Consider the following 62,506-nt stretch of genomic DNA (forward strand, 5'->3'; position numbering starts at 1 on the left):
AAAGGCACAACACGTAAAAATGTAAAGTTGCTAGAGTTTATTTGTGTGGCTGTTTGATTATGTTTGATTTCGTAGGTACATGCCGTAGAGGTCAGAGACCAACTTTCTAGAGTTTGTTCTTTCTTTCCATTATGTGGGTCCCAGGGAGCAAACTCAGATTGTCAGACTTGGTGACTAGTGCTGTTACCTGCTGAGCCATCTACCTGGCCCTTAGTTAAAAAAAAATTTTTACATGAACATATTTTTTTTTAAAGATTTATTTATTATGATACAGTGTTCCACCTCCGTGCCTGCAGAGCAGAAGTGAACACCACATCTCATTATAGATGGTTGTGAGCCACCACGTGGTTGCTGGGAATTGAACTCAGGACCTCTTAAAGAGCAGCCAGTGCTCTTAACCTCTGAGCCATCTCTCCAGCCCCACATGAACATATGTTAATCCTATATAATAATGGGTTTCATTATGACATTTCATACACTTATACAATAATGTATTTAGGTCTTATAACCCCTCACTCTCTCTTGTTCTTTTCCTTCCTCCCCATTCACTAATTCCTTTTTCCTCTCCCTAAGTAGTTCCCCTTCTTTATTTCCTTCCTTCCTTCCTTTCTTCCTTCCTTCCTTCCTTCCTCTCTTTGTCTCTCTCTCTTCCTTGCTTCTTCCCTTCCTTTCTTTTTCTTCATCTTGGGTGTGTGGGAACCCAGTGAGTTTCATGTAGATTGCTTACAGAAGCATGGGCAGGGATTTGCTTGCTGGAGTGTGGCACCTTACCAGTGGTTATAGCATGAAGAGAATGTCTCTCCTCTCTCCATCAATTGTTATCTGCATATGAACCCTCAAGGGTGGGGGACGTGAGCCTCTGCATTTCCAAGATAGGCTATCGATGGGCCCAATCAGGTAATCACAGCTGCTTTGGATTCAGAGTGCAACAGCCAAACTATGCCTGGAAGTCAGTGTTCCGCACCACACTCCCTACTTCCTGTTGTTAAATGTAAGAAATATTTTAGTGGGCCTCATCTACAGAAAATAAATGTCTTCTTGGAATTGGACCATGGCAACAAATTCTGATCCAGAACCAGACTGCTGAGAGGGAGTGGAAATAGATTCAGGCAGCTTTGAGGAGCAGTAGAGCTGGGATTGTTCCGAGGTGGCTGGCAGGCATTGACTTAGAGTCATCCTTGCAGACCATTGTGTTTTTGCAGAATAAACTGAATCTCAGAAATCTTCCCTTTAATTTCACTTGTTGTTCTAATAGCACCCAAGGAGCTGAGCAACCCATCTAATTAAGTGTACTTGTACAGGCAGGTGTTCCCATTAGAGAAATAAAAATCAATGGAAGATTGTGTTAATTTTCACAGCTAACAATATTGGCCCACATTATCGAACTGTTATATACTTAGTTTGCTGTCTATTTATCTGTTGGTTACGTTTTCTTTTAATGATACCATCAAATGTAATTATCAAGTAATCTTCAGGGCATAAAAAGGAGCTTCATCCAGCTCCTTGGTAATAACAGTCATTACTGTACTCTCTGGGAAAAACTGGCTAGTTACTTGACACATCCAAAGAGTTTCTCAATCCAGAGAACTGCAAATTGCAGAGTAATGATTCTATGTAACTCCAGTCATAATTTCAATGTAATTGGTAGAGCATGAATAACACACACAACCTTTTTACAGAAAACACACAGTTGCGTGTGGCTGTCTTAGTCAGGGTTTCTTTTGCTATCATGAAACACCATGACCAAAAGGCAAGTTGGAGAGGAAAAGGTTTTTTTGGCTTGTACTTTTGTAGTCCATTGATGAAGGAAGCCAGGACAGGAACTCAAATACAGCAGGAAGCTGGAGGCTGATCTGATACTGAGGCAATGGAGGGTTACTGCTAACTGACTTGCTTACAGTTTTTGAGGTTCAGTCCATTATCGTCATGGTGGGGAGCATGGCAGTGAAGGAATCAGCCCCCCATTTCGGCAGCATGACAGTAACATGTGCTCGCTATGACCTTGCCTTGGTCACTAGCAGTTAGCTACCTGCCTCGTGGCAAGGAACCAATCAGAAGTTAGCTGGTGGTGCTATGCTTTACGGCTCTGGGTGTGCTTTATGGACAAGTGCACAGCAATGACACGAAGAGCATAGCAACCACACTGGGAGGGCCTATGGGCCATAACAACCAATTGGCCAATCAACACAGGGCAAGCCCTCCAAGCCTGGAAGCACACCAATCCTGAGCCTGTGCATACCCCTAGACACTCCCCTTACGCTGCCCTACAAGATCACTCGGCAGCGGGTTCGAGGTGTCTTTTGCTAGCCATCCGCCTTGGCGGGTGGGTGAAAGACCCGAGCTAACATGGGGTTAGCTCGTTAAAAAACAATAAAGCCTCATGTAGTTTGCATCAAGCTCTCGAATCTGCCTGATGATTGGGGTGACCGCGGTTGTGGCCTGGGACCCCGGATACCTGAGTTTTTCCGGGGTCTAACAGCAGCAGGCAGACATGGTGCTGACAGCAGCAGGAAGAGAGAGCTGGATCTGGCTTGGGCTTTGCTCACCTCACTTCCTCTAAGAAGGCCACACCTCCTCCAACAAGGCCCCATCTCTGTTGGCAGCAGTTTCTGTCCCACAAAGCTGCTCCCAAGTAACCACATAGAGGCTTAATATTAATTATAAATGCTCAGCTAGCTCTTACATTTTAAATTAACCCATAGTTCTTATCTACCCTCTGCTATGTAGATGTACCTTCTTTCTGCATTTCTCAAAACTCCTGATTCCACCCTCCTTCCTCCCCAAATTCTCAGTTTGGCTTTCCCACCTAACTTTATCCTGTTCAGCTATTGGCCCGTCACCTTCTTTTGTAAACCAATCACAGTGACATATATTCACACAATGTAAAGGAATATTCCAAGTAGTGCCACTCCTGGTGACTAAGCATTCAAATATATGAGCCTATAGGGGCCTTTCTTATCCAGACCACCACAGTGGCATGCCCAGAAAGGCAAGCCCAACACTGAATGGTGTTCTAAATAAACATTACTTTTAGGCACCCTTTTCATCAGAATGGATGCCATCTATTTTGAGGGGTTAGTGGGGAGTACAGTGAAACAGAACTTCAAAAATACAATTTTTTGTTTGTTTTAAAATAACTTTTCTGGACTGTGACCAGTCTTCCAGCCCCACCAAGTCTACCACCTGAATTTTTTTAAAAAAATTAATGTTCTTAATTCTTTTGTGTGATTCCAGTCACCAGGAGGAATTTACAGGCCATGAACTGTACACTCAGGACATTGCTCATCTGTCCAGGGTATCCACCCATGAGCTCACCCTGAAGAGCCATCAGCAGGTGTGTTGCAGCACGTACTTCTGATGTCCCAGACACGCACAGAGTTGTCCATGGAAGCAGAGGCAACCAGACAACTGTCTGGGCTAAAGGCTGGAAGACCGGTCACAGCCCAGGACTTGCTAAAAACTGACTCAGTGATTGCAAAAGAGCCCTCCCTTACCCCACACTCACCCAACACAGCCCTGCTGCACAAGACTCCAGTTGAGAGCTGTATGCTCGGGCTTGAGGCCTCCTACCTCTATGCAGGTACCTTGCTTTTGCATCTCCCTCTTCCCATTAGGGTTATTACTGGAACAGTTGCAGAACTCCTCTGTAGCAGCTGTAGACAGTGTCTCCTGTGGCTACCCCTCGAGGGAAGTGGTGACAGGAACTAGGAAAGGAAGGGATGATCTATCAGTCTTTCTTTCCATAAAGATAGAACTCGGATTTTATTATTATTATTATTATTATTATTATTATTATTATTATTATTATTAATTATTACTGAGGAGGAAACCTAGCACTGGCAGAGGTGTCTCTGCTTCTGTCTGCAGGTTTGACTCCTGGCACTGGCTACGATACTTGGAATTTTGAGGTCCAGGGAATTCAGACTTTGGTAGCCCATGTATCAGGAGAAAGGGACACATATAATGGGCTTCTGCAGGCAGGTAGCTTAACTGAACGTTGAGCTCTTGCAGTGATGGGAGGAGAGAAAGATTCTTTTACTGGCTGCACTCTGTCAGTACTTCTTTACCCTGGAAGAAATATTATGGTGGGCATTGGATGGGCCTCAGCACTTGATTCGGTTGTCCAAGGTTCCATCCCTAGCACCATCAACAAAAATTATGATAAAGAATAATTTTGGATAATTCTCAAAATAGACTTAAAAGCTGGATTTGCAGATGACTGTTTGTTCTGAGATTCGGATTTTTGGTGTCTTTTTCTCCTTCAATGATCTGCTTCCACCCCTCACTGCAGTAAAGTACCAGTATAGTGGACACAGGAATGAATCATGAGTGTGCACTCATGAACAGCAAACCATGCTCTAAGGACAAAGAAAGTTCTAATGTGTGGAAATGTTTTCTGAAAAGAATTATTTTGTATTTTGTTTTCTATTAAAATGTGCTTAGTTTCAAAAAAAAAGAAAATAATATAACTTGTTGTGGTTTGATATGAAATGTTCCCCATAACTCCAGGTATTGGGGTCTTGGATACTAGCTGATGGGCTTCAGGGACATGACTGCTCCCTGAGGGCTCTGACCTAGTGAACAGATAGGTTCACTATGAACCCTTGATAGGTTCATAACATGATGGTGTTCTCAGGAGGTGAAGAAAGTTAGGGTGTGTGTGACTTAGTTGAAGAAGCAAGTCACTGGTGAGGGGCTGTCCTGGGTGGGGGACACTGTATCTTACCTCAGTTTCTTCTTGTGTCCCTTATTCTCTACTCCCTGGGTGCAATGACAAGAACTGTCTTCTCCATCATGATGGACCAAACCCTATGAAATAGAGAGCAAAATAGGCAACAACTCCTTTAAAGTTCTTTTTTTTTTTTTTTTCTTCACAGAGGCAAGAAAGGTAACAAACACAATGCTGAATGCTTCGGAGAATAGGAGAACTTACTGCAGTATGGTTTTCTGGGGAGAGGGTCACCAAAGATGACAGACATTAACTAATATGAGGATCCACACACTCCCGATGCCCACATAATTAAATAAGAAAACTAACTAAATAACTAACGTAAGAAAACTCTTAGATGTCAGTTTTAATTTGCAGACATTTTGTCATTGTCCAGTAGCAAACTCAAGAGTAGGTTTGACTACAAGTAGCTTATAGGTGAGGTGATCTCAGACTCACCTATAAGAGATATGGAATGAGGAAATGAGGTCAGAAGATGATGATGTGAGTAACATGTGTGACTGCTGGGCGATGACTGGAGCCCGAGGCCACTGGGAATCTGGAGCCTGTGAGGAACTGGACAGTCATCCCCAGCAGAAGTCAGGAGCCCAAAACATTCACCCACCTGTGTTTCATCCAGTAGCAGCTGGACATCCTTGGGGTATTCCCTTTCTGGTCTTGGCTGGGGAATGGTCACAGTAGAAATGAAGGCTCCTCATCTATAAAATGATTGTTGTGGAGTGGATGAGCTCACAGGAGTTAAACTCTAGGCTCCCAGTAAGTGGTTAGCCATAACTATCAACTTTTTCTGGTGTAGAGTTTCTGTCTTCCTTCCTGTACTTGTTTTCATGTCTTCTGTCTGGCTCCCTGAAACCACCAACACCATCAAAAGGCAGTCATTGTCTTCTCTTCCTCAAGTCACATCCAAGCAAAACATTCCTGATCTCGTCAAATGCTTCCACGTGGTAGCTTATGCAAGCACTCTCCCATCTGGGCTCATTGTCAAACTCTTTCAATTGCCTGGTCATTCTTTCCTCTCCAGGTGGCTCTAGGCCCACACGTGGTTCTCTAGATGTAGTTCCCACAGCGGGGAGGACAATGAAACTAGTATCATTCAGTGCTGGACAGTGCACTCTGAAGTATCTGGCCAGAAATCTCACCGAGTGTTGTGTCAGCCAAGCCACAATGTCAAGTTCAGTCACTATGTCCTCTAGTTTTCTTTTTGCTTGAACTTCTATAGGCCTCCTACTCCTATGTCAGTATGGTCAATGTACTTCAACATGCCTTGCCAGCATCAATTCTATTAGCATCACACTCCATTAGGGAAAGGGAATGAATGAATGAATGAATGAATGAATGAATGAATGAATGAATGAATCTGTGTGCACTGATGGTTTTGTCGTATTCTTTTGAGACAGGGTCTCATTTTGTAGCCCTGGCTAGCCTGGAACTCACATATAGACATGCTTCTGCCTCCCAAGTGCTAGAGTTAAAGGCGAGTGCCATCACACCAGATTTCTCTTCTTTTTAAAAACCTGTTGACATGGGATGTTGGCTAAGAGTACTTGTGGTGTCCAGGACCTGGTGACTGGGCACAAAGATGCATTGGTTACTCATGTCCTAAGGAGAGCCAGCAGTCATTGGGCTAGAGCTTCACTTATGAAATGAAGCTGTGGTTGCCTGGCTCTTGTGCTTTATCCACCATTCAAGCCACCATTCAATGAATGAAATTTAGCCACAGGGAGTGGAGAGAATTCTCCTCCTTCTATGCTACATGATGGAGAAGAATCCCAGGAGATCCGCTCATAGAAACTTAACAAGGGAAGACATCTGCTTGGGCCTAGACACATGGATTTGTCCTGTACCTTTCTAAGCAGGAGGAATGAGAATGGCAGAGTGACGGTAGGAACGAGAGAAGAGGGTGACTGCAGAGTCGTCACTTGCACTGGTTAATGTGACCAGGATCTAACAGATCAAATCCACTCTGATGAGGGTAAAGTATGGCTAAACAAGAGGAGTTGGGGAAGCTGAATTATGTGAGCAGCTGTGCATGGCAGGGGGTGGTTCTTGCTTTGAACCCATGTGTTCTACCAGAGTCAGGGTTTACAGTCACCAGAGTGAAAGCCATCACAACACCCACTTAAGTACAGGGAAGAGGGGAGGATGGTGCCAGAGGGTAGGCCATTTCTCAGCCAGGAGAGATGAGAAGAGCAGCCAACAAGCAGCCTTTTACTCCAGTTTGCTGGATTCATACCCGCTAGGTGGTGAGTGATGCTTTCAACCCAACGTGATGCTGGAACTTTAGATTTATTAGACTTAGTAAATGGATGTGACCAAAAGGTTGAAGAAGCTATCCACACTATTGTTAGGACACCGGCTACCCCGTGGGCAGTGAGATAAATCTGAACAACTAGAGGAAAGGGACCATTCCAGGGTTCTATGAATCGACCTGAAACTTCTTCAGAAAATGATTATACCATGTGACTTTTAGGACCCTCTTTGTGACAGTCACTTCAGTTGGTGACGATTTTAGCTTTCTATTGCTGCGTCATAACCCTCATAACCACTTACAGCCAACCCTTCATCTTCAGACAGCTCTCTAGGCCAGAAGTCTGTGTGGCCTTAGTTGGGCTACCCAGGTTCACACTTGAGATGACATCTGAGCTGGCTTTCCATTTGGATGCTCCTGGCTTCAGAGATTCACTTCCTACTTGTTGAGCTGTTGGCAGAATCCAGTCCCTTGCAGCCTGAAGTCTAAGGCCTGTTTCCTCCCTGCTGTCCATCTAGGGGTGTCTTTGGCGACTTAGCCAATGAGCAAAACAGCCAGTATGCCCCTTCTTCTCCCTCTCTTGAATCTCCCCAAATCATTCTGCTTTTGAGGACTGGGGGACTAGAGCAGGTTTACCTGGATAATCCAAACTAGTCTCCTTATTTTTACATAGTTACTATTTAGTGTGTGTGTGTGTGTGTGTGTGTGTGTGTGTGTGTGTGTGTGTGTGTGTGCTCACATGCACGTGCATGCATTGGGGACAGAGGTTGACACCAGGGTATCTTCTATTGCTCTCCACATTATTTTTTGAGACAGGGTTTCTCACTGAACCCGAAGCTCACAGATTTTCCAAACTGATTGGCTAGGAAGCTCCAGGAAATCTATATCTCCCAGCCTGATCAACACCAGGGTCACTGATATATGCAACTATACTGAGCTTTATATGTGGATTCCAGGGGATCTGAACTAGGACCTCATGCATGCACAGCAACCATTTTACCCACTGGACCATCTTCCAGCCCCTTAAAATCTCCCTATTTTAAGGTAAACTGATAATTTGCTGGTTAGAATATGGACAGGTGCCTGGCCATCAACTACTCATGGGGAGCCAGGAGGACACCATCCCTGGCTCTCTGGGGATACTGTACAGCAGAGCTTCTTAGGGTTTCTATTGCTATGAAGAGACACCATGACCACGGAAATCTTATAAAGGAAAACATTTAATTGGGTTGGCTCACATTTTCAGAGGTCTACTCCATTATCATCATGGTGAGAGGTGGTAGCGTATAGGCAAACATGGTGCTGGAGAAGTAGCCAAGTGTCCTGTAACTTGCAGGCAACAAGGAGTGAACTGAGACACCAGGCGGTATTTTGTGCATATATAAGACCTCAAAGCCTGCTTCCAAAGTGACACACTTCCTCCAACAAGACCACACCTACTCCAACAAGGCCACACCTCCTAATAGTGCCACTCCCTTTGGGGGGCATTTTCTTTCAAAGCACCACACAGAGCAACACTGGACTGCTAATTTCTAGACACAGTTGTTTTTGTATCTGCTGGTTCCCACACCCCCACTCTCCACTCCTGTACCTCAATCCAATGCTAATGGATATGTCCCTTGAGTCACAGCCTGATCACAAACTACAAACTCCTTTAGTGTTTTCTGGCTGAAGTTCTCAAGAGAAAGACATTTCTTTGTAACTCTATCAGACTCAGAAGGTAGCTGCCCAGCCTGGAATTGTATTTTGCCTCACAAAGGCAAAAAGGTGCATGTTTACAAACTAAAAAGGCCTTAAGAAGGCCCCGCTCTCATGCTTCCACCTTGCATTTCCCTGTTAGCCAGCTGTAAGGCCATACATAGGAGGTGATGGAGTGATTACATGGGAGGAGACTGGGATCATGAATGCAGCTAGCATTTCCCAATAGAGTACAAATGTCTATCTCAGGGTCTCCCTCCTTGCCTGTAGACTGGCTACTTGTGGTATCTGGTTCTCCTTCCTGAGGAAGGACTGTGATTGTGTTTCCTCCATACCACACCTTCATCAGATGTGTTAGGCAGGACCAATTTTTTAGAAAGGGTTGAGCAACTGACAAGTCTTCCCCAGTGTGATAGGCAGCCTTTGACCAACTAGATTGTGTCTCCTCTCCTGCATGTTCCTGTCAACCCGATGAGACCTGTTCAGACTGCCCGTGGGTGGCTCGTTTGCCCACTAGGTGGCGCCCTTGGAGCCTGAGGATGAGAACCGTGGTGGGGAGTAGAGTAGGAGGTGGGGCTTTTCTATTAAGGTTCAAAGAAAGGGCTCTTTCTCTTTGTGTTTCCGTATTTATTCCACCCTCCAACATCTCTGCCATCCCCACCCTCAATCCCCAAAGTAGCATTGAAACAACGCACCTTTCTATTCTCCCTCCCAAGGGATGGATGCCCTTGCCTACAGGAAAGCGAGAGGCTGGAGTTTTGTCTCAGCCTAAAACCAGTCTCATTTACTCTGGGGCTGTAATTGAAGTTCACAGGGCTTCCCCCTTCTATCTCCTCCCAGCCGATTCTCTCTGAAGTCAGGGGATTAAGAACTTTAGGGAGGGATCCCCTTTTTCTCCCTTCTATGCCTACTCTGCCTCTCTTTCAGGTCTCTCCATTCTCAACTCACTTTGGAAGGAGGAACAGTGGGAGGAGAAAATGTCTACCGTCAATTAGGCAGGATTTCCCTGCAGGGACAGCACAGCTCATGAGTGGCCACGCTGGCACAGGGGCCATTTGGCCTGGGTGGGAAGTTTGTTGCCTAGGCTGTTACAGGATGAAAACTGAAGTTGTGTCAGTAAAGGATGCAGCCATTTCCAAGGAGTTCAAAGACGTTTATACTTCAAGGTTTTAAAAGTTGAGAGCAACGGTTGGGCCCTGGAATTTTGCTTTTGAATTCCTGGAGGTAGTCTTATAAAATACAGTATCTCCACAGCCAAAATCTGCCTGGAAGTGCCACTAGAGCCACAGCCTTAGCAGCAGAGCCCCGTTCCTCTGGGGGCTTTGTCTGTTACCCAGGGAACTCCAGGCCCATTCAAATCCTTTCTAGTTAGTTCAGCAAGCCCTAGACAGAGTGTCCACTGTTTCCTCCAGCCAGGCTGGGTCCTCTGACTCAGGCTGCACTGCTACTGGCAAAGTTCTGCCTGGTGCTCCCACTCTTACATGGTAGAACACATTTCAAGGGTTTATAGTCGGCCCGCTTGATTCAAGAAGAGAAAGGCGGGGCACCCACCATTTCCTTTCGCTCCTTCCTTCCGGTGTGGGTGCGTTAGAAGTCTAGTCAAGGCCATCTAACAAAGTGATGGCATCTTTGTCCCTTTTATGTTCTTTTATTCTCCACAAGTTGGGGGAAATCTCTCCAGTTTTTAGGCAGAGTGACCAATACCACCAGGGAACAAAGATGCTGGCTAATTCTGCCAGTGTAAATTGGTTATGAACACGCTGAGCAGTCTAAATGGAGTAGGGTAGAAGGCAAACTGGCTTTTCCTCCCAGTCTCTGGAATTACTGAGTCTTTCTCACCAGTAAGCAGATGCTCTGGTGACAACTTGGGTCCCATAACCCATGCTCACTCTCAGTTAGCATAGCTCTTCCCTACTTTGAGAGCTGCCTACTTTTCTGTCCTGCCAGCCTCCTGACTCAAGGGACACGAAATGAGAGAAGCAGGGCCCTGGATGGATCTGTTACTCTCTAGTTGTTCCTCACCTCGGAGTGAGGACACATATCTCTCCTGGAGTCCCCTCCCTCAGCCTCCAGGCTCTCACTGCTCCAGGGCATTGGACCCCCAACAGTGACCTCTCTGAGAAGGTGGTGAGGTTAGAGTTCTGGTTCAAAGCCATGGCTGTTGTTTGAAGCTTGACTCTCCTGTAGGTTGGCAGCACTCTTTAGAATGTGGGGTGTTGACCACCTTTTGGTTTCCGGTGCTGGATTCAAAACACCAATATGGGGGCACAGAGAGCACGTCACTTGTTAGCAAGCTCCTGAGTACAAAATATGTTTTTCCATTCATCCCCACACCTGTGTGGTGAGGACTAGGATTGCAGGGAGACCTTGAGATCTTGCTGAGATGGCGCACCATAACATTGAGGCAGGTAAGCATAGGGAATAGGCTAGCAACCTGGGACTCTACTTGGCTTGGGCTTCACACAGGTCTTTTTTGTAACAATGTTCTTGACAACCTAGGACCCTCTGCTGCATGCACCTTGAACATTCTCCTCCCTGAGCAAGGCACAGAGCACCCTAGGACCCCTACCCTCATTGAGCCCTTAAAACAATGAATTAAGTTTCTCCTCTACTTAGTTATCATCTGACTTAAATATATTCTACTCAGTCATACTCTAGCTGTGTATGGTATGAAATTAGGGAGGCTAATCTGACCTGAACTGGTTTTAGGTGCTAATAAAGCAAATTGTGTCCTCAAAGTGAACTATTCGGGAGAAGCCCTTATTTATCAGCTTATGGCTATGTATAATTGGGTGTATAAATGAAGAAAATCAGATACATTACAGGAGGGAACAGTCATAGTAGAAAAGATATTATGTATCTTAATTTGTCAATTAACCTTGAACCTCATAAAAAGAAGGCTGTAGTGGTACACACCTTTAATTCAGCATTCAGAAGGGAAAGGCAGGTGGATCTATGTGAGTTTGAGGCCAACCTGGTCTACAGAGCTAGTTCTAGGACAGCCAAGGCTATTGAAAGGTTCAGACATTATGCTGGCCTGCCCCTGTTACCTGGCAGGATCCACTCAGGCAGAACTCTGGTCAGCCCAGGATTCTGTGGGAACTAAGTCTGCAGCAGGTGCAAAGGACCCCTTTAAAAGACAGACCCCTGCCCACTTAAGGGGCTCTCTCTGCTCTCTGCTCTCTACTCTTCTCCTCTCTCTGTTTGCTTCTGCTTCTCTTCTGTCTCTCTCTATGGCGACCGGCCATGGCGGTCAGCCATTTACCCTGTTTCTCTTTTCTCTTAGTCCCCCTACTCTACCAGGCCTATAATAGACTGGTTAATATGTCTAACAGTCTTATGAATCATCTTGCACCTCCTCTTCTTCTTTTTTTCTAATTTAAGCAAAAATCTAACAGCTATATACAAAGGCTCCAAAAACCAAAACCAAACAAAGAAAAGAAAAGAAAAAGAAAGAAAAAAAGAAGAGAGAAAAAGCCCCCCAAACAGTAGTTAACAACAATTGGGGCCTTTGAGTACTGTTTTACTTTTCTATTGTTGTGATAAAACACTATAATCAAGGCAATTCATAAAAGCATTAAATTTAGAGTTTCAGGGGTTCCATGACCATCATGGCAGGGAGCATGGCAGCAGGCAGGCTGGCATGGCATTTGGCACTGGGCCAATACCTGAGAGCTTATATTTTGATCTATAAGTAGGAGGCAGAGAGAGCTAACTCAGAATGGTGTGGGTTTTTAAAACCTCAAAGCTGGCCTTCAGTGACACACCTCCTCCAAAGGGCCACACCTTCTAATCCTTCTGAAACAGTTCCACCGACTGGGGACCAAATATTCAAATATATGAACCTATGGGGGACATTCTCATTCAAACCACCACAAGTACCTTTACTTGTGTGGCCCACTGTGAATCTTGATGTGCATTCCTTTCTAATTTGTTTATGTTGTGGAATATTACTTTAGCTGTGGAAAGGTGTGTTACTTTTGTTTATGTTGCATTTGTCTAATCATGTAAAGATGGGTTGCATTTGTTTCACCTTGTTTGCCTAATGCACTTGATTGGGCTAATAAAGAGCTGAACGGCCAATAGCTTGGCAGAAGAGGGATAGGTAAGGCTGGAAGGCAGAGAGAATAAATAGGAGGAAAATTCTAGGTTAGAGAAGAGAAAAGGGAAAGAGAAGAAGGGAAAGAGTGAAAAATAGAGGAGAGAATGAAGGACATGCCCAGGGCCAGCCAGGTAACCACCAGCCAGCAGACACAAGAAGCAGTGAAAGTAAGATATACAGAAGGAAAGAAAAGTAAAAAGCCCCAAATTAAAAGGTAGATAAAGAGAAACAGGTTAATTTAAGTTAAGAAAGCTAGCCAGAAATGAGCCTAAGCTAGGCCTGAGCATTCAAAATTAATAATAAGACTCTGTCATGATTTGGGAGCTGGTTGGTAGGCAAAAAGAAAAAGCTTGGTATAGTATTGCTTCATCTTGAATAAAGTTATCTTGCTGCTTTTGCAAGTTATTTTGGTTCCTCAAATCAGAGGCCAAGAACCTGGAAACGATCATCCTGACCACTGGGAACACCACATCCTCCCTCCACCAGCTCTGACTAGTATCCCTCTGCTCATACCTGCTGGAGTGACCAGAGGGATGCTAAGATGGCCATGTTGTCCTGCACATAAAGCAGGAACAGGAAAACCGTATCCCTTCCACTTGGTTCTCTTCTCACCAGGCCTGGAGTTATATTTATGTGTGGGAAAAACACATTCTCAACAGTAAACTGCTTTGAAGCAATCATCATTAAAGTTTTGAAAAAAAACAACTAATCTTAATTTAATAAGGTAAGTCCTTTTTTAACTTTCTATTTATTTTTTTGTCTTTCACATCATGCATCTAGATCCCATTCATTTCCCCATCCCTTCATATCTAGCCTCTGCCCCAGCAACCCACTCCCCACAAAAATAAATTAAAATTTAAGAGAAAAAAAAAGAAGAAAAGGGGGAGAAAGGAAAAAAATCTCGTCATGGAAGCCATAGTGTGACACAGTGAGTCACACAGTAAACCCTTTGGTCCATATAGTGTTCATTGCAGAGTCATGGGTTTGGCTCGAGGCCTCTGGTTTCTGCTACAATATTGATGCTGGGCCCTCACTGGGACTCCTCTTGGATATCCTGTTGTCCTGTGTCATGGAGATCCTGAAGCTTTGGGTTTGCGGGTCAGGTCCCTTCACAGGCTCCAGAGGATCACAGATGAGGTGGACGTTAGGGTTAGACAACTCATAGCCCTGGTTCTGGGCAGGGTTGGTCAACCCACCAGCTCTCCCCTGTCCTCACCACCAGGGTGAGCTCTCCAACATTGCCCCAGTTAGTTCACCCCTTGCCACAATTAGCAAAGGGCAGGGTTGGTTCTCCTGCTTTCATGCCCTCAGGGTCGGCTCTACTACCCTTGGACCATCTGGGCCAGCTCTACTCTGTTATCCAGGCAAGGTGTAGAGGCCACTCCCCCGGGTGCTCCAGCTGGTGGGGGGTAGGGACAGCTCTACCTCAGGGCCAGCTCTCCCACCCACTCCAGGCATGGGGGTGCATCTCTTTCCTGCCCATGCCACCATATAGCAGATGAGGGGTGGGACCAGATCTCTCATGCTCATATCAACAAGTCCCTATCAACAGAGTCAGCTACTCTGTGCTGCCCCGATGAGGTGCAGGAATTGTTTTCCCTAGTGTTACAGCTGGTAAAGGAGAGGGTCAGGTCTCCCACCTGTTGCAGGTGGTGAGGGATGAGAGTGAGGGGAGGGCATCTTTCCCTTACCCACACTACCACATGGCAGATGAGAGGGGCACGGCCTGCTCTCCCATTCTCACACCCTCAGAGCCAGCTTGCCAGTGCTAACAGGGTCAGCTCTACTGTGCTGCCCGCGTGAGGTGTAGGACCCTCTCTCCAGAGTGCTTCAGCCAGTGAGGGTCAGGACCAGTTCTCCCTAGTGTTACAGCCAGTGAGGTCGGGGCCAGCTCTGTACAGCCCCAACCTCTGGCCTTAGGTGGTCTCAGGAGTCATGGATAACAACAGAGGCTGTAGTTGCATCAGAGGCATGAACCCAAACAAGGGTCCCAGGACCAGGCATCACCATGGCCTTGGGTGGCAATGAAGCCACCTACCTCAGCCTGCTCCTCATCTCTTTCATCTCTTCATGTATGCCTTTGTCAACAGGGCATGAACCCTCCACACCCACCCTCACCCCCAGCCCATACCACACCATACATTTGCTCACTACAATAGTGCCCATCTGCCTGTCACCACAAGGTGCCGGGCAGGCCTGTGTTTTCTCCTCAGAGCTCTACGCAGACAACCGCAGGCCTGCCTGTGGGTCTCTTTGTCCTGTGCAGTCTGTCATGGCTCTGGGCAGGACCATGCTTCCTCATCACAAAGAGATCATAATAGCGCCCAACCACTTGGAGCTAGAGGTGGGTGCCTGGTTGGTACAGAGGTGTTGCTGCAGTCCGCCCTGGCTGCGTTCGGTTGAGTCTCACCCACCCCAGAGGCATGGCATGGGGGCAGGGCTGAGTCTTCCAGGAGGCCCAATAAGGCAAGTTCTAAGCAAGAAAAAATGCCCCTTTGCACAAAGCCGTTGGACTCGCTTCCCCAGATCCCTCTATGGACTCTCCTCCCACTGTGGCTCTAAAGCTTGCCCGGTTTGTGCACCACATTTCTCAGATCCTAGGGAAACAATGCCTCTTTCCGCTAGCTATCCACTCTTTCACAGTTTTCTGGCGCTAATTCTTAGGAATAATCATTCTCTTGAAAAAAATATCTCAGCGGGGCGTTTGCAGTTGATTATAGCAGATTCCTGTTAGTGCTGACTCACTGTCCCCGGCCATCAAGTAACCACCAAGTCACTGCATTTTCCTCAGGCGAGGTCCATGTCAGACGGTGCCGTGACCCTCCGCACATTTACTCATGTTGGATGCTGTCAGCGCATCAGGGGACTGAATCAGAGCACAAACGTGCTACGGCATTGTCCCTGGAAGCTGTGACTTCCAGAAAATGTGAATGTGTTTAATGATGTAGAATCGGGATATTATTCTTGATTTTTCTAGGCGATTCTAACATGATCACTTGGGTCCGTCTAATAAAAGGAACAGGGAAAGAGGGCACAGGGACAGCACCAAGAGCTAAGGGATGCAGGCTGCCCCTCAAGTTGCAAAGGACAAGAAAACTGATCCCCCACAAAGCCTCTAGCAGGTGCATGGATCTTTCAAGATGGTGGTTTTGGTCCATGGGGGCTGGTTTTAGGTTTAGGAAATAGATTTGTATTGTTTTAAGCTAGTAAATCTGTGGCAATTAGTTGCGACAAAAGCCTTCCAGATGAATGCAGTTCTTGTTAGAGAATGCTGGCACGAATGGAGTAGACTGGCAGGGTGGGCGGGGCACAGCTCCAGCTTTCATCTCAAGCCCACACCCAGAAGGTCTCAAGTGTTGCCTCCTTCCTGGACTCCATCTGGGCCTGAGGCTCTATGACCACAGGTCCAGAATCTCGTCAGCCAGCCCTACGGGGTGGAGCATACCCTGGAATCAGAGAGTGAATGGGTTTGCCTTTCCAAACCCTTTACTTCCAAATCCTTTACTGTGATAAAAGATGTAAAATATGAGTGTTAAGTGTGGTGCACAAACATCGTTTCCTTATTGTATGAAAAGTAACAGAATCCCTCAGTGTCTAGAAGCAGAGCCTTTTGGTGAGACTAGAATGTTCCCGCTGAAAACAGTCTACATTAGCTAACACCATTTGCCAGATGGTCAGTCACCCAGAGGACTGTTTCAAGCCTGCCTCACATGTAAGCTGGGAAGCAAATTCAGAATCCCTTCCTAAAGCAGGGACAGCTAACAGGCTTCCATAGAGCTAAGTTCAGACACACGAAGATCAAGGAAAAGGGAAACATTCATCATGAAAGGTCTGAGATCTGAGAGGAGCCACACCATCAAAGGTAGCAGAGAATGTATGGGTGCATCTAAGCAAAAGCAGCTAAAAAGATTATTAGTGTACAAATTGTGGGTTAAAAGAGACTTAAAATACTGGATGTCATTGGCTTGTAGATGGGAGGCAGATAAGAGGGAAAGAATTCTAAGGCCCTCGTCTTTTGGCGAGAAGACAGCAAAAACTGCAAACTTAGTAAACCAGCAAAGGAGACAGGCTATCATACCTAGAGTAACCAGAGAGAGCCCGAGTGTAACTGTGAGGGTGGTAAGGAAAGAAAACAAGTGCCAGAAAATAAATAGCAACTAATCTAAATCATTGGATAAAAAAGGAGAAAAAATCCATATACATACATACATACACACACACACACACACACACACACACACACACACACACACACACACACACACGTCTTAGGATTTACTATTATTGTGAAGGGACACTTATAAAGAAAACATTTAATTGGGATGGCTGGCTTACAGTTTCAGAGGTTCAGTCCATTATGAACATGACAGGGAGCAAGGTGGGATGCAGGCAGATGTGGTGCTGAGAGTGCTACATCTTGCAGGCAACAGGAAGTTGACTGATTGTTACACTGAGGGAAGCTTGAGCAAAAGAGACCTTAAAGCCTACCCCCACAATGACATATTTCCTCCAACAAGGCCACACTTCCTAATAGTGTCACTCCCTTTGGGGACCATTTTCTTTCTTTTTTTTTTTTTTAAAGATTTTATTTCTTTATTATGTATACAACATTCTGCTTCCATGTATATTTGCACTTCAGAAGAGGGCACCGGATCTCATAAGGGATGGTTGCGAGCCACCATGTGGTTGCTGGGAATTGAACTCAGGACCTCTGGAAGAGCAGTCGGTGCTCTTAACCACTGAGCCATCTCTCCAGCCCCATCATTTTCTTTCAAACCACCACCATATATATAGTCAATGAGATGGCTCAGCAGATAAGGGCGGGTCACAAGCCGGACAACCTGAGTTCAATCCCAAAACCCACAGGGTGGAAAAGGGAAATGATTCTGTGCTCTCCACTCATGAGCAGCAGCTCTGTGTGTGTGTGTGTGTGTGTGTGTGTGTGTGTGTGTGTGTGTGTGTGTGTGCACATTTAAAAAAGGAAAGCAAGTATAAGAATCAGAAATAGACAAGTGTCATCATGTCCAGGTGGTACCACATCTGCGCTAACAGGGTTGGCTCTGGTGAGGTGCAGGGCCTGCTCTCCTGTGTGTGGCTTCAGGTGGAGGTCAGGAACAATTCTCCTGCTCTTATGATCACTAAACCAGCTCTCCTATCTGCCCCAGGGGACACGAGGGTGGCTCTCCCCTTGACTGAAGAACGGTCCTAATTGCCTTGATCAGTGTGGGAAGACCCACCCAAATGGATAGCAGCCCAGATGAAAAGGGCGGGCAGGAGGAGGACTGGTCGCCTTTTGCCCACACGTGGCCTTCCCTTTTGCCTGCTGTTGGAGCTGCGGCTGATTGGCTGATTCCTTCGCTGCTTCAGAAGCAATTTTCAGGCTTTCATCATGGGCTAAGGATGGTGGCTCTCTAAGAGCCTTTCCGGTTTTTGTTACCAGATTAGGATTGCTGAGGAATCCAGCCTTGTGGATGAAGCAACTGGGCTGTCAGCCTCCCCAGTATGCAACAGCCACAGTGGGATGACCCCAACTGCTGAGACACCCAGGATCATAGGCTTAGCAGCTCAGGCGTGAAAAAATTGTCATCACTGCTTTAATGTAAATCCATTAAAAAGAATATGTGTGTGTGTGTGTGTGTGTGTGTGTGTGTGTGTGTGTGTGTGTTCTGTTCCTTTAGAGGACACCAATACAATTGTTTCTTTATGCAATATTGAAAAGGATGTTAGTATTCTTTAAACTGATTCACAGAATCAAGATTCCAGTAAAAAAAAAAAATCTAGCAGGAACCATCCATTGGATGATTGTGCAAGTTTATGAATTGATCCTAAAATTTATACGAAAGACTAAAAGGCTAATCATAGGCCTTTCTCTCTCATAGAAGAATCAAAACAAAAATCAATTCAAGGTATCAAGGGAGACTAAAGATTTCAACACAAAGAGGCATCAGTTCTCAAAGCCTAGATGTCAATATCTGGGAATGTCTTTGTGACTTTGGGACAGGAAAGAAATTAAAGATGATGTACAACACAGAAACCACAAATAAAAGCATTGGGGGCTTTATTACATTAAATGTGAGAATGCACACTTTTCAAGAGAGTATTAACTGAGTGAAAGGCAAGCCCCAGATTAGGAGAAGATATTTGCCAAACATACAATTTAGAAAAGAATTAGAAGCAAGGCTCAGTGTACACGGCTCATGCCTGCCATCCCCATACTCAGGGTGCAGAGGCAGGAAGTTCTCAAGATGGAGGTCAGCCTGAGCTACATGGCAAGGTCTTGTCTCAAAACAAAAATAAAACAAACATTGGGAAGATATAAAGATCATTCAAATGAGAAAGAGGGGCCATCTCAAATGACAACTGGGTGAAGGTCAAGAGTCTTCTAGATCACAAGTGTTCATAATAGTATTAGGGGAAGGTGTGCACCTGTATTTGTAGTCAGGGAAGACTTCCATCCACAGTGAAACCCTATCTCAGACTCACCTGTATGGTCCAGAGCATTATCTACAATAGCAAACGTTTTGGTTTCAGAGGAGTGGGCTTCTTACGTGTGTGGCAAGCACAAGTAAGGGTGAACAGCAACCATGGATATACAGCAAAGCACCATCAAGTCAGGTTCCTACCACATCCAGAAGAAACAACTGGAACACCCAGAAAGCAGTGTGCTGGATGGTTTATGTGCACTTGACACAGGTTAGAGTCACTGTAAAGGAGAGATCTTCAATTCAGAAAATGCCTCTGTGAGATCCAGCTGTAAGGCATTTTCTTAATTAGTGATTGATGGGGGAGGGCCCAACCTACTATGGGTGATGCCATCCCTGGGGTGGTGGTCCTGGGTGCCATAAGAAAGCAGGCTGAGCAAGCCATATTGAGCAAGCCAGTAAGCAACGCCCTTCCATGACCTCTGCATTGGCTTCTGCCTCCAGGTTCCTGCCCTGTTTGATTGAGTTCCTATCCCGACTTTCTGCAATGGACTATAATCCGTGATTATAAGCCAAATAAACCCTTTTCACCCCAGGCTGCTTTTAGTCTTGGTGTTACATCACAGCAATAGTGACCCCCAACTAAGACTAGCAGGTAAAAGTGAAAGACAAGAAGAAATCAGCAGTTGATAACATCAAAGGGCACTTGCAAGGTCCCACAGAGTCAACTGAGGAACTCCCCCATTGAAGCAGTCAGCTGGAGTTACTGACTGAATCTTGGTTAGAGAGTTTTCTCTTATGGATGAGTGTCCAGCATCGTCCCAATGCCAACATTTTTATACCATGGGATAAACAGCACTCAACTCTGTTGCTTTCTAGCTGTTCTCAAGAATGCCATGTTCTTCATACCCTCAGCTGTGTGCTGTTTTCCCATCTCGATGCCTTAGATTTGGGGGTTTGGGAGGACATTTGAGATGAACATGCCCGGGTCTGGAACAAGGGAGGGACTCTTAGCTCCCTGAGTACACTCTCAAGAAGCTTAAACAACACACAGTCTAGTCATGAATCTAATGTATATTCTGCCTGCAAAGTGCTGAATTTTAGGCCAAGTGATGGTGAGGCTATGCAGTGAGGCACATGGAGGCTGGACTTGCTGCTTCAGCGTGACTATGCTTTGCCAGTGAAGGTCAAGTGCACAGTGATCCAGCCATTTCCTTTCTGGATTAACCTTAGAAAAACCTTTGTGCATGTTGCACTAGGAAATACGGATACTCAGAGCAACATCTGCATAAAGGCTACAAACAAAACAAACACAAAACCTGGGGAAACTCATGGTATTTACTCCTGAAAGCATGCTCAAGCCAACTGAAGTACATGTTACAATACAAATAGCAGTGGAGCCATGAAAATGAGTTATCAGGGCCAGAGAGATGGCTCAGTTTTTAAGAGTCCTTGATGCTCTTCCAGAGGACCCAGGTTCGATTCACAGCACCTATATGGACACTCATAACCATCTGTAACTCCAGTTCCAGGGAATCTGGTTCCTGAGGGCACCAGGTATGCTGCACATGGTTCACAGACATGCATGCAGGCAAAACATACATACACATAAGATTAAAAATAAACACGGCTTTAAAAACAACTAGTTACCAGGAGCTGGAGAGATGGCTCAGTACTTAAGAGTACACAGGACTCTGGAGTGGACCTGAGTTCAGTTCCCAGCACCCATGTTGCATGGCTCACAATCACCTGTGACTCCAGCTCAGGGGAACTGACTGACACTTTTGGTCTCTTCTGGCACCTGCACCACACACAGACACAAAGACACATAAATAAAAATAGTAAAAATAAATCTGGAAAGAGTTACCAGAGGCAACATGTAAGGCTTCCTCTGAGAGCTGTGTTTGAGATCCATGGGCTAAGCAGGAGCCCAAAGCTATTCCCTACAGATTTTGTTTAATTAGTTCAACAGTTTCTTTCAAAGTTAAGTATGTTCTCAGCATATCATCTGGGAACCCTACGCCCACTTAGCTGTTTACCCAAATTAAATGAACTCTGTATTTATACAAACATCTACATGCTAATGTTTATAATAATTTTATTTAATTGACCAGAAATGGAAACCCCTTACATTTCAAATAATTGGTGGTTTATCCAAATAAGTGGAAAAGCATAGAGAGGTGGATGCGGACACTTACACAGACAACACGGATGGATCCCAAATACTTTAGGTAAAGTGAAAGGGGCACACTTGAAAGCTACATAGTATAGCATGAATATTCGATGGAAGGGCAGAACTCAAGGAGCCAGCAAGAGGCTGGGAGAAGAGGGGAGGTCAGGTCAAAGGCACAAGGGGTGGACTTGGGTCATGCCATCAGTGACACGACAAAATGGGTTTGTCAAAATCACACAGCACAGTAAAAAGAAGGCATTTACCTTAATTTTAAAATGCCTCCTTAATTCTACCCCTAAATTGTCCCACTAAAAAACAAACAAAAGCATCCTTTGTGGTCTGGGAGACCTAATGCCAGATGTCACTTTAACATCTTTGTAAAATTATGGCTTTGGTAGCTGGAAGATGGCTCACTGGTTAAGAGTGAACACTGCTTTTCATACTAGTTGGGTTCTCACATGGTGGGTGTGGGGACTCACAGTTATCTGCACCTCCAATTCCAGAGGATTCTATATGCCTTTGACTCCCTGGGGCACTCACACTCATGTGCACAACCCTCCCCCCCCACGCATAATTCAAAATGACTTAAAAAGTCTTTAAAAAATAATTCCTTTGTCACGTTAGCCTTTTCTTCCTACAGGCCTGACCTGTATGAGAAGATATAGTTGCTAGAAAAAAATGAGCAGAATGGTTTTAAAGAGAACACACCAGCAGCCCCCATCACCTTCCTCCTAAGAGCTTGAGGCCTGAAACAATGGCAAAATGAGGGAGCAGAGAGGAACTCTATCCTGTACACAACTCCAACGCACCTTTTTTTTTTTTTTATTACATCACTGGGTGTGGTAGCACACACACTTTTTAATTTATTGTTTTTATTTTATGTGCATTGGTGTTTTGCCTGCATGTATATCTGTGTGAGAATGTCAGAACTAAGAGTTACAGACAGCCGTGAGCTGCCATGTGGGTGCTGGGAATTGAACCTGGGTCCCTTGGAACAGCAGCCAGTGCTCTTAAGCACTGAGCAACTCTCCAGCTCCTTGAAGGCACTCTTACTTCATGAAACTGGACAGTTCTTGTAGAATAAGGCCCTTCTCATAGACAGGCCAAGAAAGCTATGGGAATGGCCTGAATTCAAGTAAGAACATGGAGGGAGGAAACTCACAGGAAGTATCTGAAAAAAGAATAAAGTGTTTTCCTGATCACTCCCCATGGCCCAGTTTGTTAAATCAATCTCCGTGCTATGTACTAGGGTCACTTCTCTATCTCCCACATGTGCTGTAGACAAAACCGCTGTTCTAATGAATAAGGTACTGTTTATAGCTTAACAGAACAGTGTATTCATTGAACCCTTTCTCCTTATGATCCAGCAACTAAGTACATATTTTAAGAGGAACCACTGTACAAGCACAGATAGCAAGAAGCTGTGATTCTGTGACTGACAGGCAAAGATGACAGATGATTTAAGGTCCAAACTAGAAGGGATATTTGTCTGCCACACTCACCACAGCAACCTTGGGGCCCATAACTATCTCTGCGGTAGAGGATGGAAATATTCATTTACTGATGAGGCATGCAACTCCAAGACACAGCCAGGAGGGTGAGAAACAGGGCTTGCTTTTCCTCCTCTGGGCACAAAGAGCAAATCTAATTTAACTACTGACCCAGTGACTGTCTTGATGAAGGGCATAGGAACCCGCAACAGATGGTTAAAGGCTCAGCTTAGCCAGAAGACAGAGCATCCCCTCAAGGTAGCCAGTGGGAAATGAATGGACCACGAATGATCCCAAATAAATGTTTCTGGAACTCTCTTTATATTTGAAACACAGACTAGAAGAAAAAAAATGGTTCAAGTTCTTCATGGAGAATATTTATTTATTTATTTATTTATTTATTTATATTTTTCTTGCATACTCTAAAACGCACAGTGTGGGTTTCATTTCTTCAAAAACACTTGTGGGTCTGGTCAGTGTATCGGAGATCTTCAGAAACATTGCCTTAGGTTTCAGCTAAGCGAGTCACAGAGATTGGTCATGTACTACTACAAAATTACAGGAGAGCTAGATATTATTATTCAACAGTTACTAGAAAAGCATTGAGAACACCCGACATACAGCCAGACGGGGAAAGAGAAGAAAGGAGGCTACTGAAGCAGGATTTCCATATATGTGATTCTATGTACAGTATCAGAACAATTTTCCAGACAGTACACATATGTTTAAACCATTATGTTAAGGGCACTCTAATATAAATGCAAGTCTCACTAATTTTCATCTTTTCTCTTTGGCTCACAAATGCACGAAAATACCATAAACAGTATTCAGAACTTACTTCATTAATATATAAATAAGATACATTACAAATGGGAAGAAAATACAAGATGCCTCTTCAACATGGTATATATTTGAATATAAATAAGCAAATATTTCGCTGACATACAATTAAATCATTCTGTGTGCTTCCCCCTGCCCAAGGCCAGACACAGTAATATACACAGTCTACACAAATTAATCGCTAAAAACAGCAACAGCACAATTGTGACGGACTCTGCTACTATTTCCCCTAGCAAGGTACTAACGGGGGGGGGGAGGGGGGTTGGTGTGACACTTGTCATCTACTGGTACTTTCTGTCATCCATCATCTCTATCCCTTCAGGTGTGAACAGCTCTAACAGGGAGGTAGGCTCCCACCAGCAGCATATCCCTGGGTCCCTAGGACACAGCAGTGGGGGTGCCATCTGTCCTGCAGTTAGCCTCTTAATAATTTTTGGGAGGTGAGGCTAATTCTCTGGGGGACGGGAGGCATGCTGTGGTCTAGGACTAAGCCACGCTCACTATACATACATATACATAGAGAGAGGTATATATAACTGTACATATATACTGTGTTCCTAATGTGCAGTTTTTTTTTAAGAACATTATTTCCTGCTAACGCTAACAAACAAGCTTATGTGAGGTTGTGACAAATATTCTTCAAGAGATTACCATTTCCTTCAGTGAAACGGCTGGGGTGTGTCAGCTACTGAAGGGTGCCATAGGGGAAAGAGCATGGCCGAGGACCCTGGTTCAGCAAAGGTTATTACAGGTCCTGGCCCAGCCTCTCTATCTCTTCAATGAGGAAGTCGATGTCAGACTGGGTGGCAGCTGGGTTGGAGATGACCATCCGGAAGAAGTTGGCTTTGTCCCCCTGAGGCTGGTAGCCAACCATGGTTGTGCCCGACTCCATCATCAGGGCTTTGATCTTGGGAGCCACCTTGTGATGGAGAACATAAAGCCAAACTCAGCCCTGATGATGACAGCCCTTCTTTTATGACAGATCAACTCAGTTTACTTGGTGCTATTTGTCTAAAATAACAAAAGCACCTTTAGAACCAAGTATTTTTCACAGCTAATATCTAAACCCACCCAACTAGGAGTTCATTTGGAAAGCCCTGGGCAACTGAATCTTGAACGTCAGTCTTAATGATAATAAAATGAAAAAAAAAAGATCAAAGACAGACAACACTACAAGTTATGGTTGTGTATGGCCTATAGTCTAAGATACTGCCTGGCCCACAGATTGGGTTTATCAAATATCTGTTCAATGGTTGCATGCCTAATGTGTTACATAAATTTGCCAACAACTTTGAATAGACTAAGCTTGATAGGACTCAACAGAGATGAGTCAGCAGTCAAGTAGGCCTCGACTTAGTATAATAACAGACACAGTAGAGTGTGGAAGTTTCCAAGGAACTGCTGTGCATCCAGCCTCAATGATGAAGAACACCCTTCCAGGTGTTCCTCGCCACCTTTGAGAGGTCCCTATAGTATCTGAACCACAGCAAGGGGTCACTGCAGACCACAGAAGCATAAATCAAGATGCACTGCCCCATTACCCAGAAGCCCACCCAAGGCTTTCTTTTTTTCAATCCTCCCCTTTGAGAACAGCACAGGGGCAGGAGAATGGCCTGGCCAGTGAGGCAAACAGCAGGGGGCATAGGTGAGACCCTAAGCTCGTCCTTACCCTGTGCAGTTTTTCTCTTCGCTCAGGGCTATCCGGAACCCCTCTCAGGCTTTGTGGAATGTACCAGAAACAGACGTTTGTGTGCTCAGGCTGCAGAAATTTCAAAAGACAATCAAGCAAACAAAAATAAAATGATTAGAACTTGACCAAAAGCCAGAAGCATTTTTGGAGAAAGTTGTTTTTTCCTCAGTCCAAAAGAAAGAGGTCTGAATGGTGTCTCCAAAAGCAACGGGGCAGGCAGACAAACCCACCAGGCAGGAAGCTCAGCTCCTCCAGCCTCACCAGTCAAGACTGCTGACTCCCCAGCCCCCAACCAACTCTCTAGATCCCCCAACCTACTGCCTTTGTACCTTGAAATGCTAAAGACAATGGCATTTGAGTCATTCAGAGAAGCGTGTTACTTTGATGTTGGTGCAGGGGAAAGCAGCTCGGCTTACTTTATTGATACCGTGGTTGGGGGTGGTGGTGGGGGGATGTGTGTGTGAAAGAGGTTTGCAGTTTTCTCCTGCAGTGTCACCAGCACTGTGCCTGCTTCTAGGTAGCTGGTGACATCACAGTTGTCTTTTCAATCTTCTACTAGAAAGTGTACACCCGCACATAAAGGACAGCCCGCAGAGGAGGTGCAGGAGCAGTACAGGTTGACTATGCCTGACTCCGGTGATCTTGGGTGCCTCTCAGGTATTATGCCGAGAAGTGTAAATAGACACACACCAGCTGTGCATGGTGCTCGGTTACAGAGGTTATGAACAGGCTTTCTTTTTCAGGACTGGAAGTAATTCCATATTTCTTTATTCAACTTTAAACTCGACCAGGGCAGACACGGTGTTTGTTTTGGCTAATAATATATAAGTCAGGGTCTGGCACATAGTTGGCACCCAGGAAACATTGGGCTGACAGGTACTTTACTGTGTATAATAAGGGGAGTGTGTGAACCTAGGCAGAGGCAGTTTATCTGGTTCTCTTCATAATGAATCCGTGGACAGCAAAACCTCATTTAGAGCCAGGCTTGGAGGATGAGGATATACCTGATCTCTAAGCTTCTTGGGCCTGGGAGACACATATCATGGATAGAATCCAACTCCAGACCGAATTGAGAACAATGAAGGTTTAGGACCAGCTACATTGTCGGGGTTGTGTGACTGAGAGTGGGGGAATTGCAAAAGACTTCTGATTATAGAATGATTAAAACTAAACTCTAAATTAAATATGCAGTGAATCTGGGGCTTGCTGGCAGCGCTGTGGTGCTGTGTTGCATCATGTCCTCACTACAGACTTGGTTTGGAGCATACAACATTCACACCTGTAGTGCACATGCGCTATCGTGCCACACGGTGTCAAGGAAGGCTGCCCGAAACAGCTCCACCCAGAGGCCAGACTATGAACAGATGTGTTTTCACTCTACCTATGAAGTGTTCTGTGCCTTTAGAAAATGGCTCAATCGCAGCTGGAGAGGTGGCTCACTGGATAAGAAAATGGCTCAGTCACAGAAAATGGAGGCTTTTAGTATTTTCCTATTGATGTTCTGCCATTTTGTACTATATATACCATATGTTAATGCAAAGCAGAGTTCTCTGCATTGAAGATTATAAAACCAACTCTGAAAAAATGTTAAGGATCCACTACATCTTGCAATATCACCTATTCAGTCAAAATTTAATTCTTTGTGTAAAAATACACAAAAGCACCCATCTCATTAGTATGGAAACTTACTTTAGTTTTTAATAAATAGCAAAACTGCCTACCAGAGAATTGCTTTAAAATAGTTATCTTTACTGTTCATCCTCAATATGTCTACTTTTTGTGTCTATATACCTGCGGTTGTGTAAAGATATCTTGGGTGAGAGGGGCCATGATTGGGAGAAGTTTAAGTCCTATTCTGGGTGAGATGATGAGACGTCAATCATCTAAAACTCTGGAACTCCCCTCCTGGTTTTTCTGGGAGACCCACGTGTCTGGCCCATGATGACAACCTACCTCACCATCAAAAACCATCTCAAATTCTTCTCTGGTTTTAATCTTGGCATAGAGATATTCAGCCAACTCCAGGCATTTGTTGATCTGGTTTTCAAATCCCACAGTACCCTGTTTCAAAGAAGAAAATTGTGTTGATATCAAGTTGCATTACCCTGTGAAGATTACTTGGGAAGGCTATGCTGTCCTTGTCTATGGGTCATATAAAGAAGTATTGTCTTGGAGACGGTTAGGAAGGACCATCTAATCAAATGTGTGCAGCTTCTTCAAGCCCTGCATGCAAGAAAATGCTTTCTCCTTGGAAACCTTTGTTTGGTCTGTTGGAAGTTGTTCTCAGCAGGGCTTTAGCTTCCTACAAATTAACCACAAGCTAGTTTGCTTGTGGATAGTGCCACTCAAAGTGTCATATCTGGACTGAGGCCCGTCTACAAACTGTAGCAGGTCCAGTGTGGAATGAGTAGAGAAGTTGAAATTAGGAACTTTTTAAAAAAAATAACATTTATTTATTCTGTCTGTCTCACCCCCCCCACACACACACTCTCTCTCTGTGTGTGCATGAATGTGTTTCCACACCCATGAGTGTCTTTGTGTGTGCCTATGTGTGAAGGTTGGAGGACAACTAGTGGGAGTCAGGTTTTCTTCTCACCATGTTACTCCTGGGGCTCAAGCACTCGGAGGCAAACACCTCTATTTGCTGAGTCATTTCCTGGTTCCGTTAAGAAACTTTAAAAACAGCTACACATACTTTTTGATGGTAATCGCAAGTAATGACTTCAGTTTTTTGTTTTACATTTCATTTTTCTAACAGTTTCATGTTGGTCCATGATAGGTCCAAGGAACTGCCAACTGGTTCTTTATCACAGATACTTTGAAAGACACGATCACAGAAAGCATCTTCCCCAGCCACATATCCAGGCTAAACCTGTCCCCAGTCCTCACAGGCAATCCACCTGTCACAGAACAGTGTTGCTTCCTTCCACCAACAGGCTAGCAGGCAGGTGTGGAAGCCATGGGTATCAGCCCATACCCCAAGACTGCACTAGCTCTAACTACTGACAAGCTGGCTAGCATGAGTTTCAAAAGCCAGTGTGGCTGATTGGCAGAGCAACATGCAGTCTGCTATTAGTGAGAATGTATGCATGAGGCTGCCTGTAGATGGCTGATGAGCCTGGCAGAGTCCAGAAATGGCAAAGCAGAAGGCTCTCTACGTAGTGCAACTGGGGACACTCCCTTTGAAGGAATCCCACCCCAGGATCTTTCCTCCACAACCCAGGGGCGAAACCTCCTTGGGACAGTTCAAGAGGCCACTGTTAAACAAAATGATGCTGTAATTATGAAGACAGGCCATGCGGTTATTATAGCAGCGCAAAATGATAGGGCTCTTTCCCTTATGGTGGTGAAGGCATTTATATGCTCAAAATGCCTGCAATTACTTCGTGGGAGAAATCAAATCCAGATTCCACATTAAGGCAAGATGACTTAATGAGGAAGAAAATTAATCACCTGCCAGTTTTTCCTATAGAAGAAATAAATATCTAACTAGACGTTGCTGGAAAGCCTGATTGTTTGGAGGGAAAGTTAGTTCAAATTATTAAAACTAACACATATAAAGTAAATAGAAACAACAGATGTGATGCAAGGCTGTGAAATCCAAATTGCCTTTAACTGGGCTGCATAAAGATACTTTAGAAACAGGAATGTGGTAATCGTCCTTTCTCATAATTGTTATCATAGATACAGAAATGTACCCAAGAGGGTGAAGACTGCAATCTCAGTGTACTTCAGCCCAGTGACATGAATCCCCAGGATCAAGTGTCAGTTCTAATCCCAACATACACAGAGTTCCACAAACACATACACAGAAAGAACCATATACACAAAGCATCATACACATGTATAGTTCACACACAAAGCACCACACACATCCATCCACACATGTACCACACACAGTGAACACACTATGTAGTTCCCAGAGTAGAGTATGGAGTGCTAGCAATGGGATAGCCATTATTTAAGCAGAACTTTAAACCACAGTGTATGTTTATATACATACATATGAATATATGTATATATGTATACACACATATGCATATGTATATTCCTTGATGAGGTGCCTCATAAAGGAATTCTGAACTGTTTTCAGACTAACATGGTAGTTTATATCTTTTTCCACATCTGTACTAGATACTTTTAGAATTCTTAAGAATAAATTGTGGAGGACAGGCAAGATGGCTCAGTGGGTAAAGGTGCTTCCTGCCGAGCCTTATAGTCTGAATTTGATCTAGGAACCGTACAGTGGAAGCTTGGAACCAATCTCTGCATGTTTCCTTCTAACTTGCTACCTGCATACCGTGGCACATGAACACTCACACTCATAAACACACACATACACAAAACAGAAAAAAAATATTTTTTTTAATTTAAAAAAGAGTTGTTATGGAAGTCATTATCTTGGCAAAATTTTTAGTAAAAAGAGAATTGTAAGACTAAGACATTTCCATGTTAATTCAAACTAAGATGAACGAGCTGAAGAAGAGAGGGTTGACACAGGGAGGAAGTTACTCCGCTCACAAGGAAAATATAGTTAACTCAGTTATCCAGACCCAGTTACGTGTTCAGTGGATTATCTTCCATTCATCGCTGCCTGTCCTTCACCAGCTAGTCTGTGCTAGCCACGGTTCTGGTTCCTGGATTTCCCCCTCATACCTTTGCTTTCCACATCAGCCAGAACTTGAAGATGTCCACATGGCGGCCACACTGAATCGCCTTGTCCCCAGTATCATAGGAGACATCATACTGCTTGTCTGGTTGGAAGAGGTAGCCTGCACACATCTGGTTGCATCCTTGGAGTATACCCTGTCATGGAAATCAAGACACAAGCAACTGCATTCACCAGTCAGAGCTGTGGGTGCAAGGATGGATTTGGGAACCACACCTCTTTTCTTCTCAGACCTTTCGTGAGTTCAGATGTCCTTTAAAGACACTCTTGGAAAAAAACCCTGCCTGTCTGCCCCCAACCCTGCCTTGCCTTCTGTCACTCTGGTTAGAAAATGTCCTCTTGTATTGGATGCCTACAAGGGCCTCTAAGGGACATCTGAGGTTTGTCAGATTCAAGGAGGAGTTATGTTGTCCTTCTTTGGGCAGGGCTTGGTGTACAAACTTCAGCAGGTGGAAAAGCTAGTGCTGTGAAGAACTTCCTTCCCCCCAGACACTACCCCTCCAAGTCTTCCAATTTATGCAAGACATCCTATGAAATTAAGTAGAGGAGAGCCTACGTGGGTTCTGACTCCCACAAGAGACAGGCTGGAGTGGGTGCCTCTCCTGCAGCAGGCTTATGAAACATCAGAGCACTGGGTGTGGGGGAGGAAGAAAATCTGTCTCCAAAGCATTTACAGAGCTTTCTTAAAAATTACACTTTTTTATTTGCATGTGTGCACACATGTGTACAGTATGATGTATAGGGGAGATCAGAAGACATCTGAGGGAGTTGGTTTCTCCTTTCACCATGTGGGCCCCAGGGATAGAACTCAGAGCCTCATGCTTGTCAGCAAGCAACCTTTACTCACTGAGTCATCTTGCTGGCCTTACAGAAGTATTCTGGCTAACAGTCCCTGGTGTCTTAAGCCAGGATTTGTGTTTATCGGTCCATCTAATTTTTTCAGCTCTGGAGACTACAAATATCCACTAAGAATTCAAAGTAGGTTCCAGTGAGCACGGTTTGTTCTTATTGATTGAGTGGCTCAGTAATCACACTCAGGTCTGTGCAGACATGAAGAAATACTCAAAGAGTTTCACTGAAGGGTCTATCACCAACAGGGACCCCAGCACTGAACAAAGACAAAGGGCAGCCGACAACAAGAGCTGAGGGGAAAATATAGGTTAGGTTGCTGGGAGGGCATACAGGACAGTCTGCAGGCTCATAATGGGGCTGCCAACCATTCCTTTCTCAAGCACTGGGATGTGCTTGCTGCCGGCACATCTCTGGAGGGAGTACAAACCTTTTCCTTGACCAGAATGGCTGAGCACTGTAGCAACACGCCCATCATCTTGTGTGGGTTCCAGGTAACCGAATTGGCCCTGGAAGACACATAGGAACCTCTGAGAAGACTGGAGCAAGGTAGAGAAGATCCTGTCATCTTGAGGAAAACTGGGCCCATCTCCAATGAGATCACAGATGCCCTCCTTGCCCCATCTCCTAAACAAGGCAGGCAGGCTGTGGGCCATCTCTTAAGGTATTGCACTGCTGAGTTCTATATAACTGCTAATAACAACAGCCGCACTTGCTTACTTATTAAGTGTCCTATAACATGTCCTCAGAGCTCTAGGTGTCTATGACTGGAAATGTGGCTAAGGACTCGGGCTTTACAAGTGTACTGTGCAATTCTAAAACCTAGTCCTGAGATTTCCTAGCTTGTGTACATTACAGAACTCATCTTTGCTACAGAATTCACATCTATCTCATTAGAAAGGAATAAAGGTGAAAACACGTTCATAAAACATGTAATGCTTATCACAGAGCTTGGTAGATGTAATTCCCACAGCAACACTGTGATGCAGATATTGCTATTACTTCTAGTTTACACAGGGAAGCTGATGCACCGATAGGTTACCCACACTGTCAAAAGTCTATGGCTGGTAGGGACTGGATCCAGGGTCCAAGCCGATGGTTCTCTGCAGAGCCAACACTCACCATCCACACACCAGACTGCCTTCTTCTAGCCAATAGCCATGGACTTCTTCCTGCCTGTACTGTTCTGGTTTAAAGAAGGGCTGGCGATGAGGACCAACCTGCTGATGGCACACCTGAGTGCAATGATCAGCCACGCTGCCAGAGACTGGGGCTAGCTAGCAGCGGCGACTGAATGCGAAATGAGCATGGTTTTCGCCAGTCTCGGCTGCAAAGCTCACTTAACAATTGTGGTCTCCTAGCAACTGCATCACTCTGTCAAACACAATTAGATGACTAAGGAACACTAGCTAGGACATTACAGAAACAACCGAGTGTAATGTATAATGATTCAGACTTGGGAAATTTGCTCCGGTGAGTTGCAGACCCTTTTCTTGATGGTCTTGGCCACAGCTGGACTCTGTGTTTCCTCTGATATCACAACTGCCTTGGAAACAGACTGTCTGTGCTCTCCCAGTGCTAAGCCCTTGCTGTGAGTTTTTAACCTCATCCTTTGGTCCTTCGTGGTGTGTGTGTGTGTCTGTGTGTGTGTTGAGTTTCAAGAAGGGGGCAGAGGTTAAAGAACATTTCCCTTACATGCACAAAAAGGAAGTCTCATGAAAGAGAGAAAGAGACCTGAGAGGAATCCCTGGTAAGGTTGACTAAGTGCTGACATCATAGAAGAGAATCCCCGTCAAGCCAATTTCATCATTGCTGTCACATATCAAGCTATTAATAATTATACTTAGATCTCATAAATGTCTTTAAAAATGATTTTCTGAATGTCCTGAAAGTAGGAAGTAAATGGTTCTCTGCTGCTGCAAGTGGAAGTTAACAGGACACGATGTGGCTTTGGCTCCCCCAGGAAGACATTCATGCTTTAAAGTAAAAAGAGAGTAAGTCTCGTGTTAATTCTTTCACCTGTTCCTGGATCCAAGGATAGACAATGAGAACCCTCTGAGGAGTCTGAAGTACAGTCGGGCTGGCTCATCAACATTTAGTATATTTTCCTCTGATTTATAGCATCCCATCTTTCATCTTTCACAAGTCAGTCTCGTGTTGACAATGGTGTTTCAAAAGAGACAGAAGGAAACAGGCAGCTATGAAGCCAGAGCTGTTCCTAGCAGAGTGTTCTGATGAACTTGCCTGGCCCAGTTTTCTTACTGGCCTGCTCTCCAGCTCTCCTGCTATGCTCCATGCCCATTGTCAAGATTGTCTCGGGGCCTTTGTATTGACCACACCCACTTGCTGGGGATATTCTTTTCTACCCCTTTGCTTCCTGTCTTTTGCCATAGCTACTGAGATCAGTCAGGGGAGCTAGGTATGTCAATCATCAATTACCTTACTGAGGAGGAGCTAAAGGAATCAGAGGCCTGCCCGTCCCCTCCCTAGGCACCTGCAATTGTGAGCTGAGGACTCATTTGACTAGGAAATAAACCAGGCAGGAAACACTCAAAAACACCAGGCAGGCTAAAGTTTGCCTAGTCAGATGGAGTTCCACCACTGAAAAAAATCAGGGCTGGGGGAATGAAGGCTGACGTCAAGGTTGGGAGTGGGAGGGCTGGACCAAGGTGGATAGTGTATCTGATGCAGATGAGGGAAGGCTACCAAGTCCACTTACCTTTCGATGCCACTGAGTTTGTGGCGGTGCTTCCGGGACATGAGCAGCCCACCACCCCAGGCAGCCTGCAAAGACAGGAAAGAGTCAAGAGGAGCTGTGATGCTGCAGAATCTAAAACCAAGCTAGGCATGGCTTTAATTCCAGCACTAAGGAAGCAGAAACAGGCAGCTTTCTGAGTTTGAGGCCATCTTTGTCTACATAGCAAATCCCAGGCCAGTCAAGGTTACACAAAGGATAACCTACGGAATAAGTCCACACTGACAGTTCTGGTTGCACAGATGGCAGGCTATCCATCACTTGCCATTTCTTTATATAAACTTCCTCCAGAGAATGTCTTAGTGATCTAGAAAAAGTGGGTGGAGCTTGTGGTGGCTGCAGATCAAGGCTCAGTGGCTTAAAGTGCCGTGGGCAGCCAGGGATTCTCTGAGCCCAATACACATCTTTCCACTGCCATGGAGGTTTTAATGTTTAAAAGGATGTTTAAAAGGCAGGCATAGCTTCCTGCTTCTTCCAAAACAATCCTGAAAAACTCAGAAAGCACTAACACCTGCTGGGTTTGGAGGGTCCACAATTCTCCAGTCATACCAAGACACTATTGTGGGTACCACAATACCTATTTTACTGAATAGCCTGGCATAGCATGGGGCACAGCACAGCCTTTGCTAGCCATTTACTCAACAGTGGGACAGATTCTCCTATTGTCTATTTCCAAGAAATTATGTCCAGTAAGAGAAAGGACAGGGAGAAAGAAAGAAAACAAAAGATTCCTATCACATGTGTAGGAATGCACATTTGCTGTTGTTGGGAAACTCTGGGACTAACCAGAGTTCGTGTCTTCTGTGTACTTCCTTATTTTCCTGCATGCAGATAGTCAATCTTCTTTGAAGTGTTAGATGGGGACTCGGGCAGGTGACTGAGTGTTCAGACTCATGGCTACTTTCTGTATGCTATGTCTCACTATTTTCTCTCTCTGCAGTCAGCTATATTTTACTATTCATCCAAATTAAAAAAAAAAAAAAACAAAACAGGAGAGGTACTGCTCATCATAGTAGACTCTAGGAGGAGACACACCAGGCCACTATTGGCCAGTAAGGGCCTGGGACGAATTCCAGAGGGTAACCAGGTTCTGTGGTAGGCACTGTTTATTAATGGCTGGCTGAGGAGTGGGGACGAGTAGGAGCTAAAGTGTGTAGAAAGAGCCAGGGAGGGTGTTCAGAGCAGCTGGAGGCAAAGCAGAAAGCAGTGCTGGTTCTGCCCCTTGACAGGACAGGGCTGTGTATGAAGGAGGACACTTACGTCAACATGGAGCCAAAGGTTGTATTTCTCACATATGTCTGCAATCTCCTGTATTGGATCAAAAGCGCCATAAACAGTTGTGCCTGCAGTTGCATTGACATAGAGGGGAACATATCCCTACAAGGCGAAAGAGGTAGATGATTAGTGGTTTTCTTTTTAAAAATTTATTTTTATTTTTATTTTTATGTGTGTGTGTGTGTGTGTGTGTGTGTGTGTGTGTGTGTGTGTGTGTGTGTGTGTGCACGTGCCAGTGCCCTCAGAGCATAGAAAAGGATTTCAGATACTACAGAGCTGGAGTTACAGGTGTTTATAAGCCTGGTGTGGATGCTGGGAACTAAACTCTGGTTCAGTAGGAGAGTGGCATGGTACGCCTTCTTAATCACTGAGCCGTCTCCCCAGTCCCCTTATAAGTGCTTTTTAAACTTACTCATCTGCTCATTTCTATGGGAAGTGGAAGGCAACAATATTCATTTCCAACAGTGAGCCAAGCTGGTGTGGCTCAGAGACCACAGATATAAGTATTCATTCATGCAACAGTGTTATTTTGTTTTGAGTGACTTTTGCTAGGCCTTTTGGTGCTGGGAACAGAACAGGAAGCAAGTAGAAAAAGAATTCTAACATGATGGACTTAAAATTAAATAACCAAAATATATAAAATACATCATAGTAATAGATTATGTTAGACAAAAAGCAAAGGAAAAATTAATAAGTATCTGGAGTGATGGGCAGCCTTTCACCCAAATACTTCACTTCTGAACATCATCTGGATACTGTTCTCTGTGGGAGCTGAGTTGGTCTAAGTGGTTTGATAATACAATTAAACTCAAAGATTGTTTTTTTTTTTTAAGAGGTAGATACAAGGACTGGGGAATTAGCTCAGTTGGTAAAAAACTGCCTTGAAAGCATGAGGAGCTGAGTTCAAGCTCCAGAATTTCCACTGAAAAAGCCAAGCATGTGGGTGCACGTTTGCAATCTCAGAACTGGCTAAGCGGAGATAGATGGATCTGGAGGCTTGCTGGTCAGTCAACCTAGCCTTGTAGATTTCAGGCCAGGGTGAGGCCTTGTCTCAGATAAATGTGTGCCTATGAAAGACACTTGAAGATGTATGTCCTCTGGCTTCCAGACACACATGCACACACACATGCTCATACATGAACATGCATGTGCACCCTGAATTATAGTAGTAGTCTACAGCTGTGAATGCTGACATACTCACTTAAGGTGAGATGTCAACATGGAAAAGAAGAAAGCAAAGAACTGAAGGAAAGAGCTAGGACAGGGCCAGGACATCTATGAGTGTCAGAGAGTTTGGGAGCTCAGCTCTAGGTCAGTAAAACTCCATCCCTCTCCTCTGTTGAGGCCCCAGCAAATAGCTACAATCAGACAAGAAGGTACAAGAAGATAACCAGATAACTGTGTGGTGGTACACAGCTAGAAGCTGCATGGCAGGGCCCTGGGGGTTCATATGTTCTATGAAATTGCTTTATTTAGAGTTTCTTTGGGGGGGGCTGGATTTGCCAAGTACTGTGAGCTATTTGTTGGGGCATGGAAGCACTTTGCTAAATAGAGTCCCAAGATAAACTTGTACTTATTAAAATGAGATTGTATCTAACAAGAAATAGGCAAAAAGTTCAATTTGGCTGATTTTTTTCTGAATCCCAGGTAGTTGATTTATTGAAGAACATAAAACTAATTACTTGACAGATGGTGATCTAATGACTGAATTCTTCATTTTACAAAACACACACAGACACACACACAGACACACACACATACACACACACAGACACACACACATACACACACACACACACACAGACACAGACACACACACAGACACACACACATACACACACACACACACACAGACACAGACACACACACAGACACACACACACACACACACACACACACACACACACACACACACACACACCCTTGTAGACTCAGCCTTGAGGCCAAAGACTGGAAATAAGTTGGAAATATGTGAATATCTGAGATAGGAATCTTAGAAATAAAATTATCCTATTACCAAAACTTTTCATTGTGTAGGTCAGAAACAAGTCATTAAAAAATATTTATTGAAGTTTCAGAGTATCAAATCACACATACCTTTTGCTTGGCTTCAATAATTTTTGCCTCTAAATCAGCTGGAATTATCTTCCCCCTGTAATTGTTATAAAAAGAAAGAAATTAAAATAAAGAATCAACAAGATTATACAAGAAAAAAATCCATTATCATCAGCAGCAAAAAAGTAATTTAATTGGATATTTTCAACAGACCATTAGCAGCTTGGCACACTGTACTGAGTCAGTCTTTAAGCACAATAAAACAAATTTAACAGATGAACACATTTAATACATCAAGAACCTAATGCTCACTTCCTGCTGCCTACCTTTCATTGCACTTTATCAAAATCACATTGTCAGTGCCAAAGCCAAGTGCAGCCCCCGCTTTCTTTATGGAATAGTGACTCTGCAACACATGGAGGCTTGAGGTTAAAAGTTAGATAGTCCCTTAAGAAACACCACATTCCACAAGCCAGAGTCTCCAACTCACGTGTTCTGAGGTGAAGAGGACGAGTTTGGGCACAGCCGCCATGCCCTTTGTCTTAACTTCCGGAAAGTACTTGTAGCGAGCAGCCATGATGCTGTACATGTTGGATATGGCTCCCCCTATCAACAAGCAGACATAGCGGGAGGTTGCTGGGGCTCTATTATGTTTTTAACACAAAGATTGAGCTGGTGTTTCAAGACATGAAGAAGGGAAAGGACAGTATCCTGGAAGTCTTGCTGGCTTCCTTGCTCTTAAGGACTTCCCTCTGGCCCTTTGCCCTGAGACTTGAAGTGGATACACTTATCTCCAAAGCTATGTCGGCAGTTTTGCTGGAGATGATTCATGTATTTCAGTGCCTATCCAAAGCCTATACAGAATATCAGAGGCAGTAGTAGCGTTGCAAAGACACAGTAAGTAACGGCCTCCCAGCTTCCATCTTCTGTGTAATCTGTTTACTGAACAAAGCTGAATCTGCTCCCTGAGTTCAGAAAGACAGGGCAAGAGACTAATGGAGCTTGCAGAAAGAAATAGTGCATCTCTAGGTTACCAGCTTGGGTATTCGCTTCAAAGAATAGCCCGATTGAGTTAGTGAGTCTAGGAGAGGTCTAAGCTCTTTTAAACACAAAAATTCACTCATGTCTTGCTAAATAAAGATACAAGAAGAAATGAGATAACCACCCAAGTCTAGACAACACAAGCTAGTCACTTTGACATTCTCTCAGTTCCCTGAGAATGAAATACGCAAATCAGTGGTCTGTGGGACAATTGTATTCTTTTTTTCTTCTCCCCCATTCCCATATGTAGCTGTATTTTCTCCAACACCATTTATAACTGCTTCTTACCCCCAAGAATAGCTGTCTTTATTCTAAAGATTCTTATTGTATCTACTTTGAGTTAGAAACTAAAGTAGATACAATATTTGGGCTTAAGTTAGTTAATTGGTAATCTGACCCATGGATCTCTAGTTTTGCTATTGTCAGAGCAGCACCGTTTAGCATGACTCAGACACAGCCTTGGTTATTTGGCTCACAGGCAGAGGCAGAGTGTTAGGATCATTGATTATAATATATGCAAATATGCTAATGTCACAATGAAGTCCATTAATTTCTAAAATTTACCTATGTTAGTAATTTTAATAAAGAAGAAAGGATCCACATTGACAGTATTGAGGGCAATCAATTACAGAAAAGAAACCTACCAGGAGAAAATATCCCATCACCATCTTTACTTGACCATCCAATGATCTCTCTCATCTTCTTAAGTGTTATCTGTTCCATGAGAACAAACACCGGTGCAATTTCATATGTAAACCTGGAGTGGTGATGAAAGGAAGAATGAAAACAAAGAAATAAACTTACTTATTTGATGAACACAGACCACTGGTTCAGCAGTTGTAGTTGGGTCCTAACAATGGATGCTCAAAACCATTGAAATGATTTGTTTCCTGAAATCACATGTCGACAGTCCTAAAGTGTCAAAAACCAGCCTGGGTTACCAAGAGAGGTGGTGGAAAGTCTGCTTCGAGATATTTCACCAGCAAAAGAGTTGCACCTGTCTCAGGTGTGGTTTGCCCAGAGGAGAGGATTCCACATTACTATTTGTAGGGCAGTGCAAATGCTAATTTGAAAAACTGCATTTTAGCTTCTACTTACAATTGGTTGAACCATTTTTTTTTATTAAAGGACTGCCAGTTTCACTCTCATAGGCAGGGCTAATGTCTATCTTTGAGAAACAATGTAAACATCTGAAAGCTGGCTGTGAAGATAATTGGGAATATTGACCCATGTTTTAAAGATCTCAATGTAATTATCTACATGTTCTTTCTTCTAATAATCCCTAGGGACAACTATGTATCTATAACTCTCTGGAGTCAATATTTGTCAAAAATAATTAGAAGTGATGATTTTCTAATGACAAATTATAAATAACAAGAAGACGGTAAATTTGCATACATATTGACTGGCAGGTTGCATTTGTCTCCCAACAAACAGATGTAAATGAAGCAATCATGTTCTTTTAAAAGAAGTTCAAAGCAGTGGCTTTGTCTAGTAGGACAGTCATTACAGCAAGATCAGGATACTAAACAGGGTTTAAGAAAAGTCAAGGAAGACCATCCACAGAAAATTGAGCCTGAAGACAGAATATATTTACTAAACTCTGAGGCTCTTTTTCTTGCTTTGGCTTGAACTTCTTAAGCTTTGGTGTCTACAGGCTGAGGCAAGACCATCCTAGTTGAAAAGAGATGCCTAGACCAACCCAGCCAAGTAATACAGGAGGCATTGTCATCATTTAGGGGCTTGGGGTTGAATGCTAATGCCAAAGACTAATGGGAATCTTGCTTAATGATTTAGAAAAGCTGTTTGCAAGAATGAGATAACTATTGCTATACGTAAAACACAGGTGAAGCCACTAAGCTTTAATCAGGAGGGAAAAAGCAGTCATGTTAATCATGTGGCAATACAAGAGGACAAAAAAGACCCAACAGGATCCTCAGGGGATATGTCTGGTGAGAGGAGGAGAAGGATTTTCTTTCAAAAGGAGTATATCCATTTTTCTTGATGGGGGAGTCCCCTGAAAAATTGGAAGGAAGACCCTTGGAAAACATGTGTTCAGTTACCATCACCTCTGGAGGTCACACTCATGCTTTGGTTCTGCTCTGAGCCCCATCACCGTAGCAACCAACACTCCCTCATGTCTGATGGCCTGATAAAGGAAGAAGAAGAGAAGGGTTCCTGGTTTAGCCTGGGATGCTGAGTGAAAGAGGCAAACTCATGGGTTGCATCTCCACATTGTTGAATAAATGTATTATCTATGGTCCCAGTGACTTTTGGAAATGTTGGGATGGCCAAAATGTTTGCATGGTGAAGAGGTATTGGTGGTAGTTTGTGTGCTCAGATTTCACAGTATTAAATACCAACAAGAAATCTCCCTAGGTCAAGGAAAGGAACAGTGGAGTCACACACTACAATATCAAAATCATCTCAAGGACTGGATGAAAGTTGAGTTAGAGGCAAGTCAGCATTAGATGGTCAAGTAAGAACCATATTGAGGAGGAAGAATGTGGGACTGGAATCCAAGGAGTTGGCTTGATGTGTGTTCCAGGATAGAATCAACTTAGCCCTCACATTTGTGCGTATCAGTCTTCCTTGCTAAGGACCAAGAACACCGCCATTGCTTTCAGAACAGGCAAGAAGAGTCTAGAGCTCCATCAGGAGAGCACCTTGTCTCATGCAATTCAGAGTCCTTATCTATGTTGGGCACGTGGTTCCTAAGCTTTTGTGCAGTTCTGTTTACCAGACACAGAGTTCTGTGCTTCACAGTCCCCTATGTTTGGAGGAGACAAAGTTGTTACGGAATACCATTCCCAAGCCTGAGATGGACACTTACTAGGGTGAATCCAGCAACTGATCCTTGCCTTGAGATGCATCTTGTTTGAGGGTCTGTGACTTGGCCTTGGGGACCAGTTATCTCACAGCTAGTACTATACTGGCTCCTAAACTTTGTGCTTATAGCTTTCCTTTCCTAGAAGCTGAGAAACCCCTTTGAAGGACAAAGTTTGGTGTATGCCTAGGACAACTACACATTTGCAAAGTTTTCTCTGGATACTTATTGGTCATGGATGTTGATTCATAATCTGAGAAATGGACCAATGAGATAGTTTGTTCTAGATACTTCTGAGCTCGCTTTCCATTTCGGGTCATATTTGGAATTATAGTGAGAGGGATCTTCCTGTATCCATGTTCTTATGAAAGGCTTTGAAATTTACCCTAGATCTTGACTTAATTGGATCAGAGACCACTTTAGGAATCCTAGTGAAGGCTATAGTTCCTATCTCCAGGTAAAATGTGTAGATATACACATTATTTTGTATAAAATTGTATGAAATTCTTCCCTTTACAACTTAGATGCTCGTTTAGAAGCCCCTTCCCTAAATGACAGGTGAAAGATGAAGTCAAGAGATCAAAGGTCAGTACAGATACAGAAGAAGCTGGTGGGATGCTGAAGTCACAGTACATGGTTATATGTTAGGATCCAAGATAGGTAACAGTAGCTCCGCAAAAGGCTTGGGGCTACAGCATAAGAATGTGGATTGGAAGTAAGGATTTAAAACAGTAAGATTCGAGGACCCTAAGGGAGGATTCTGAGTAGGGTAATATAATAGGTCAGCCACTTGACTGTCCACCTCACCTTGCTAGAAAGATGTACTCAGAATTAAAGTAAACTGATTGTCAAGATGCTGTGGTTGCAGTCTGCCAGTCATTAACCACACCAATTTTCTTTTCCTTCACTACAAGCTGTTTAGAGTTGTGCTTCCCCAAGACCAGAGAGACTGTCTTTACTAGCTTCTTTACGAATAATCATGGGGCTAGCTATTGCCAAACAATTGCTATGGGAAGTACTTTGTGAGGCTTCTGAGACTTTTATAGCGGTAACACTCTGTCCCTACTTTGCCTGCCTCTGCTATGCCTGCTAGCCCTGCTTCCTTCCCTTCCTTTCTTTCTTCCTCAGCCCCTCAGTCCATCATGCCCTCCTGCTTCCCTGAGTTTTGAAACAGAAAGTAATGGCTAGAACTTCAGCAACCAGCATGCAATGTGAAGTAACTGTAGCTGAGAGCTTTATGGTAAAATGTGAACCAGAAAGGCACAGAGGAACCTGGAGTTCTGGTGACTTCCAGGCCAAAGACTTTAATGAAAGACTTCCACACTGGCTGCTGTCGCCATCCTCTTAGACCTCCTCTCTCTGCAGATGTGGCAGGTGCCATAAGTAAGATACTTAAGGGGACCTTAGGGAGGTGTTCTTTTGTCCAGAGATGGCAAGAGTTAGAAACAAGAGCCGGGAAGCTCTGTGTGCCTACCTACCCTGGGGGTATGGGTGTCTTGTATACCGTAGGCACTTAGGACTGAGCCACTGTTAAATCTTCAGAACCATTCTGTAGGGAAAATATCATTGCCCCTGCTTTCGTGATGAAAGATAGAAACTCGGAGGAACGCTTTGATTTGTGTGAGATCTCAGTTGTTGGTTTCAGGGTCAGAGATCCCCGTCCTTTATGCCGTAGCTGTTTCTTCGTGACAAATGGGAGCTGCTTGTTGCTGGCTCTGTTCTAACAGCTTGTCCCTCAGTGTATGATGACTGATGGTGCCACTGGAAATTTCTCCAGTGTAACTTCCATGAAAATAAAGCAGTAGATGTGTGAGACGCACAAGCTCATGGCAAAGAAGCAAAGCAGATCTTGCTGTCGCAATTACATATTACACCAGGTGCTGTGGCTTACACAACCTGCCCAGTTGTTCTTGGCGGACTTGGTGAAAGAGGGGTACGTGCCAAGAACAGCTACACATTCGCAAAAGTTTCCATTGTATCCTCATCGATCCTTGCCTGGGAGAACAGGTCCCAGAGCTGCATGCACAAGCTGATATAAAAGCATGGTCATGAACGTTCTTTCATTGCTAACCAGTCAGACGTCCTACACTTCCATCTGAATGAGGATATTGGATCGTTCTCTGAAAGGACTTTCCAGAGATAGTAATTATGCTCCTTCACCAGTGCTACCCAAACTCAGTGGATGTGGGGAGGGAGGGGAGGTGTGAGCATATCAGTAATTAAATCACAATTGGCGAGAATAAAGCTCTCCTGCCAGTCTCTCCCAGGCTTATTTAGAACAGCATTCCTAGCTGTGGAAGGGATTGTCACAAGGGAGCAAATGTACCTGTGCGCCTGTGATGCTGTCACATGTCATGGTCTTCCAGGGCACCTGGCTGAGGAGACTGTCTGGAGAATAGTTATCACTTCCTCACACAATGCCTGTCCCTAAGCTGACAGGAGATCTTTCACTATTCTAAATAACCGTCTCTATCGATCTGTTGGAATCGAATCATATTTTACAAATACCTCCTGTTCAGCGGAGAGGCAATTACTATGTGTCATTTAGCTGGCTTGGCCTTGACCTCAGGTGGCTGGGACATATTTTAGTGTTTCATGGCTGAGCTGAGCTAAGAGAAGAGTCAAGGACTTTGATTTTATGAATATAGACCAAAAGGGGAAAAAAAGAATCCATGAGAGTTTTATGGTTCAAGAAAGGCTTTTAAGATTTAATTATAAGTGGTTCAAAGGGGTGAACTCTTTTTATTTACCTTGATATTGGGTACATATTAGAAGCTACAGTCAGAGACCTGTAGAACACATATTTAAAGTTGGTTAATACAATGCCTATGTCACTATGGATATTTGGACCTCCCTGAACATGTATGTACCTTTGGGGGTGGGGTCAGGGAAGATCAAACCTGTGGCCTTGAAGGCGACCTACCCCTGAGCCACACCCCCAGCCCAGATGCATACATACCCTTTTACTCTGCTTTTCTCACTATTTCCTAAATTGCTGGGTTCAAACAAACAGACTACATTTTCTAATTGAAGTTGTTCCTTCCCATTCGATGCTACAATTAAACATTAGTGTATTTTCTTCAAGTTATAATTAGTATGTTATGATGTTTGCACTTGATGATAAATATTTTATTCTACAAACCATAATAGGACAAAGACGGCAAAAGGGGGGCTTTTTGTTTCAGGAGATCATGGAGGCAATTGCATCTCTGACCTGAATTCACACCATGAAGACGGCATGACTGGTGAGCAGCGAGTGTGAAGCCACTTTCATTTTCTAATCAGTTGACTTTTTATGCCTTTCAGCATAAAAGTCTCCTCTTGCCCTATTTACTTTGAAATTTTTGTCCGAATTTCTGAATGCAGTTTTAGTATTTTGAGCCACAGCATTAGACAGCCTTGGGATACGTAAGAGCAATTCATAGTTTAAAGATGCTCTTCTGACTTTGTAGCTGGCCATGGCTTAAGAAAAACAGATTACCTTGAACTTTAATAACCAGATTTCTGCCTGCTGTCAGGTGGCACTTCTCGCAATCCCTCTCGTTCACCTAAGTTTGCTTTTCAGAAACTACTTTGCAATAAACTTAAAAAGTGAGTTGACCCCAGACTGATCGCTGGGAAACCAGCATGGGACTGATCCAGACCCCCTGAATGTGGGTGTCAGTGAGGAGACCTTGGAAATCTATGTAGCAGTAGATCAATACTTATCGCTAGCGTAGGAATGGACTTTGGGAGCCCGTCCCACATGGAGGGATACTCCCTGAACCTAGACACAAGGGGCTTGGCCTAGGTTCTATCCCAAAGGAGATGACAGACTCTGAAGACCCCTTACAGAAGGCCTCACCCTCCCTGGGAAGCAGAAAGGGTATGGGACAGGTAGGGTGTTAGTTGGGGGGGCCAGGGGAGGAGGGGAGGGACAGGGACCTGGGATTAACATGTAAAATAATCTTCTTTCAGGGCTGGAGAGATGGCTCAGAGGTTAAGAGCACTGACTGCTCTTCCAGAGGTCCTGAGTTCAATTCCCAGCCACCACATGGTGGCTCACAACCATCCATTATGAGATCTGGTGCCTTCTTCTGGTGTGCAGATATACATGGAAGCAGAATGTTGTATACATAATAAATAAATAAAATCTTAAAAAAATAATCTTCTTTCCAATAAAAAAAAGTGAGTTGAGGACTGAAGTGGAGAACAATGGCAGAATTCATGCTAAGCATGCCCTGGGCCTGGGTTTGAGCCCCCCAGTGCCACAGAATAACTGACAAATAACAACACTGCAGTAGTGACAGACACCCCCAAGGTTCCTATGCAGTTATTATTAAATTATCGTAATAAGTTTGCTTCATTAATTTCCTTTGGATACTTTAATTGAATGCCACGCTACTGTCTGGATGTGTTGGTAGTGGTAAGACGCTGTCATTAGTGTGCAGGGAAGAGATAATTATCTCGAAGCTATTGTGACCCCCCATATCTTGTAATACATTTTTACCCCCAAAGATGACACACATGTGTAAAGGAAATTTGGGGGGTGGTTGCTGAGACTACCCTGGTTGTACTTGAACCTTTAAAATCTTGGAATAAGTTTCGTATAAATTTAAAAAATTGTAGAACTAATTGAAAATGTTGTCTGCATAAGCAAGTTGAGGTTTCCAAAGTGTTAAACTCAGCAAAAACTACCAGTTATTTTGAAATGAATACATGCTATATCTACTGTAGATGGATGTTGTTCTAGAATTTTTAGTTAGTAAATAAGTTGATCAAGGTGATTTGTGGCTAATAGCTTAATTATGGAGGGAATACAGCCTAGGTGGTAAAGTACCAAAATCACAGCCCAAAGCATGTGCATTCAGAGAAACAGGCTGTTATGAAAGTGCACATAGAGATTTCAAAGCTAGCTATCATTTCCTACAAGCATGCTCTTATTACATTATTCAAGAATAATTTTTCACCTTGTGAAAAATCTAAAAGGTGTTGTGAGAAAAAAGAACTATAAGCAAACAGAACCATCAGAGTTGAACATTTTAACAAGCCATATGCATCACATATACTTGTAGGGAAAGAATACACAAGACTTACATATTGGTATTGGCAGTTGATGTCAGCCACTCGCCAGCTAAACCAATGATATCCAAACCAGTAGAGAGCTGGTTGAAAAATCGAGGATGACCTGGAAGGGCAACAGGCAAGCATTAAGGTAAAGCCAGATTTTTCAATCTATCTTCAGAGCAAAAGGGCTGGACCACACGGATGTGATCTCTATCCTGTGATCTGATAGAATTCTCCAAGGATACTGGAGAAGGGGGATTATCACCAATGATACCCTCAGATGTCTTTGTTTCTAAGGTAGCATGCTTTTAAATTGAAAATTGGGTCTGGGATGATGGCTCAGTGGTTAAGAACATTGGCTACTCTTCCAGAGGACCCAGGTTTGGTCCCTAGCACCCACATGGTGGCTTATAAACATCTGTAACTCCAATCCCAGGTGATTTGATGCCCTCTTCTGGCCTCTCTGAACATTGCATACACATGGTATACAGGCATGCATACACAGTCTACCATATGCAGCAAAACACCTATACACACAAATAAAACAAAAAACATACACCCCAAAATTGAGACTCATGAAAAACTCTATGCTTTCCAATATCTTATTTGTTGACTTTCAGCTGAGCTCTTCTGTCACACATATTTCTTCAATTATGTGATAATGCCCTCCAAGGTGATGCACATCTGTGATCTTGGCACTTGGGGGCCAGAGGTGAGAGGTTTGTGAGTTCAAGGCCAGCTTGGATTACAAACTAAGATTCTTTCCTAACTACCTACTGAAGGATGTTCTAGTTCTTATTCTTTTCATACCTATTGCAACTTTTACTGCACTATCACAAGGACTTTAAGTGCCGGGTTGATATTGGCTAATGGAGAGGAGGCTGCGGGCCTCAGAGTTCTGTGGCTCAAACCAAGCCTGGGGAAAGTGTCAAATCAGACCTGATGTGGAGACCACCCACTACTCTCTGGTATCTCGGACAAATGTGATGGCAAACATCAGTGCTCTTTGCCCATCTAGATTATGTGCCCATTAAAGTAATGGAGCTAAACGGATTAAGAGCTGAGCTGATCCAGCATCTCCTCTGTGAGTAGGCAAATCAATCCTCACTCAGTTACTGAGCCCAGAAACCCTTATGCTCTGAGACTCCAAAGTCCCATGCAGCCCACAGTGCCCCTCAACTGGCTCTGCCCTCAGTGAACTTACGACTATTGCCAAGGTTTTGCAAACTTGATGTTTACCAAAAGCTCAAGTCCACATCAGCAGACTTGGCTCAGCTGTCATGAAGGAGTCACCACAATAGATTATCTAGGGAATATGTGACAGAGGACAGTGTTGGGGAGATTTGCTGACTGCTATGTTTCCAGTGGAAACTGCCTTTGTCTGTGAGTAACTGTCAGAAAGCTAGTGGTTGAAAGCTAATGGTTCCTGGTCTAAGCCTCATCCCTGAGACTCTGCTTTCCCCACAATGTCCTGGGAGAGGAGGGGTCCTTTTCTTCGGGAACATGGCTGCTGGTGAAAGGCCCCACAGCCAGGCATATTCAGACAACACTAATTAGACCCAACAGATTATAAAAAATAAAAAGACATTGTGTGGTGGTGTTGCACACCTTTAATCCCAGCACTCAGACAGGCAGAGACAGATGGATCTCTGTGAGTTTGAGACCAGCCTGGTCTACAGAGCAAGCTCCAGGATAGCCAAGACTACACAGAGAAAGTCTGGGTCTTGAAAAAAAAAACCAAAATTAAAATAAAATAAATAAAAAAGACAACATGAAGGTAGGAGGGGGACCTTTAAGGGAGCCAGGGAAAGTGGGAGGGGGAGTTGGGTGGTTGTAATCGACACGTTGTATACATGTATGAAATTGTCAAATAATAAAAATATCCTAAAGAGGCCGGGCGTTGGTGGCGCATGCCTTTAATCCCAGCACTCGTGAGGCAGAGGCAGGCAGATCTCTGTGAGTTTGAGGCCAGCCTGGTCTCCAGAGCCAGTGCCAGGATAGGCTCCAAAGCTACACAGAGAAACCCTGTCTCGAAAAACAACAACAACAAAAAAATTCTAAAGAAATACTTCTGTTGAAATCCATTAAAGTATATACGGTACCCACTTGAAAACTTTAAAAAACCAATTATTTCAACCTGAGTTAGTACTGGATTATAAATAAACTCAATTACACTTATTTGATAGGGCACCAAAGCCACACAGCATGGCAGAAGAACACGTGTCAGAGACTGGCATAAAGTGAAACAGTCTGTCCCCCAACTCCCTTTATCAGATGGTCACAGCCTCTGCCTGAAGAATCCTCTAACAGTTTCTACTGAGTAGACTCTATTTAGATTCAGTTCCTTCTTCCCTTACTTCCCCCCTTCTCATCTTTTGCTCCTTATTTTACTTTGTAGCTAGGTCTTGTTATATAGCCCGGACTATCCTCAAACTGGGGGTCTTCTTAATGTCACTTTCTAAGTATTGGCTTTATGGGCACACGCGGCCAGGTCTAACCCCAGATTTTGGTCTCAATTATGACAAAACACTGGATAATGCATGGTTTAATTTCAAGTAAGGGAAGAAAGTCATTTTAAAGTAAGATTTTCCAACAAATAAACTGCAAAGAAGAAAGAGATACAGGAAGAAATCTATTGAATGGGACGAGTATAAACCAACTGCAGTATGCAGGGACTTAACCGGATCCTGATTCCAGAGAATTGAAACAACATTCAGCAAAAGCTCTTGTATATTCATGAGGCAACTGAATATTTCATAGTATTAAGGAACTTGGGTGTTTTGTTGTTTTTTTTTTTTCCCAGCCGGAACACTGACATGATTTTTAAATGAAATTCTTGAAGGTGCAGATAAGTGTTGATGCAATAATATTTTCTTGGGGACTTGTTTCCATACACTGCAGAGAAGGGGTCAGGGTGAAGTGACGTCGGCAGGAGCTGGCGATAGTTAAAGCTGGGTGTTGGGTGCATGGGTTCATTATTCAATTCTACTTTGGTATAAATTCAAAATTTCCATAATGAGAAGTTAAAAAAAGAACAAGCCAGCAATCCCCTAAGTGGCTGCTCTGATTGAAGGCTGCCTCATCCCTGCAGCAGTCCATGGAAAAGCATGTGCTGGGTCCTTTGTTATTTTGTAGAACAATGTCAAAAGCCCCCATATCCCTTCTTAGACTGTACCTGGAACAGTTAGACTCATTATTAGAACCCAATGCATTATTTTGGTACTGATATCCTTCAAAATGTTTGTGATATGTGTCAGGGGTTTAGTCTATCATTTGAATGTATACTCAAAAGTATAGGCCAGCAATCAGGAGCTGGCTTTTGATACAGCAGCAATGGTGTCCTTTAGCCGGTGCCAACACTGTGAAGGGCAGCAGAAAATTCCATGTGGTGTGGAAGATTATGTACTCTGTAAATGCAAATGTCTGCCCCTGGAAGCTGCTGTGCCCGTCAGAAGTGCCACAGACTAATCATCTCAGTGGATTCATACAATGAGCTGATGATATGTAATGAGCTAATAATATGCTTTCTCTGACCACAGACATGAGATGAATTCTGTGTTTTCTTTGAGAGACATTTTGGGCTTTAGTGGATGGAGGGATAGATAGATAGATAGATAGATAGATAGATAGTTTCCCTAACTCAAAGAAAGTATATAGAGCAAACTGATAGACACAAGCATTGGTCAAAGCGAGTCAAGCTGAAACAGGGAATTCTGATTCTCTTGTAAGCCAGAAAAGCAGCACTTCTTCCCCTCAGGAATAGGCTAGCCATCAGACCAAAGGGGTGGTAGTGGAGCTGAATTGATGGGTGCTTTTCTTCAACAAACAAGACAGACTTTGTGCATGTGATTGAGACTGGCCTATCCAGTAATTACAAAATGAGACTACATTTAGGCTGGTGGTGTTGACTGACTTCAAAAGCTACTTGGAATTCCTTATTTAAACAGCTTCTTTGGTTGGCCTCATTAGTTCACTGGAACAGTTTGTGCCCCGCACCCAGTCACCTTACCCAGCTTTATTGCCACCAGCATCCCTGCTCTTGATCTTTAATCTATCTTCTAGGGGTGTAGATGAGGGGAAATAGAGGCAGAGAGAGAGAGAGAAGCAGAAAGCACAATATCATGCCATGCTTCACCTCAAGGTTTCACCCTGTGATGACAGCTGTGCCTAGGACTCCCAAGCCTAAGGGTGCATAGAGCCAGGCGGGGAGGGGAAGAGAGTTGCCAGGCAGAGAAACTGTTCTTTATTTCACTGCTAAGAAACAACTCCTACAGAGGTTTAAAACGTCTCTGAACTTGGGGTGATTTTTAGAGTAACCACTTGATCCAGGATTGCTGATTAGAGAGGACCTGGGAATGGTGAAAAGGGGACGAAAGGACAATCTCTAAGTACCAAATAGGACTTGATGACTCATTTGGAATATGATGTAAGTGGGGGAAAGAGTTGGAGGGAGGGAGGGAGCTCTTTTGGGGTGTTCTGGATTGAATGGTATTCCTCAAAAAGATGAATTCGAAGCCCAATCCCTTGTTCCTGTGACTGTGGCTCTACTTGGTGACAGAGTTTTTGCAGATGCAAACAAGAAGCCACACTGAGGTACCCACAAGCTAAGAAATGCCAAGGAAAATTCCAGAAGCCACAAAGGCAAGGGTGGATCTTTTCTGAGCACCTTCAAAGAAACCATAGCCCAAGGCTCTGCTCAACAACTGTGAAAGAATAAATCCCCATTGTTTGTGACAGTCTGTAATGACAACCCTCAGAAACTGACACCAAAAGAGAGGGAAATGGGCCAGTGCCCCAGTGCAAGTGACAGGCAAGGGAGGTAGGGCTCTCCAGAATGAGGTGGACCTGAGAAAAGACAAAAGGGATGGATGACTCTATTCTCTGTATACTATGAACAGTCTGAAACAAAAACAAACAGTAGAATGACCTATTACCATATATCGGTACCTTTTTAGTTTTAAAAGACATGGGCTATTGCTCTAGCCATTGTGGCCCAAGTTGACTTTGTGGTCACTGAGCACCTGGTGTCTTCCCTCACCAGGACAGAGCCTCTTCAACCTGATTTGGCTGTGCTCCTGACCAGCTAGGAGAGATGGATGGTCACTCTGTCCTCACGCTTACCTGTACGAACCCCATACTTTAGGGTGTCTCTGCAGTCAACCAGGATCTGCTCGAGAGACTCAGGGTGGTCAGACAGCTCCAAATTAAAGCCCTCCATGCCTTCCAGCAACTGGTGTGGGTGGTGGAAGTCCAACACCTTGGTGGAGCGATCAAACGTCTTGCGGACATAGTTGAGGAGTATGTCCACCACCTCCAGCAGGAACTGCACCGTTTGCTCCTCCCCATTCTTGGCTGGAAGCAGATCTAACCAGAGAAGGGAAGCCAAAGAGTGATTACCACCTGTCTCATACTTGTGTTTCCCTCGGTCAACTCCAGAGGGGCTCAGGTGCTTTCCAGGATAGGGGTCTATACTGATATTGGGATACCCAGTTCCCAGAAGGATGCACTTCCGCCCACACAAAGTCATTTGATGCAGGCCTAGGGCTTTATACACTTCCTGATAGTCAGGACTGCTCATGTGGGGGAGGAGTGGAGTGCTTAGAGAAAGAAACCTTGAGCAGCTGACCCTGGCAGCTGTCCATTTGCTGAATGGACACCTGGGAGGAACACGATGTAAAGTACTTTTGTTGGCCTCCTAGGGACCAGGTGTCCCTGTGCATCTGGTTTGGTATTAATAATTTGCTTGATCTGTGGGTAGCAAAAGGTGGGGCTGCTGTGGGTATGGGCTCTAGAAGGCAACAGAGGGACCACCATCTTTCTGTTGACTTCATCCTTTGGAGACTAGATTTTTTTTTTTTTTTATTTGTATCGGGAGTTGACTTGGGCTCTCAGCTCTGTAGATCAGAATTAGAAAAAGGGTTACACAGGAAGGAGAAGAGCTGTTGGGGGCCCCTGAGTGATGTTTCCAGGATAGCACAAGAGCAGGTTGTGTGGCCATCCATGGCATGGCTGTCGCAGAGGTTTAACGAAGCTGTGGTTTCTGTGGTTGTGTAGGAGTAATGGAGGGAGGAGTACCTGTGAGCTGCTGAGGAGGGCCGGGCAAAGCACCTCCCAAGGCCTGCATTGCAGAGCCAGCAGGGGGAGCTAGCAAAAGAGCCTCAAGAGAAACCGATTCTCCCATCCTGAGTCTCAATGTACAGGGTGGGTTGGGCATTTGGGGGTCAGTAATCTTGGAGGATAAATGCTCTTAAGAGAATCATTCGATTTTCTGAGTGTAAGATTCCTTTAGAGTCTGAGATTCTCTGTGTCCCCGTTTGTTTCTGGGAGTGTCTTTAAAATTGAATGGTGTACAGATTTCCATCATCTACCTTTCAAAACAGCAGGGACCTGGGCAGTAGGAAGGAGGGAGTCTGGCCCATACAAAAGTCAGAAAGGAGGTTTTATGAGGGTTCACAGAACAATGGCATTTCTTAGTGAAAGAAGTAAAATTTCAGGGGGAAATCAAGACACTTAAATGAGGCACTGCTGGCTAGACTGGGGAGGGATCACCTTGAGCAAACAGGTTGGAGAAGTCAGTCTCTGTGCGCCTGAAGCGGGCACCCGGGTCACTGTTTTCACAGGAAAGCAGGTTCTTGGAGGACTGCCTCTCCCTGAAGGCACTCACAAGGCGGCTCTTCTCTTCCAGGCTATTGGTCCTTTGTAAGAAGCCTAAAGCACAAGAAGGCAGGTAAGACAGACTGGGAACTACCCAGCCACCAAAGGGCAGCTGCCATATCTGGCTGACTCTCCAAGCAGAGCGTTCACTTTTGCTGAGAAGAGAAGGCACCGAGTGTCTGTGGTTTATACACAGTGACTCTGCACTGCTTGCCTTTAGGCGGGGAGGGGCCATGTCAAGTGTCATCAGTGGCACAGACCCAGTCATGCAGGAGAGAAAAGCAGCAAGTGAGCCCCATATCCTCTCTGAACGTGACAACAAACTGAATTAAGTTGACTGGACAGCTTCCACTCCAGTAACCAGCCCCAGGATGGGGTTTGGAAAGAAGGGACCCAGAGAGGATGCTGACAACATTGGGTTTGTGGGCCGTGGAACCAATGGGATGAGGACAGAAGAGGGAGGAGGGTGAAGACCAACGGAAGAAGGAAGAGGACAGTAGGATGGATGACGAGGACAGCAGAGAGAAGAGGGTGAGGACAACAGAGGGAGGATGGTGAGGACATCAGATAGAAGAAGGTGAGGACAGCAGAGAGAAGAGGGTGAGGACAACAGAGGGAGGATGGTGAGGACATCAGATAGAAGAAGGTGAGGACAGCAGAGAGAAGAGGGTGAGGACAGCAGAAGGAGGATGGTGAGGACAGCAGAGGAAGGAAAGATAAGGTCCTGGAAGTTAAGGAAGATCTCTTTTTTTTTTTCTGGCACCAGATAAATATCACAGGTATAAAATTTTTGACTCAATTATGAAGTGCAGCTCTTCCTGAGCCACCTATCTCCATTGATGAAAGTGTTAGAGAAAAGACAAGAAAGCCTCAGCATCTTCCAGCCTTGACATGGGCTTAGCTAGCTATAAGTACTTATGGAGCACTTGTCGAAGAGCAGCTTGTTATTTATTTAGAATGAGACAGATGAAGTGAGACCAATCTCCCATCCTCCAAAAGCCTCAGTCTGGCATCTGGCCACCTCTGTTACAATAATTCCAGGAAGCTATCCAGAAGCATACTGAAATGAACTTTGAGCTCAGGCTGGGGTTCACAGCACCCCATTACTTCCCCAAGAGGAGAAGCAATCTCACCCATGGTAGACCGTGCAAATACCCCCAACAGCACTCCAAGAAGCAGGGTTGAACCCAACAGACTGGAATGCCTGCCAACTTGGAGCATGTCCACCCACCCCTGATCAAACACTGTACCCCACTCGAAAAGCTGTCTTTGTAGAAACTAAGATCCTTGGGACATAATCAAGAGTCCAGAGCCAGGAAGCAGCACTCATTCACTAGAGGGTTGTAGGGTCCTGGTCCCTTTGTCCGTAGCAATGATTGTAGAGTAGGTCTGGCTGCAGAAACCAAAATCCACGTGGCTCAATGGGGTCCTGTCTAACTGAGATCTACTCTGTAGTCTCTACTATCCGATCCGAGCTCCTCTTGGTTCAGAGAGGCCCTGCGAGGAGCTATCTGCTTCTCCAAGAATGATGTGTGTGTGTGGGTGGGTGATAAATTAAGTGGAGGATGATACTGAGGTGACTGTTTTAACAGTGGTCTGACTAACAATGGGTTCTGGCTAGGGGGTCCCTGAAACTTCCCAGAAGCACCCTATATTCTCTCTTACTCTGTACCCCAGCTACCAGGATTTAGTGCTGGCATGTGAGTAATTGACATGGGAGAGAGCCTGCAGCTTGTATTGGTTCAAGCTATAGATGGCCATCACCCACCCTCAAATGAAGATGAACAGCAGCAGCCTGGGAGGACGTCCCACCCTGGGATGGTGGGTGTTCTTCATTCCCATTGCCCAACTCAAAGGTCAGGGCTCCAGTGAGCTTTGTAGAAACAGAGAGCTCCATGCTCCAGACAGTTGTTTGCAAGTGAAGCTCCAAGCTAGGCGTGGCATAAAGACACATGGGCACAGAGAATGCTGAAACCCAGACCAAGCCACCTTGGGAAAGGAGCTCCCTTTTAATTTCTATAGACACAAGGCATATTAACAGATCTCCTATTGTTTTCACAAGAGACCAGTGATATGGAGTGCTTGAGGTATCTCTATCCTTAAAATAGGCAATTGAGTAAAAACTTAAAACACGCGTGGAGGGACTGTCTGGGCAGCAAGTTTTGGAGCTCTACAGGGATATGTGATGGAAGACCAAGGACACGCTGGAGAACTGGCAGAACCAGAGCTTAGGCATGCTAGCCACTTACTCTATCTAGGTCATACCACCACGCCTGCAGCCACTCTCCAGCTCTTGGCAGAACCTTGGGTTTCTTCCATCTGATTACTCTCCCAGGGGGTTCTGCCTCTAGAGCTGAAGATTTGACTAGGGACTCTGGCCATCCTTGCAGCTTCATTCCCTGGAGTAAGAAGGAAGGGGCAGAGGGTGGGTGAGAGCTGAATCTTAGCAAAACATGCAGATGCTTAGGAGCCCATCCGGGGTGACGGGTTTGAAGGTAGTAAGAGACTATTAGATCCTTGGCTGTGAAGCCAATCTTGTTGGTCTTAGGTCAAGACGGTGCAAACCTGGGGGCGCAAAAGATCTGGAATGAAAGGAGTTTGGGGATAGGCTGGAACCAGGGCTGTGTATGCAGGGTCAACACTAGTTGACTAGTGCATTCTACTTCCACTAGCTTAAAAGAGAAAATCAGAGTTGGCCCGAATATGGGAAATGAATCCTTACATTGTGTTTGCCTTCTTTCAGCATCAAGCCTGGCGGGAAGCCCTGTGGCCCCCAAAGGGACAACATTTTAGTAAAGGGTAATTTTCCAACAGTACTGTCCTCTGCTCCCCTCCTGTCACTCAGTTTGCAACTTCTCCCAAAATATGTATGTGTGTGTGTGTGTGTGTGTGTGTGTGTGTGTGTGTGTGTGTGTGTGTGTGCGCGCGCGCGCGCGCACAGAGAGGAATCTCTTTATGGATGACAGCCCCTGCCCCCCTGCCCAAAACCTCTCCTTCGTGGTTTTCCGAGGAGGCAAAAATATAATGACAACTTAGAGTCCCGACTCCCGTCTCAACCAAGCTCTAACTTTATCCTGGTCTCTTTCCGTTTCAGGACATCGGGTCTGTCTCAGGAGCATTTGGACCTTTTCTTCCAAGAACCAGTATGAAGAGCAGGAGGCAGGATGGAGACTGTGCCTTCACACCCTAGCTTCCACAGGCCGGTGGAGAAAAGTGGCCTTTACCTGTAACCTGTCCCTACCCGCTGCATCACACGGCCCAAACTCTTTCGTTCTGCTTGCTGCCGGATATCACGACAATGACAGCAGCAGAAGGCGAGAGCCATGGCGTCAAAAGGGACCAGGCAGAAACGGACCATTAAGCCAGGAATGGCTGGGTGGGAGTGGGAAGGGGCTATTAATAGAACAAAGCTCTGGGCTGTTGACTGCTCCAGCGTAAAGACCGCTTCTGGTGTTGCCCACCAGTTTTGCCTACTGGGGACTGGGTCTCTAAACCGCTGGGTCCTGGGCTTTTCCCTGCATATGTTGTAGGTCTTGCAACTGAGCTTGTTTTCGTTGCGGTTAATAGTGGATCCCGGGATCCACGGCTCCATGCAAGGAGGACAATGCACGGCCAAACATGGAAGGTCGCTGATTTCCCAAGGCCCTAAATAACCACTCTCCCCCGCCCCCCACGGAGTCTAAACAGCTACAACCTGGGGGCCGAGGGACTGGGAGTTGGAGAGGCGGGAAGGTCAGGCCTCCACAGCACCCACTCCCCTCGGGGTCCTTAGGATGGGGGGCGGAGCTCCGCTGCTATCTCGCGCAGCAGCTGACGGATGGCTCTTTAATAAGCTCCTCGTTAATCTTCCCCGCCTCTCCATCCCCAGCCCGCGGGACACCCGTATTTTCTGGCCCGATAAGGCTAGAGAATTTTAGACGGTGAAATGTAGTCAGGAAAGCAACTCCTCATTGTTCAGCCGGAGCCACTCAGCTGTGTCCCTTCGAACAAATCTCCCGATTTTTGTTTTGCTTTGTTTTTTCTTCTTTAAAAAAAAAAAAAAATTACAACCCTTGGGCGTTTTCATTTCAGGCCCCCTCGCTCCTTTTCCTCTCCCCTACTCAGATCTGTTTTCCTTCCCTGCTGGCAAATCGTGCCAGACCCCCCCCTCCCCGCAACGTTCTCTCCCTCCCTGCAGCTATCCCCTTCCACACCTCCCCCTCTTCCTTTCTTTCTGCTGCCGTCGAAGACCTGCAGGGCAAACCGTCCGGCCCACGCTGCTCGCACTCGGCCTAGACCCAGGGCTGTAGGCTTTTCCTTTCTTGCCACCACCCCCCCCCCCAGCCCCAAGAAAGAAATTTGAATCACGGTGACAATTCGGTGCAAAACCCTCAAGCTGGGGAAGCCACTTTTAACTGGGGATGGAGGGTGGAGTGGGCAACAACGTAGGATCAGTAGCAGCCTTGATACATATTGCGCCTTTGGTCTGCTTGGCCGGAAAATCAGACTAGCTCGAAATTTTTGTGCGGATTTTTACAGATTCAGGGCAGAACGCACTAGTCTAAGCAGTTCGGCGCCGATGAGGACAGCCTGGTTGCCACTTGGGGGTGCTGTATCCCCGCTTCCTAGGCCTTACTGGGTGAAATGAGTGCCCTTATCTAAGCGTTTTCTGGTTATTGGGTCTTGAAAAGGAAAAGACCTCTCTGCCGAGTGAGGAGGGCCAGGACTTCCAAGAGACCACCTTCATTGGGCGCTGGAACTGTAAAACACAACACCAGCCCAGGGGTCAGGGTCCCCTTACGGAAGCGGGACACTCCTACAAACCCACTGCCATGTGATAAGCTCCACTCTGAGGAGGCCCACCACCTGAGGGTCTGTTCACTTACCACAGATCTTCAGGCCCAGTTTTCTGGTGCATCCATGGGCTACGCCACACCAAGTATCATATGCTAGGGGCAGAGACAGGAAAAAGAAATTAGCAAGGTCCAGGCCGGAGAGAAACTGGGTAGATCGCAAAGGTTTCGCGAGGGCTGTGGAGGTCCTCTCCAGGGCATCTCATGAAAATCCCTGTTCTGGAGGAACACGGAGCTACCTACATCTTTGCTTCACTGACAGATCTCCCGGCTCTCATCACGCCTGCTCACTTCAGGTACTGAACCATGTTTTGGAGAAGTGGAGCTCACAGCTATGGATCCCACCCCCAAGAGGTCTTCACCAGGGCAGAGGCGAACCACACCCACCGCCAGGCCCAGCTCCAGCCCCAGGTCTCAGTCCCCCGGACTTGAAGGGGACAACACAGCATTTCAGATAGGGAATATAGAGGCATCTGGGACCCAAACGTCTCATAATTTCTTGGCGGGTCTCCAGCCGAGTGGCAGCTTAAAATAAACTGGCATGAAATGGGGTCGCGGAAGAGTTCAGGAATTAATTGGGTGAAAAATAGTATTTGACTAGATGAACGGACTCGCATGGCTGCTCCAGTCATACTGGGGAGTAGAGAAGACAATGGTGCCCCAGTCGTCCTGTCCCCAGCCCACCCCTAACCCCCTTCGCAACCTGCCCCTCATTAACCCTTCCTTCCGACTCCTAGAGATTGGAGCAGACAGATGCGGGCACCTCTCCTCTGGGTCTGAACCTCGGGCTGCAGGAGTGTTAACTTCCAGCAAAGAATGCGAAGAGGCAATCCACTGCCCTGAGAAGCCTTCGTGTAGGGTGGGCCCAAGGAGAAATACCCTTCCCATCACTCCGTGCAAGGCGCTTCCCATCCCCCACCCCACCCGGGCCGCTCCTCCAGCGATGCGGGAGTGTTGGCTGAGATAAGCAGAGTGACATCCATTAAACCCTAGGCACAACAGAGCCCCAGAGGGGAGAAGAAAAGGCCTGACAGTGGTGAGACAGTATGTCACAGATGGAATTCCACTGACAGACAGGAAATCCGTGCAACAGCAAAACCCGGAGCATAGAGTTCTACTTTCCCAATATCTGTGCTTTCTCTTTAAACACCTTCTCTAATCAAAACGACCCACGAAACACTCAGGAGTGTGGGTCTAAGACTCAGGTGGACAAAAACATTTCTGCTCAGAGAGGTTAGAGTTTCCCAAGGTCACTTGCCCTGAGGTTGGCCTTCAGAAACATGCCAGTTTGATTTTTCGTTCAAGTTAGGCGTTAATAAAAACAGGAAAACAGGAAGGAACAGAGGTGAGCGAGAGCCCCTTTGTTGTGGCAGTATTTGAACACACCTTTGCTGGTAGGCGGGAGAGCTCCTGCCTGCTAGGGGGTTGCTGGAATAAGGTGTGTAAGGTTTGTACAGGAGCAGAACAGAGACCTTGAAGAGGATCCAGAAGAGGCTGAGACCCACAGCAAGCTGGGCAGGTGGGGGGGGTGTGTCTTTCGGGAGGGCGGAAACTGGACTGAGCACGGAATCCGTGCTCCCTGGCTCTCCAGTTAAGGGTGGGTGTCCCTAGGGAAGGGAAGGGGGTCCTAAGATTTCTGGCCACCATTTAGGTGGTTTTCAGAGCCACCACGCCACGTGTGGACTCAGACCAACGCCTCGCCTTTGCTGAGGCTGGACATCTTAGGATTGGGGTGATCTGCATATAGGATGTAGGGGTACCCAGTGTGGTGGTTTGCCCCAAACCCCGAAGGACAGGGAATAAAAGTCTGCGTTGTGGGAATGAGAACTGGAATAAGGTTTGGGGAGGACTGGGAAAGAAATCTGTGCAGGCCCAATCAACAGACAAAAGGGGCGCAGGCCTCGGGAGTTCTGCAAGCCCAGCTCCCACCGCTGGCTCCGCCACCAATGCCTGGTTCACGTGCCGCCAGCACTGACAATTCTCTAGAGCTCCGCTTTGTTATGTGTGTAATTGTAGCCTGCCTGCGTGCGGGAAGAGGGTGCTGCGAAGGGAACTGCAAGGTGGCCTGAGGAATTAGGGCCTCCTGCCCCAGAGTCTGCACCAAGAGATTGGAGGGGGAGGCTTTCCTGCCTTTTTCTTGCCACTTGCGTTGATGGGAACAATTGTTTTCACAAGCTTACGATAAGTGCCCTAAAAACGCAGTACTGAGCACTCTGGACCACACCGATCCCCTCAGCTCCTCCTCTGTAGAGATTCTGGAGCCAGGGCTGTCTGGAGCTTGATAGGTTTGTGGGAGAGGGGTGGGGAAAGGCTCACCCCAACATGGAAAAAAAAAAAAAGACAAATTCCGTGTCTCTCTCCGATCCTCTACACGGAATCAGAAAGTCACTCTGAATTAGAGACAGATAGGGTGGAGAAGCATAAATGCCCCCTTTATCTGGTTTCCCTCTTCTTTCCAAGACTGTCACCTGCTGACAGGTCTTTGGGCCAGGAAAAAGCATAGTGGTGCTGCTGCCTCCCGAATTGGCAAGCCATTTCTCCTCCTAGTTACCCCCCCCCCACACACACACATCTTGCCACTCCGGATGATGCCTAATACCCCCGCCTTCGCCCTTTTTGTCTCTAAGATATAATTAATTGAACCTCAAGCAGTTTTGTGCACCTTTCACGCTCCTGGCTTTGCCCTCACTCGTCAATAGCTAGACACAAATTTGGAGCAATTAAGGACCCTGAGTTTTCTAAAAGCTGCAATTAACGTCGAAATTTCCTCTGATTATGGACTGTGAGTACAGCGCTGGGGGCGGGGAAGGGAGAGGAGGAGGTCAGGTCTTAGCTCAAAGCTAGAGGGGAAAAACAAAACAAAACAAAACTGTTCTCGCTGGGACTCTGGGTTCCTTACATCGCCCCCCTGTTCTGACCCCTGTTGTCCCATCAGACAAAAAAACAACACAACGCCAAGACCCTAAGGATCTGTTCCGCGGGGCCCCTGTGTAGTCCTCGCCCTTCGGTGCCCTGGGAGTAACCTCGTGTCCTGGGCAGCCAAATGACCTCTAACAGGAACCTGGGTTAGCGCCCCATTTGTTTTCCAGCCTCCATTGCCTGTCTCCTTTAGCGTTCCGACAGCGCAGCCTCCCGCGGTCCCAGCGCCCCCACCCCCAGCTGCAGTCCATTTAATAGGAAACTGGGGCAGGACCTACTTGTAGGGCGCAGGTTGGTAGTATTAGGATCTGCTCCCGCGTTCGAAGAGGTTGCAGACGAAGGAGTGGAAGATGCCATCAGCTCGGTGGTCTCGGGGTCTCTACTGTTCAAAGGTCCCCTGAGGGTTGGGTGCAGGAACAAGCTGCAAACAGAAGGGAGAGCTGTGCTGGGGAGAGCTTCTAGGTCCTGCGGTCCGGGTCACAGAAGTCTCGGAGACGGAAGGGAGACCAAGGGCAACGAGCTGGCTGGGTCCGGGTGCGCGGTCGGTGGGAGGGGGTGGGGAGGCGCTAGCTAGCTCCGAGACTGGGGCGCAGGCACAGTAGCCCAGAGCGAAACTCAAGTCTGGAGGCTCAACCGGGTGACCCTGAGTGAGGCTCAGAGCTTAGGGGCTTCCGAGGAGGGTGCAGGACACAGGGGATGGGGTGGGGACAGGGCTAGGAGCACTCTTGGAGTGAATTCCAGCCTAGCCGAGACAAGCCCTATTGGGCTCCCAGCAGCCTGGCAGACCCGCAGACAAGGGGAGGGCGCGCGAGGCGGGTACGTCTGGGTCGGTGTCTGGTTCCAGTTGTTGTGTCTGGCTAATTCCTTGGAAAGAAGGAGATTCACAGCGCCGGGGACAGGGACTTTGGTGAGACAAGATGAGAGGGGAAAGGTATTCATATTTTGTTTTCATTTTTCCTAGGACTTGACCCTCTAAGAAACAGTCACCTTGCACTCCAGACAGCCAAAAGGCAGCGGGTCGGAACCTTGCTGTTGAGCTTCTTGTCCCAGCTCGTTTCTAGCTATCCCAAGCCTAGGGCAAGGCTGCGTCCCAGATTCGCGGTTTCTACTCTACCTAGTCCCCAGAGTTCGTCTTATTGAGCCAGAGAAGGTGACAGAGAGTACAAAGGAGAACGTCACCTGGGAGGCGAACTTGCGCCCTGGGCGCTAGAGACCTCGGATAGACCTGAGTGCTCGGCGCCCCTACTTGGTACTTGCTCGCAGACAGAGAGAGGAACGAGGGCGATAAAGAAGAGGAAAGAGGAGAGAGAGAGAGAAAGAGAGAGAGAGAGAGAGAGAGAGAGAGAGAGAGAGAGAGAGAGAGAGAGAGACCCCGCGCTAATCTGGGTAAATCTAAGACCCCGCAGAGCGCAGCCCACCAGCCGCCTCTTGCGCATCGTCCCTCGGGCTGGGCATCTGTCCCCGCGCGCGCGCTCTCGAAGCTCCGCGGGCGACGGTGGAACGCGGGTGCTGGGGGAAGTAACAGGTTATCGCTCCTCGCACCTTCTGCCGCTGCTACCCAGGCGCGAATCCGAGAGCCGTGAGCTCCGATCCCCGAAGCGCCAGGGAAAATGGCTCTGGTGTCACTTCAGCTCCTATGTGTCTTCCGGAAGAAACGGTTGATAAGGATCGCATGAGTGAAGAGGGCCTGGGGCGGGGACCGCCAAAAGACAGCTGCGACTGGACTGGCGGGAAGCACCGGGCTATGGAAGGTGGGCGACAGGCTCGCGCTCGGGGCGGGGTGGGGTAGGGCTTGAGAAGAAGCCTCGGGCTGAGAAGACCTGGTTGAATAACCACGGCTGGGTGCCGGCAAGTCAGGCAGACCCCGTATTTACCCACCTTGGTTCAGCGATCGCGAGCTGGACCCTCCAGTGGCTCCTCTGCGAAGCGTCCCCGGCTTGGCTGCGTCTCAGGCACTGGCGTATGTGCCGGGTATCACCCCAGGCTGCTTCCTTGCTTGCACGATCCCTGGTCCGGCACGCGAGAGCCTGGAGAAGACAGAGCCTGGAGATCCAGAGAGGCGGCCGCTGGGCTTGGGGGAGGCGGGGGCGGAGTGGGGAGGCGGGGACCCGCTCCGCGGGGGGAATCACGAGGCCGCTGCTCGCGGGGGCAGCTGGTCCGCGGAGCAGTGGGGCTCCTTTGCAGGTGTCTGA

The 62,506-nt window shown here is 45.7% G+C and overlaps 1 protein-coding gene across 2 annotated transcripts; it reads right to left on the bottom strand.

Moving 5' to 3' along the window:
- Nucleotides 1–24,447: 24,447 nt before the first annotated feature.
- Gad1 (glutamate decarboxylase 1) lies at nt 24,448–60,695 on the bottom strand. 2 transcript variants are annotated; one of them, XM_035446714.1, is made up of 16 exons: nt 60,593–60,695; nt 57,429–57,491; nt 52,459–52,617; nt 51,031–51,273; nt 45,940–46,030; nt 38,681–38,793; nt 37,486–37,601; nt 37,322–37,401; nt 37,038–37,092; nt 34,926–35,042; nt 33,630–33,694; nt 31,341–31,419; nt 30,049–30,198; nt 27,346–27,453; nt 25,372–25,461; nt 24,448–24,621 (listed from the first exon to the last, which is right to left on the bottom strand). In XM_035446714.1, the coding sequence occupies exons 1-16, from the start codon at nt 60,669–60,671 to the stop codon at nt 24,448–24,450; spliced, it is 1,782 nt and encodes a 593-aa protein (XP_035302605.1). In that variant the 5' UTR covers nt 60,672–60,695. The 2 variants fall into 2 exon arrangements, with proteins under 2 accessions (XP_035302605.1, XP_035302606.1); XM_035446715.1 differs by lacking the exons at nt 24,448–24,621; nt 25,372–25,461; nt 27,346–27,453; ... (6 more) ...; nt 37,486–37,601; nt 38,681–38,793 and adding an exon at nt 40,149–40,185 and having other exon boundaries at nt 60,593–60,671.
- Between the last annotated feature and the right edge of the window lie 1,811 nt (nt 60,696–62,506).

Source organism: Cricetulus griseus, chromosome 6, assembly GCF_003668045.3.
Source record: "Cricetulus griseus strain 17A/GY chromosome 6, alternate assembly CriGri-PICRH-1.0, whole genome shotgun sequence".
In the NCBI taxonomy this organism is placed as follows: Eukaryota; Metazoa; Chordata; class Mammalia; order Rodentia; family Cricetidae; genus Cricetulus; species Cricetulus griseus.

Coding starts and splice junctions, on each gene's coding strand:
- Gad1 (XM_035446714.1), bottom strand. CDS start 60,671: ATGGCATCTTCCACTCCTTCGTCTGCAACCTCTTCGAACGCGGGAGCA. Junction 38,794..45,939: donor TCAACTGCCAATACCAATAT/GTAAGTCTTGTG, acceptor TCACCACTCCAG/GTTTACATATGAAATTGCAC. Junction 24,622..25,371: donor GAAGAGAAAAACTGCACAGG/GTAAGGACGAGC, acceptor CTCCATCACAAG/GTGGCTCCCAAGATCAAAGC.